The sequence below is a fragment of the Phragmites australis genome, chromosome 15 (assembly GCF_958298935.1).
Source record: "Phragmites australis chromosome 15, lpPhrAust1.1, whole genome shotgun sequence".
Classification (NCBI taxonomy): domain Eukaryota; kingdom Viridiplantae; phylum Streptophyta; class Magnoliopsida; order Poales; family Poaceae; genus Phragmites; species Phragmites australis.
Window position 1 is genome coordinate 25,469,077 of NC_084935.1, and position 72,089 is coordinate 25,541,165.

At 43.2% G+C, this 72,089-nt stretch overlaps 3 pseudogenes; 1 reads left to right on the top strand and 2 right to left on the bottom strand.

Moving 5' to 3' along the window:
* Positions 1-22,679: 22,679 nt before the first annotated feature.
* LOC133892235 (uncharacterized) lies at positions 22,680-25,887 on the top strand (annotated as a pseudogene).
* Positions 25,888-36,381: 10,494 nt separating this feature from the next.
* Positions 36,382-47,502, bottom strand: LOC133892024 (uncharacterized; annotated as a pseudogene).
* An 8,042-nt stretch (positions 47,503-55,544) lies between these two features.
* Positions 55,545-72,089, bottom strand: part of LOC133892236 (tRNA ligase 1-like) — a 19,523-nt pseudogene continuing 2,978 nt past the window's right edge.

Here is a 72,089-nt window from a genome sequence, read left to right on the forward strand (position 1 = left end):
AGGAGCCCGGATGCCATAGACTGCTTTGCATTGTTTAAGGCCATCTGTCGGTGCAGTTGTCTCTAACACTTACCTTACTTACCACATGCCGATCTAATGGTAAGGCGAGCCGAATACCTCTGTAACCGTAATCATTTGGGTTGAACATCAACGGTGTGAGCGGGCGGGCTTGTAGAGGTATCTAGTTTGCTCCGGGAGTAGTTCTAGGTACCTCCACGCCGAGCGATGCACGATCCAAATGGTTGGGCTTATTGGGAAAGATTGACACGAGTACCCCCTTGCGTGGGCCTGTGTGGACACATGAGCTGTATGGTCCTTGAGTCATGTGGGTCCAGGAGTATCCCCCTGCAGGGTGTAAAAATATTTCGAAATGCCGCGCTCTCGGTCATGAGCATGCTTCTGTTCATTTGCATCGGTCGTAGAGTTTCCGATTTTGGTTGGTGGTTTTGGTATGTTGGTATGAGGATGAGATGGTTCTTTACAGTTATTTTTATGATTGTTCCATTTACATTTATGTTCATATGGAGGTTTGCAGGGTAGTTTTGTCCATGGTTGGTTAAGTATAGGTGCTCACACACATATGTCCAGGTTGCTTACCGCATATGTTTTACTTAACCATGTGGCTTTACTCTTGCTAATAGCTCAATGCATGATCCTTGGAGTCGAGCTATTTGTATGTGCCCTATATGGATTAAGTCTGCAAGTAACTTCATACTCACGCTGCTCTTTCAGGTTTCGCTGGTGAGGATGAGGCTGTGTTTGGCTACTTCGTGCCCGCCGATGCAGGTGGTGGGCAAGAGTAGTGCATCCTACTCTGGTGAGGCGTATCTTTTGGGGTGGAGCCTAAGGGCATATGGCTCCACTCTCCTGTTGTTGTTGTTAAAGTTTTAATCTTCCGCTGCATAGTTTCTCTTTGTATAAACTGTTGCAAATGGTTGCATGCTTAAGAACTTGTAATATAATCTTTAATTACTCACTCTTTCTTAAGCTATGTTGTGAAATGTATGTGCTCCGATCTTGGGCATAAAACACGTGCCGGGACTACTGAGATGGTATTATGGTTAATCATTGAGGTTGTGATTATGAATAATAATCCTCCTGATGATTAATTAGAATATTGTTTGGACAGTTCCTCACATGTTCGATGGACAGAGCTCAAAACGGACGAAAATGCCCCCCGGTGGTTGGTGCGAGTGCATTGGCAGGTGGTAGGTAGGAAGGGCACTTTGGGAATAAGGAAACTTGGCATCCAAGGAGCCTCCCAAGGCCTATAAATAGAGGGGTATGGCTGTGTTATAGCCTTCAGCCAGCTATATGAGAGCCTAATGATAGGTTTTGGAGGAGATGAGAGGAGAGGATAGGCTTAGCCTTTGTAATAGGTTAGAGCTTTTGTGAAAGGAAAATACTTTGTAATCTGCCTAAATAGGGCTGACATATGTGCTTAATGAAGTTTATTTTCTCGCATATGCTCATGTTCATCTCCTTCTATTGGTTCCCTTGTCTTGTGTGCAAGTTTTTTGATTTTCAAGTTGATTTTTGTTTTCTTGTTGAGCTGAATGTTTTCGCCTTGTTGAAGCTATTCTCCTTGTTGTTAGAGGCATAAAATTCACACACGTATGTGTACAAGTGGGTATTGAATTCCCTTGCCTCTATTCCATCAACTAGGGGAGTTTTCTTCACTCGGTAAATCGTGATTGATTCTAAGTAGCTAGGTTTTGTACACAAAGACACATGGAATGGTCTTGAATGGAACCTACGGGTCAAATTCCATCCGTGGAGTCATGTTGCCTCGGAACTTCCCTTCTTGGACAGTCTCTCTAGTGTTTTTGCTTCTGCTTAAGTTTTCAGGTGTGTTTGGTGATCAAAATATGAGAAGGCCTTCAATTTTGAAAGAAATTTGTTGATGCGCCTATTCACCCCCCTCTAGTCACCCCTCTCGATCCTACAGATAAATCACTCACAACGAGGCTGGACACACTCGACAAAAAACCCAAGCCTGGGTGAGGCGTTGTGGATGGTGAAGGATCGACCTCTCCGGCCAGTGCCATATCACTTGGGGCAGCCAAAATCTCAACACAGCAGCATTGAATCTTAGGGTGATGTCGAAGAAGAGCATGCCAATCGTCCTCCGCGATCCGACAAACTGACGAAAGAGCAGTGCAAACAGATGTGGCATCATCAATTCAGGAGAGAGCATCAGCAGCTTGATTGGTGCGGCCGGGTTTCTACTCCACCGTAAAATCAAAGCCCATGAGCTTGCTGATCAAGTGCTACTGAAGGGGCGTGACGCGGGCTTGATCAAGCAAGAATTTGAGGCTAGCATGGTCGATGAGGATGAGGAACGACCTCCCTCATAGATACAGCCGCCAATGCTGTAACACCTTGGTTTTTGGATTTCATAATTTCCTAAAAACTTTCCTGGAAATAAATTAGGGTTTAAATAAATATAACAGGTAAAAACCTATTTTCTAAATAAATTTAATATTGACATAGGTTATATTTATTTTATTTGATGTATTCATGCTAGAATAGATACATTAGAGTTTTATTGTGTGGAAATTAGTTTTGAAAACACTGCGGAGCACTGTTTAGATTTTGGAAAAGTTAAAAAATATTTTCATAAAAGAAAAACCTCTTTTTCTTCTTTGGGCCGAATCCTTCAACTTTTTTTCTATTTCTTTTCTTTTTCGAGGCCCGCTTCTTCTTTCTTCCCGGGCCGAGCCCGCATAGCTCTCCTTCCACCCCGCCTCCCACCTGGGCCGTGCCCTGGCCCAGCCGCCTGCTGTCGCTCCGCCCACCCTCTCAGATGGTGCCGCGGCCGAAGATGCCTCCTCCCGGCCACTACCGCGTGGGCCCCACGCCCGTCCCCTACCTTCGACCCGAGCTCGGACTCTGGCCGAGTCCATCTCGCAACCAACGTGCCGCCACCTCTCGACCAAATCCCAACCAACCCTAGCCGAATCGAACTCCCCACGAGATATTCCCCGCCTATATAAGTCCCCCCTCCTCGTTCTGTTTCGCCTCCCCGAGCCCTAGCGCAGCTGCCGTCATTGCAATCCTTGCCGGAGCTCGTGCCACCACCGCTCTGGAGCTTCCCGACCCGCACCAACTGGTCCTTCGGCTTCGCAAGCTCGAGGGCAAGTCCGCTGACCCCTCCTTTTCGCCCACCAGCCGCCGGAAGACCTCCTTCGCCGCTCACCGAGTTTCTCAGTCGCTACGCATCGTCACCAGGCCTCGGTGAGTCTCCCCGCCTTCCGAATCCATCTCAAATGAGTTCACCTTTTGCCCCTCTTCTTTTTCCGCCACTCGCCGTCATCTTCCGTGCACAGCGACGAGGTTTTCACCCCACTCTGGCGAGTCTACCGCCGCTAATCCCCATGCACCGCTGTGCCCGGGCTCTCCGCCGCCGGCCGTCCCTCTCCAGCCACCCTCTCTCTTCTCCTCTGTCCGATCCACAAACAACGGCCAAGATTAGATCTAGTTATACCTCTCCGCCAGCCAATGATTTGATGACACGTGTTTTACATAAACCCAGTCATCGCCTAGTCAGCAGCCACCTCAGCCTTTACGCCGATGTGTCTGCCATGTCAACAGCTCTTTACCCAATCATCCTCTATTTATTTATTTATTTCAGGAAAATTGCAACTTTTGCACTTTAGCCCCTGGACTTTTCTGTTTTTACCTAAAAGCCCCTATCTTTTTATAGTTTAGTCCCCAAACATTCCAATATTTACAAATAGGTCCCTCTATTTTTACAAAAAGGCCCCTGTTCTTTCTGTTTTATTCAAAATAGGCCCTTTTTCTTTTTCAGATTTAATCCAAAACTAGTTTTTAGCGTAACTTTCTCATTCTAGCTCCGATTTAGACGATTTTTGTGCTCACGCCTTCATAGCAACGTGTACTATCTTTTAGTACCTTTTTTATAGATGTTAGCTATTATTTTGTGTACTATTCTTAGTTAGTTTTGTTGTGTATTTTTTTGGTGTGTTTCATGAGCAGACGAGGAGCAATTCGAGAATCTCTAGGACCAAGTCTTCGAAGAGTCTGAGCAGCAAGTTGGAAGAGGAAAGTGTCCTTGAACATTCTCATCCTAGTTTTTCAAATATGTTCTTTATTTCAAACATACATGCTGTTAATTCTGAATCCCATTAACTTATAGTACCATGTTCCATATTTTCCTTATCGCCCTAGTTGTCAGTAGTGGTTATGTTGGGTAGCTTTTGCTTAGCTTCGCACAAGGGTATGGATGGGTTGTTGGTTAAACATGACTAATGAACTATGCAACTATGAGTTGGGAATTCTAGTAATTGTGTAGCAACATGGAACATAGGGATGTGGAGCAGAAGGTTGGGTGATGATGGTGCGTGAAGCACTATGGTTGGTGGTAGTGTCTGCTCGATATCTTAAGGACCGATTCGAGGAACAGGTAACCCCGATTAATAGTTCAACCACGAGGCTTATATGGGTATGGTCTGGCCAATTAATTAGCAGATCCTCAACATAGAATAAGCCAATGGTGGTGTAGTGGAAGGGAAGAGTGACTCTTTTTGGAGCTACAAGGCACAAGAGGGGGCTTCTGGGTGGTGTGACTCCACTTTAACGGTGATGAAACCTTAGTGGGCTTATTCTTGTTGGGAGGACGCTTTGTAATGGCCTTGTAGTGATCTCCTGGCGACACAACATGGGCGTGTGTTAAGTGTTTTGCAAACATGGCAACATGGAAATCACAACTCATGGGTAAAGTTGGATGACCTCTGTAGAGTGTAAAACTAGTATATCAACCGTGCTCACAGTTAAGAGCGGCATAGTCCCTTCACATGATTAATTGGTTTGGTTTAGTTGGTTTGGCTGGATGGGTTGTTACCTGTGATGGGTAGCAGTTGAGGATGGTTGTTGGTTACCTGCGATGAGTATCAAGTCGGTTGGTTTGGGAACCTGATGTGGATTTCAGGAAGTTGGGAAACATGTGGAGATGTTTCTAGAACATTGGTAGTTAATGTTGATTCACCGAGTTAAGTATGATGCTTTTATAACTCTTACGTTAGCATAGTTGGCATTTATGCAAATTGTACCTATTATAGCCTGATCCTTTATTTAAGCTTGCATGTCATTCATTTCCCACACCTGCGGAGTACGACATGTACTCACACTTGCTAGTTCCATACAAATGTTCATCAAATCGCTACTCAGACAATGAAGTAGAACCAGACTACTACTCAGACGGAGATGAAGACTGCTAGGCTGGTGGATCCCCCGGTCGATTGCATGTGGAAGATGGGAGCTTCACTGTGTTTTGCTAGTGTGTCTTGGTTAAGACCTTGAGGTCCTTTCTATTTATTCGAGTTAAGCGTTGTAATAATGGCACTGTGTGTGATACACTGATGAAGTTGTTGCATGTATGAAACTTGATCCTGACATACATGTAGTTTACATCTAGTTTTGTCCCTTTATAAAACTAGGTGTGACTGAGGTGGTATCAGAGCCGTGTCAACCGTAGGACACGAGCCTAGTTAGAATGGTTGATTCTTAAGGATTATTTTGGTTAAGAAAACTATTTTCAAAAATTCTATCTTGGCTTTTCCGTGCTTTTCTTGACTGATTCTATTTAAACCCTATTATAGACTTATTCCTATCCCTTTCAAATGTTGTAGATGACCCGTACCCGTCAGACTACACGCAAGAGCACAGGTGGTCATCTCCTTGCTCGATCATTGACCTTGACCCATGCTATGGCTTTCGCAAGACCGCAATAGCCCCGTGTTCAGCGTTGAAGCTGCGTCTACCACTCCGATGGACGCCGCACTGGACGGTTCCCCTCCAAGCTTTGGGAGACACTTCGCAGTCTGGGATACGAGAAGGCTCCTGAGTATGCAGGATTAAAGACTGAGTTCGCTACCATAGCGTGGAGCCTACGAGGTGACAAAAATCCACTACGCCATCTCACCAAAAGCTACCTTCGAGGCTGGAATCTATGATGCCACACGCCAAGCCCTTCTAGTCCTCTGCCACCGCTACAGCGATGACCTGATCTTCACTCAGTTCATCGACTACCCTCAGCGCATCAGTCGATTCACCGACATCACCGCTCTTCCCGTCATCACAGAAGGCACTACCAAGCTTGAAGAGCAGACTACCCTGGCTTTAGAGCTGAGTCGTGAGCTAGATCGTACCGCTGAGGAGTTGTAGTACGTCAGAGGCAAGCTAGCTCATAGAAGCACCAGCACCCAGATTGTTGGGAATCTTCTTTTTACTCTGAGTCTGAGGAGAAGACTCCGCGTTCTCCACCCCACCACATGGCACGTCGTTTCCCAGCACCAGCACCTTGAGGCATCTACAGAGTTGTGTGATCGTTTAGGAGGTTACCCATTAGTTGCTATGAGTCGTTAGAATCATGTGCTAGTTAGTGAGTTGGTTGTGTTTGGTGGTGTGCTATGTAATGATTTGGATCTTTGTCTGAGTGTATGATGTATTGTGAAGAGCTTCTTCACGAATGCATCCTTTAATAATATTAATATATTAGTTAGTTTGGGAATCTATCTATGTCCGTTCTTGCTTCTGTTGTTCTACCTGTTTCTTCTTTTCCTCATCTTCTTGCATCTATGTCAGATGGTGAGTCAAATCATTGCAAACCATGCCACCCGCGCCAATTCCAACACTAGTGGTGAACAAGACAATGACAATCCACCTCCACCGCCGCAGCCTTCCCTTGAGCAGCTTCTAGCAGTGCAAACCCAGATTCTACAAGGAGTGTCCTAGACAATGGCCCAAATGCAGCAGAATCCCTCCACCGCCGCTCTTGCACCACCACAACAATCCAGAGATAAGCTTGGAGAATTCCAAAGGACTAAGCCACCTACCTTCTGTTATACTATTGAACCTATGGATGCCGATGACTGGCTCAAGGTCATCGAGAAGAAGCTTTCGGTCGCTCAGTGCAACAACAGGGAGAAAGTCATGTTTGCTTCACACCAACAGATGAGACCTGCCACAGATTGGTGGGACGCCTATGTCTCTGCCACAGATTGGTGGGATGCAAGAGTTCAAGAATGCCTTCCGGTCTCATCATGTTCCCCAAGGAGCAATCAAGATCAAGAGGAAGGAATTCCTAGCACTCAAGCAAGGAGGAATGTCCGTGAGTGAGTACGTCACTAGATTCACTCAGCTGTCCCAGTATGCCCTAGAAGATGTGGACACCGATGAGAAGAAGCAAGACTGCTTCTTGGAATGACTGAATGATGGACTGTAGTATTCTCTGGCTTCTCATGATTTCAAGAACTTCCAGGCCCTTGTGGATCGTGCTCTCATCTTGGAGCACAAGAGAAACAAGATTGAGCGCAAGCGCAAGATGGACCACCCAGGTCAATCAAGTAGCAACACCAGGCCCCGTTATGACTCATCCCATTCTGGATCTATGAATCATTCTGGTAAATAGTACAATCAGCCCAGGACCAAGTCAACAAATCAAAGCTCCTCCAGGAATGCAGGACAGAACCAGTGCTCCAACTTTCAAGCGCCCTGTACTTCCAATCACTCGAAGGAACAACAACATTGGCAAGAACACTCAAGATTCCATCAAAGGAAAACCTTGTTTCCAGTGTGGAGTAGAGGGACACTTTGCCTATCAATGCCCTCAGAAGCGTCAAAGTCAGCCACCCGTCCAAGGTGCAAAACTAGCAGTAGAACCACAATGGGAATCAACCTCAAAGTCAAGCGAAGCAGAATGTTGCCAGAGGCTGTGTGAATCATGTCGCAGTAGACGAAGCTCAAGATGCATCAGATGTCGTGATCGGTATGTTTCTCATCAACTCCAACCTCGCTATAGTATTATTTGATTCTGGAGCATCGCATTCTTTTATATCAACCAAGTATGTGGCAAGATACAATCTACCTATATCTCTTATGAAGCATAGAATGATTGTTAGCTCCCTAGGTGGAGAAATGAAAGCAAGGCATGTATGCCCTAACCTTAGTATTAAAATAAGGGGGTAGAATTTCCTACAAACCTTATTGTTTTGGAATCCGAAGGGATAGATGTCATTCTTAGAATGGATTAGTTAAGAAAATTCAATGGAATCATTGACTGTTCAAGGAAAGCCGTTTGTCTAACTTCTAAAGAAGGAAATGAAGTGGAATACGTTGCAGAAGTATCGTCAGTAGTCAGAGGAACAATCAATCAAGCTGATGGAATCCCAATTGAGAGCATTCCAGTCATTTGTGAATATCCGGATGCTTTCCCAGAAGATTTGCTAGGTATGCCACCTAACTGTGACATCGAGTTTGTTACAGAACTAGTATCTGGTACGGCTCCTATAACTAAATGGTTGTATAGAATGGCTGCTAATCATCTAGCGAAACTTAAGGAACAATTGCAAGAGTTGTTAGACAAAGGTTATATCTGACCTAGTTCGTCGCCATGGGGTGCACTAGTAATTTTCATACCCAAGAAGGATGGTACCCAAAGAATGTGTGTAGATTATCGATCCTTGAATGAAGTAACCATTAAGAATAAATACCCTCTTCCCAGGATCGAGGATTTATGTGATCAATTAAGAGGAGCATGTGTGTTCTCCAAGATCGAACTTCGCTCAGGATATCATCAGTTGAAGATTCGAGCATCAGACATCCCTAAAACCTCTTTCATCACTCATTATGGACTATATGAGTATACGGTTATGTTGTTTGGATTGACCAATGCCCCTGCCTATTTCATGTATCTTATGAACAAGGTATTCATGGAGTACTTGGATAAGTTTGTAGTAGTCTTTATCGATGACATCTTAGTTTTCTCAAAGAATGAAGAGGAACATGCAGAACATCTGAGATTGGTTCTACAAAAGCTTAGGGATAATCAGTTGTATGCTAAGTTGAGCAAATGTGAGTTTTGGCTAGATCAAGTTTCTTTTTCAGTCATGTCATCTCCTCCAGAGGAATAGCAATTGATCCAAGTAATGTGAAAGATGTTTTGAATTGGAAGCCTCCCTAGAATGTCTCTGAGATTCAAAGTTTCCTTGGATTAGCAGGTTACTATCGTCGTTTCATAGAAGGTTTCTCCAAGATTGCAAAGCCCATCACAAAGTTACTTGAGAATGGTGAAACGTTTAAATGGACCCCTGCTTGTGAGGCAAGTTTTAAAGAGTTGAAGAAAAGATTAACAACTGGGCCAGTATTAGTTATGCCAGATACACAAAAGCCGTTTTCCATCTACTGTGATGCTTTTCGTCAAGGATTAGGATGTGTTCTTATGCAAGAAGGCCATGTGGTAGCTTATGCATCAAGGCAATTGAGGAAATATGAGGAGAATTACCCGACACATGATTTAGAGTTAGCCTCTATGGTACATGCACTCAAGATATGAAGACACTACTTGATTGAAAAAAGGTGTGAGATCTATTCGGATCATAAGAGTTTGAAGTATATCTTTACTCAGCCTGATCTCAACCTTAGGCAGCATAGATGGTTAGAGCTTATTAAAGATTATGACTTGGGAATCAATTATCATCCTGGAAAGGCGAATGTAGTTGCCGATGGCTTGAGTAGAAAAGCTCATCTCAGTGTAATGACCGTGCAAGATAGACAACCTGAGTTATGCTAAGAGTTTCTAAAGCTCAATCTCGGATTAGTAAACAATGAAGAAGCTGTGATAATGGAAGTTGATTAAACTCTGTGAGAAGATTTTAGAAATCAAGCAGTGTATTAAGGACGGTAAAGCCCTAGGTTTTACCGAGGATGAGAATGGTACGGTATGGTTTGAGAAGCGTATCTGCGTCCCAGATATCAAACCTATCAAGAAAACTATACTTCGAGAAGCACATGAGTCTGCGTATTCTATTCAGCCCAGAAGAACCAAGATGTATCAAGATCTTAAAAACCGTTATTGGTGGTATGGCATGAAGAGAGAGATTGCAGAGTATGTAGCAATATGTGATATATGTCAGAGAGTCAAAGGTGAACATCAGAGACCCGCTAGATTACTTCAACCTGTGAAAGTACCAGAGTGGAAATCAGAAGAAATTAGTATGGATTTTATCGTTGGATTGCCCCGAACTCAATCTGGTAATGATTCTATTTGGGTTATAGTGGATCGTTTGATGAAGGTTGCTCATTTTATCCCAGTCAAGACCACATACACAGGACCTAGACTTGCCGAGTTGTATATAGCTAGAATCGTATGTTTGCATGGAGTACCTAAGAGGATAGTGTCTGATGGAGGAAGCTAGTTCACCTCTAGGTTTTGGCAAAAGCTACATGACTCATTAGATACCCAGTTAAACTTTAGTTTATCATACCATTCGCAGACCGATGGTCAGACTGAGAGGGTAAATCAAATCTTGGAAGATATGTTGAGAGCTTGTGCCCTGAAAAACAAGACTAGCTGGGATAAAAATCTTTCTTGTGCAGAGTTCTCCTACAACAATAGCTATCAAGCTAGTTTGAAGATGTCACTGTTCGAAGCATTGTATGGAAGAAAATGTAGAACACCACTGTTCTGGAATGAAACTGGTGAAAGTCAAGTGTTTGGCCCAAAAATTTTGAGAGAAAAAGAAAGGCAAGTACAACAGATCAAGGAAATTTTGAAAATAGCTCAATCCCGACAGAAGAGTTATGCTGATCATCGACGTCGTGAGTTGATTTTTGAAGCAGGTGACTTCGTATATCTACTAGTTTCACCGATCAGAGGTTTCTGTAGATTAAAAGTCGAAGGAAAACTTGCACCTAAGTTTATATGCCCTTTTAATGTCACACCCGATTTTAAAGGACAAAACTAGATACGGCTTATGTGTGCCCAGGATGTTCAAAACACATAAGGACGTCACAGGTGAATTAACAAAAGTAATACTTTTATAGAAGATATCTGCAGCGAAATAGAAGCACTGGTGCCCAACAACATCACAGGCAACCAACCGGGAGACACGCGCCTAGAACGTCACAACCTCGTCTTGATAGCCTTCGATATCTTCACTCACTAAGCAGTACCACACATGTCACATGGTATAAGGAAAATAGCAAGTGTGAGCACATGACGTGCTCAGCAAGTGTACAAGAGAATAATGATATGCAGGCTTATAACAATGACAGACTGGCATAAGGGTTTATTTGCATAAATGTGAGTAAAGAAAAGATATTTTAACTCAAAAGCATTAAACAGTTATTAAGTGAATATAACCCAAATAACACAACAACTGAACACTCCCAAGGCTAACCACCTAGCAAACCATAACCATCTCGTACCACCAGTACCACCAAACCGTAACCTAAACCATATCCACCACCATTCCATAACCAACTAATAATGTGAGGATCCAAGTCTCTCATGACCGTAAGCACGGCTGATATAGCAGATTTTACACTCTGTAGAGGTTGTCCAGCTTTCCCCACGTGACGTGATTTCATCACCTACAAGCAAGTGACTAAATTCTCCATTTTGTCCATGTTCGCGCAAACACTTACACACTTTCGAGGTGTGTGGCCAAGAGATCACTACAAGGTTGTTACAAAGTTTCTTCTAGTATGTGTATGCCCGCTGAGATTTCACCGCCAGGTTTTACGGAACAAACGTATCTTTCCTACCCAAAAGCCCCCTTTTGCGCCAGATGGTTCTCTGGATCTTTGATCCCTTCCCCATACGTTCACTTTCTCTAGCTAAATGGTTCTGGCTTAAAAGCCTTCCCCACATGTCCACTCCCGCCGTTTGGCACACACAAACTGGAATCCACTAATTAATAAGCCATGCCCTCCCATAAAAGCTCATGGTTGGTACGTTACTTCATGAGTTGTCGCTCCACGAACCGGTCCTTAATTAGGTAACTTGAACAAAGACTAAACCAACAACATAACTATGATCATCATCACCAAAACCTATCTGCTCAAGGCCTAAGGTTCCATGTTGCTATATCAAATTCATTAGCATAATTGCATTCTTTAATCATGTTTATGACACTTCCCAACATCCTGACAGCGTGGCTAAGAAAATCTACCCAAAAGACTCATATTATCTACTACTTAGGCTTCAAGGGATGTAAAGGAAGAACTAGGGCAAACCCTAACATAGGTAACTACCCATCAAGTTGGCATTGCATACAATTTTGTAAAACAAAATAGTTTAAAACATGGGAGCAATATGATCAAGAAGTACACTTACCTTTTACCCAATGCTGCTCTGTGTTGCTAAAATCTTGGTCTTGAAGTCCCTCGAACTGATCCGAAGCGTTATCGACTAATCGCGAATTCTATCAACAAACAAAAGCAACAGCGAATAAACACCAAATAAACTCCAAATTTCAAACATAAAAGAAAGAGAACAGTGGATTGGGATCTTGGTTGGACTAAGCAAATATAACAGAATTGACTGGAGTTCTTTCGAAGAAAGATGGAACGATAAGATCTAGGGCTTCACATAAAATGATAGAAAAGATTGACTGAAGCATTAACATGTGTGACCTACGAATTAATATATTATTTTAATATCATAAACTCATGTGTGTGATACAATGACATGTAGTTCCGAACCTATATGTCATTGTAGCAACCATAAATTTACTAATCAAAATAATATCCTCATGTCGTAGGGATCTAGATGTTAATGAGGAATAACTACTATAGAGATGTGAGACTTGACACCTAAAACTGGCATGGTTGGATAGATCATGATTTTAGGAAAATCTGAGCGCAAGAATCTCCCAAATCAGAGCTAAAATGAAGAAGTTATGGCTATTCAAAGATCCAGGGACTTTTCTACAAAAGATGCAATTATTGGAATTATTTGTGTACTGGAAAAGAGAATTATTGCGTCAGCTGATGCAATAAATAGGAAAGAATTAAATTTAAAAGGAAAAGCTGACTGGGCACGATGACTATGCTGTTTTGGCTGATGTGGTAGACACATGGGTTGACACGTCATCAAGGATGCTGACTGGGTTTATGTGGACACGTCGCAGCCTCTGATTGGTTGGAGAAGGGGTATTCTGATGATCTAATCTCGGAAGTTTAGATTGGATCCAACGGACGGGAGAGAGAGCAAAGGTGTTAACGGCTGGCGGTAGGGACAGAGACGGCGGAGGGAGCTCAGGACGGCGATGGACTCGCCAGAGCGAAGCGAAAAGCTCGTCGCCGGCCCCGGTTTTCAACATAAAGAAGCGGCGGAGCAAGAGATGCGGTCGAAGAACTCACCTAGGATGACAGGGGGCTCAGAGAGGTGACGACACGAGCCAACGGTGAGAGGAGGCGGCAGCGACTCTCGAAACTCGGTGGTGGCGGTGCTCCGGTGGAAGGAGAGCGAAGGTGAGGGCGGGTCATCCTCAGAAGGCGACGGCGGATCTTGAGAGTGGATAGATGGTGGCAATGCGGCACTAGGGCAGCGGGCCATTGAGCTCGACCGAGGAGCTCCAATGGCAGTGGGCAGCGCTAGGGTTTGCGCATCTCAGCGATTAGGGCAAGGAGGCGGTGACTTGATGACGAAAACGAGGTGAGGGTGAGACGGGGTGCGTCGGGGACTACTTATAGCGCCTAGGGAGGCATGTGGGGCCGGGAATCGGCGGCGGCGTGGCATACTCGACTCGGACTCAGCCGGTGTCCTGGTCGGAGATGATGGCTTGGCGGGCCTACATGGCAGCGGCACAAGGCGGTGACGGAATGGCACGGGGCGCCATCGGGCGTGGGTGGATGCGGCTCAGAGAGCAGGCGCGGCTTGATGGGGACTCAGGCTAGCACACGGGACCCAGGTGGGAAGAGGGGAGAAAGGTGGCCTATTGGGCCAATAGGCCGAGGAGGGAAAAATGGGCCGCGCCTAATGGAGGAGGAAGCACAGGCTGGGCCAAGCCGAGAGGAAGAGCAGGCTGGGTTGGGCCAGAGAGAGGGGGAAGAAATGGATTGGGCTGGACTTAGATTAGGGTTTAGGCTTTTTATTTTGTTTTGCGATTTCCATGAAAGCAAATAAAACCTAGATAAAATACCAAATAAAGCCTAAAAATTCTAGAATAACTCCGGCAAGCTTTTGAAATCATTTAGAAGCCAAAATATTTTGAACTCATAAAACATGTTGATATTTTGAAAATTAAATATTGCTCGAATGATTCAAATAAAATCCAAATGAGATCAAACAAAATCCAATAAAATCCAGAGAAAATAAAACCTAAATGCCTGATTTCATCATGAATGCATTCAAACAAAAAAATAATCCTAATTCAAATCTGAATTTGAATTTAGAAATTAGGATTTTTCCAATTCTATGTTTTTAATCCATAACTAATCTTAGAATTTTTTTAGAGATTTGAGAAATCTGAAAATTAGGGTGTGATATTTAAGGTGGTGGAAAGCCGAGGAGAAGTAGCGTATCAATTGGAACTACCACCTAAGTTAGCAGATGTTCACGATGTCTTCCACGTTTCGCAGTTGAAGAAATGCCTACGAGTTTCTGAAGAGCCAATGCCCCTAGACGAAGTAGAAGTTGGAGAGGATCTCACCTACATGGAGTATCCTGTCAAGATTCTAGAGACGTCAGAGCGAATTACCAGAAACAGAAGAATTCGTATGTGCAAGGTGCAGTGGAGTCACCATTCCGAAGAAGAAGCGACATGGGAAAGAGAATCAGATATGAAAGTCGAGTTTCCGCAGCTCTTCTTCGATCCTTCCGAATCTCGAGGGCGAGATTCATTCTAAGGGGGTAGGTTTGTAACACCCTGATTTTTGGATTTCATAATTTCCTAAAAACTTTCCTATAAATAAATTAGGGTTTAAATAAATAGAATAGGTAAAAACCTATTTTCTAAATAAATTTAATATTGACATAGGTTATACTTATTTTATTTGATGCATTCATGCGGGAATAGATGCATTAGAGTTTTATCATGTGGAAATTAGTTTTGAAAACACCGCGGAGCACCGTTTATATTTTGGAAAAGTTAAAAAAAAGCTTTCATAAAAGAAAAACCTCTTTTCTTCTTTTGGGTCGAATCCTTCAACTTTTTTCCTTTTTCTTTTCTTCTTCTCGGCCCGCTTTTTCTTTCTTCCCAGGGCGAGCCCGTGTAGCTCTCCGTCCACCCCGCCTCCCGCCTAGGCCGTGCCTCAGCCCAGCCGCCTGCTGCCGCTCCGCCCGCCCTCTTAGATGGTGCCTCGGCCAAAGACGCCTCCTCCCAGCCATTGCCGCATGGGCCCCGCACCCGTCCCCTACCTCCGACCCGAGCTCAGACTCTGGCTGAGTCCGTCTCGCACCTGACACGCCGTCACCTCTCGACCAAATCCCAACCAACCCCGGCTGAATCCCAACTCCCCACGATATATTCCCTGCCTATATAAGTCCCCTACCCCTTCTCGTTATGTTTCGCCTCCCCGAGCCCTAGCGCAGCTGTCACCATTGCCATCCACGCTGGAGCTCGCGTCGCCGCTGCTCCGGAGCTTACCGACCGGTCCTTCGGCTTTGCAAGCTTAAGGGCAAGTCCGCTGACCCCTCCTTGTCGCCTACCGGCTGCCGGAAGACCTCCTTCGCCGCTCACCGAGTTTCTCCGCCGCCGCGCATCATCGCCAGGCCTCAATGAGTCTCCCCGCCGTCCGGATCTGTTTCAAACGAGTTCACCTTTCGCCCCGCTCCGTTTTCCGCCGCTCGTCGTTGTCTTCCTTGCACGGTGATGAGGTTTTCACCCCTCTACGGCGCGTTTGCCGCCGCTAATCCCCATGCGCCACCGTGCCTGAGCTCTCCGCTGCCAGTCGCCCCTCTCTAGCCGCCCTCTCTCTTCTCCTCCATCCGATCCACAAACGATAGCCAAGATTAGATATAGTTATACCACTTCACCAGCCAATGACGCGATGACACGTGTTTTACATAACCCAGTCAGTGCCGTGTCATCGCCCAGTCAGCAGCCACCTCAGCCTTTACGCCGACGTGTCCACCACGTCAGCAGCTCTTTACCCAGTCATCCTCTATTTATTTATTTATTTCAGGAAAATTGCAACTTTTGCACTTTAGCCCGTGAACTTTTCTGTTTTTACAAAAAAAAACCCTACCTTTTTATAGTTTAGTCCCTAAACTTTCCAATATTTACAAATAGGTCCCTCTATATTTACAAAAAGGCCCCTGTCCTTTCTGTTTTATTCAAAATAGGCCCTTTTTCTTTTTAGATTTAATCCAAAACTAGTTTTTAGCATAACTTTCTCATTTTAGCTCCGATTTAAACTATTTTTGTGCTCACGCGTTCGTAGCGACGTGTACTATCTTTTAGTACCTTTTTCATAGATGTTAGCTCTTGTTTGGTGTACTATTCTTAGTTAGTTTTGTTGTATATTTTTCCGGTGTGTATCGTGAGCAGACGAGGAGCAGTTCGAGAATCTCCAAGACTAAGTCTTTGAAGAGTCTGAGCAGCAAGTTGGAAGAGGCAAGTGTCCTTGAACATTTCGATCCTAGTTTTTCAAATGCGTTCTTTATTTAAAACATACATGCTATTAATTCTAAATCCCATTTACTTATAGTACCATGTTCCATATTTTCCTTGTCACCCTAGTTGTCAGTAGTGGTTATGTTGGGTAGCTTATGCGTAGCTTCGCACAAGGGTATGTATGGGTTGTTGGTTAAACGTGACTAATGAACTATGCAACTATGAGTTGGGAATTCTGGTAATTGTGTAGCAATATGGAACATAGGGATGTCGAGCAGAAGGTTGGGTGATAATGGTGCGTGAAGCACTATGGTTGGTGGTAGTGTCTACTTGATATCTTAAAGACCGGTTCGTGGAATGGGTAACCCCGATTAATAGTTCAACCACGAGGCTTATATGGGTACGGTCTGACCAATTAATTAGAGGATCCTCAACATATAATGTGTCAATGGTAGTGTAGTGGAAGGGAAGAGTGATTCTTTCTGGAGCTACAAGGTGCAAGAGGGGACTTCTTGGTGGTGTGACTCCACTTTGATGGTGGTGAAACCTCAGCAGGCTTATTCTTGTTGGGAGGATGCTTTGTAATAGCCTTGTAGTGATCTCCTAGCGACACACCATGGACGTGTGTTAAGTGTTTTGCAAACACGGCAACATGAAAATCACGACTCATGGGTAAAGTTGGACGACCTCTACAGAATGTAAAACTGGTATATCAGCTGTGCTCACGGTTAAGAACGGCGTGGTCCCTTCACATGATTAATTGGTTTGGTTTAGTTGGTTTGGTTGGATGGGTTGTTACCTGTGATGGGTAGCAGTTGAGGATGGTTGTTGGTTACCTACGATGAGTATCAAGTCGGTTGGTTTGGGAACCTGATGTGGATTTCAGGAAGTTGGGAAATATGTGGAGATGTTTCTAGAGGATTGGTAGTTAATGTTGATTCACCTAGTTAAATAGGATGTTTTTATAACTCTTACGTTAGCATAGTTAGCATTTATACAAATTATACATGTTATAGCACGTTCCTTTATTTAAGCTTGCATGTCATTCATTTTCCACACTTGCAGAGTACGACATGTACTCACACTTGCTATTTTCATACAAATGTCCATCAAATCGCTGCTCAGACAATGAAGGAGAACCAGACTACTAGTCAGACGGAGATGAAGATCACTAGGTTGGTAGATCCCCTGGACGATTGCCTGTGGAAGATGGGAGCTTCGCTGTGTTTTGCTAGTGTGTCTTGGTTAAGACCTTGAGGTCCTTTCTATTTATTTGAGTTAAACGTTGTAATAATGGCACTGTGTGTGATACACTAATGAAGTCGCTGCATGTATGAAACTTGATCATGGCATATATGTAGTTTACATCTAGTTTTGTCCCTTTATAAAACCAGGTGTGACAAATGTTGCACCACTTTGGAAAGCCCGATGAGCTCACGCTCGTATGCCGCCAATTTTATGTGGTGGTCTGCTAATTTTTGGCTAAAGAATGCAACTAGGTGCCCCTCCTGTTGTAGAACTACTCCTATGCCTTGGCCGGAAGCGTCGCACTCCACGATGAAGGTAATATCAAAGTTGGGAAGGCGATGTGTAGGAGAAGTGGTGAGAGCCCCTTTGAGCTTAGTGAATGTAACACCCTGATTTTCAGATTTCTCAAATTTCTAAAAATTTTCAAGATTATTGAATAGCTTCACGAGTAGTATAGGTGTAAAACCTATTTTCTTAATCAATCAATCAATATAGGTTATTATTTTGTGTGCATTGCATGCTGAGTTTTGTTAAGAGCCAGGTAAATGTATTAGAGTTCTTTTTCTTTTCTTTCTGTTTGGTGTTTTGAGTGAAAAAGATTTTGAAAAGTTTTTTACAAAACTCAATAGTAACTAAGTTAAGGATCTTAATTGTTGGAATTCAAAAGCCTTGAATTAATCATCTATTCAATCCTTGATCATATCTGGTCCTTCTCCAGCTCAATTCAAATCTTATCCAAATCCTTGTTTAAAGTCAATCTCTCTTTTTTCTCAAATTCTACCCAAATCCAAATTCAAATTCCTTATCTACTCCTATTCTTGTTCAACCTCATTTTTCATTTCTCTTAAATTCACACCAAACTCAATTCAAATTTAAACCCTATTCAAATTTCTCTGTAAAAGTTTCTTTTCTAAACCCTAGATATATCTAAAATGTCTTTGGGCTCAATTTTGCTCAAGTCCAAACCCTTAGCTAAGTCTTCTAGAAGGCCCAACACAAAGGATCCACGAAATCTGCAAATTTTCACGGAGTCCTGAACAGCCTCATCTTCTCATGACGTTTGGAGTTCAAAACGGCCCCAAATGCAAATCTTGAAAATACCAAAGTTGTAGGCCTCGTCGAGATCTTCGATTTGAACCTATGGAAGTCACATTTTGGATAATGGAGCTGGGAGTTATGGCCCCCAAAATCAGTGCTGCGCAGAGAAGTCCGAGTTCAAACAGTTTATCTTGTGACACATTTTTGGAATTCAAGATGGCATTTTCAGAAGTTTTGATGACTACCAAAGTTGTAGATATTTTCGAGTACTTCAATTTAGAATCAAGAAACTTCCAATTTGGAGTCTGGACGATGGATATATCATCCTCGGAATACAGAGCTACGAAAAAGGAAATCGTAACCCACTCGAACTCGAATCCGATTCGTGTTCGGTTTGGACTGCACCTCAACTAGCCGCTCCTACCCCTCTAAATATGAGTTGCACGCCCTCTCCTACCACTATTCCAAGCCCCCAAGCCCTAGAAGTTGCTGCTGCCCTATCCGTGTGTCATCGGAGCGCCGCCGTTCGCCGGAGCCCCCGCCGCCGTCGCCCGTGGTGCGCTACGTCGTCTTCTCCGCGAATCCTTCTTCCTCGACCATCAAAGCAAGGTGAGGACCCCTTCTTCTCCTCCCTTACTACTATTTTAGTATCATACTAAGTTCCTAGCCAAGCCCTAGCCCCGGCCAAAGCCCGATCTATGCCATCACGGTCGTTGCCATCGCGGACAGCCGCGGGACAGCCGCGCTGTAGCCGATTGGCATCGACGTTCCCGACCGACCAGAGGTCAAATCACCAAACCCTTTCACTGGTGCATGTCCCATGATGTTCCCCATGCCCTCACCAACCAGGTCGGCCAGTAGAGCAGCCAAACTACCACAATCAAGGTCGACATACCCGCTGTCTGATTTTTGGACGCGTTCTACGCGCGCACCGGATTTGCATTTGCGTTCCCCGTCAATCCGAAAGCCGTACAGATGCACCAACTACGTCACAGTGTGTCCCATGGAGTCTTCTACGTGACCCTAGGAGCCCATCCCCATTTGTGCAGCGACACGACCAGGACGCCATTGCCAACCACAGCATGTCGCAGCCATCACCCATCTCATCTCTGCTGATCGTTCTTCCTCTCGGTGGATGATCTACCCAAAACTATGCCATAGCATTGTGTTCCCGGGATATATGAACATCTTTTTTCAAACGGTTTCTCAAATTTCATAGCCAATCTCTAGGAACGCTAGCGTCTTCATTCTTGAATCTGTTCGCGGTCACCACCAAACCTAGAAGCAGTCATCGTTGTTTTGCCGCTATCTCGGATGACCCCTTCCAAAACCAACCATACCGCTGAGTTAGTCTTTCCACGTTCTACGCCATGCTTCCCTCATTTCATTGAAACACCACTGAAGCCGACATCGATGTCTGTGGCCACATGCCTGATCGCCATCTTCAACGAAACCCGAACCACCACCGCTATATAGAGTCACCAGTAGTATCCTTAACCTAAAAGTGCAACCTTTGGCCTTTTTGATCCATCATAGGTGGTCGAGACTAGACCTCTACGTATCCCTGCTTTAATCCAAGATGGTACTTGCATAGCATACCAAGTCAGCCCCACATCATTCTCCTTAGCCTATTCAGCGAAGTCTGGTCTGCCATACACTTTTGAATCTTGCGCAATAATGTTGTCAAGCCTGACACAGTGATTGTGCAATAAAGCCTTTCCCATAGGGAGATAGTTTCCTTTTCAGTCTAATCCATCTCCCGAAAGTTGTTCTCTTTTCATCTTAACTCCGATTTAGACGATTCTTGCGTCTAAATATTTCTAAAATCATCTCTATCCAACCATAGTGTTTTTAAAGTGTTTTAATGATGTTTGGTATGTTGTTCTTAGTGTTTTCTTTGTGTTATTTGTCGGTAGTTCTCATGATTAGTCGATAACGTTCTGGAGCAGTTCGAAGGACTTCAAGATCAAGATTTCGACAACACTGAGCAGCATTGGGTAAAAGGTAAGTGTCCTTGATCATATTGAACATATATTTTTAAATGTTTTGTTTTACAAAATTGCATGCAGAGTCAATATGATGGGTAGTCACCTATGTTAGAGTTTTCCCTAGATTTTCCCTTATCATCCCTTGGAACCTAGATGGTTTATGGTTAGATGTCTTTGTTGAGTAGATTGCTTAGCCATGCTTTTGGGATATTGGGAAGTGGCATATACTTGACTAATGAACATATGCAACAATAGTGGTTAACTGGTTAATGGTCTAGTAACATGGAACCTTAGGCCTTGAGCAAAGTGGTTTTAATGGTTGTCATGGTTATGATGTTGGTTTAGTGTTTGCTCAAGTAACCTAAGTAAGGACCAGTTCGTGGAGCGACAACCTGAAAAGTTCCGTACAAACACGAGACTGATATGGGAAGGCTTAGCCGATTAATAAGGGTTCTTCCAGTGTTGTATGGGCCAGATGGGAGGCGTGGATGAGGGAAGGTAATTCTCAGAAACCACATGGCACAAGAGGGGGCTTCTAGGTGGTAGCACCTAGCGGTGAAACCTGGAGTGTTTGTTACACATACTGGGAGGATTCTTTGTAAAGGCTTCGTAGTGATCTCTTGGCAACACACCACTGGCGTGTGTATAGTGCTTGGCCGGCATTGCAACATAGAGACTTTAGTCATCTACTTGCAGGTGATGAAATCACGACTCGTGGGAAAGTTGTACAACCTCTGCAGAGTGTAAAATCTGATATATCAGCCGTGCTCACGGTCATGAGAGACTTGGATCCTCACATGATTAGATGGTTATGGTTATGAGTTTGGTTGTGGTTATGGTTCTGGTACAGGGAGTACTAGATGGTTGTGGTTTTGGTTATAGTACAGGGAGTACTAGACAGTTATGGTATGAAAGGTGGGGAGCCTTGTATGCTGCGTGTTGGACTGTATGGGTTACATTCACTTAATAATTGCTTAATACTTTTGAGTCCAAATATGTTTTCATTACTCGCATTTACGCAAAAATACCATTTGTTAGCCTATTCTTGATATAAGCCTGCATATCATTATTTTTCCCACACTTGCTGAGCGCGTCATGTGCTCACACTTGCTATTTTCCCTACACCAGGCAACATATATGCTGCTGCTCAGTGAGTGAAGATGTTGAAGACTATCAAGACGAGGTTGTGACATTCTAGACGCGTGTCTCCCGGTCGGTTGCCTGCGGTGTTGTTGGGCACCAGTGCTTCTGTTCCACTGCAGATATCTTCATAGAAGACAATATATATCAATTGCTATAAGAGTTTAACGTTTATTTAATAAAAAATATTGCTTTTGTTACTTCACTTGTGACGTCCTTATGTGTGTTGAACATCTTGGGTACAAATAAGCCGCATCTGGTTTTGTCCGTTAATACCGGGTGTGACAGTGAAGGCGAGCTCAGCTACCGGCGTCCAAGCGAATTGATTACGACGGAGCATTGTTGTCAAGGGCTCGGCGATGTGGGCGTCTGAATTGATGAAATGAGTATAGTAGCCGGTGAGGCCGAGGAAGCCACGCAAGGCCGTGATAGTTGCTAGTTTGGGCCAGGCGTCGACCAACCGTAGCTTGTCTGGATCAGCCTCCAAGCCAGTACCGGAGATGATGTAGCTGAGGTAACCCACCCGTTGTTGTGCGAACACACACTTGGAGTGCTTCAAATATAACTGGTGGTGTTGGAGATGCTGCAGCACCAGGTGCATGTGGTTGACATGTTCGGCCTCCATTTTACTGTAAATAAGAATATCATCGAAGAAAACTAAGATGAATTTACGCAGGAAGTCTTGTAGTACCTCATTCATGTGTGCTTGAAAAGTTGATGGTGCATTGGAAAGCCCAAAAGGCATGATGAGGGACTCATAGTGATCATGATGTGTAAGGAACGCCATTTTTGAATGTCGTCTTCATGCATTCGGACTTGATGGTAGCCGAAATGGAGATCCAATTTTGAGAAATTAAAAATTGAGCACCGTGTAATTCATCCCAGGGGCAGATTCACCTGTATGGCGAGGCATGGCGGCTGCCATACCTGCCGGCTGGTGGACCTCCCCTCCCCCAGTGTCTTGCTGCCGGCGTGCCGCAGCATCGCAGCGCAGCGGCGTGAGCATTGGTTGATGCCTTGACGGCCGACCTGGACCTGGGCCTTGTGAGCTTGAGGCATTGCCTTGTGCTTCCCAGTCGCAATAGCCCATGGGCCATGGCCATCCGATCCATGTACGATGTACCCAACCTGGACGCGAAGCGACACACCGCGGCACCACGCGAGACACGATGAGCGATGGTCGGCGGAGGATCCCTAGGCGAAGGCGGTGAGAGATCATCAAAGAAGTGAGGATCGGAGCACCGGAGCACAGAGAGGCAGAGTGGAAGGGGCGCTTGCCACCGCGACCACTCCGTCTCTGCAAGATCGTGGAAGAGCAAGCAGCTGAAAGGGAGCACCGTCCCGCTGCCGAGGGCTAGCTGTTGGCTATTGCTGAAGGTGGGATGGGGAAAAGGGGGAAATATTAGTAAATTTGAATTGGCTAAATGCTCTAAACTAGAAGTCTAGAACGTTGTGCTAGTTCTGACTACAAATCGTTTGCAATTGTGCTCATGTTTGATACATTTATTTGATTTTTGTAGTTGTGGGCTTGAAGAGATACTATAGCACAATTTCTGGGCCAAGTACCGGCACAGGCGGAACTGCTGCCGCACCAGAACAAGAACAATCTAATATTGTTGCACCTTCACAAGAGGAAAACGATGGGCACAATAGTGCTCTAGAAGCACAGCTTGAACAATCACCGGCACAACAACCGCAAGCACAAAGTTTACAAGTAGAGGATGGTGACTACATTAAAGAGATCAACCAAGATCATATCACTGCAGATTCGGGACTTCGGATTCCAATCGAGAATTTTCATCCTGACATTAGAGATCAAGTGAAGAGAGCTTATTTGTTGAAAGGTCCCACGCAGCCTATTGGTCATAATTTTCCTCGCAAACTTTATGGAAGTAATGACTATAGGTCCTTTTGTGAAAGATGGTTTACAAAATATGATTGGTTGGAATATAGTGTGTCCAAGGATGCTGCTTATTGCTTTTATTGCTTTCTTTTTAAAGATCAGCCATCCAATGGTCAATTTGGCCATGATTCCTTCACAAAATTAGGCTTTAACACCTAGAAAAATGCATATAAAGCACTTCCTTTACATGTTGGTGGCATCGACAGTCATCATACAATTGCTAGGAAAGCATGTGAGGACTTTAACAATCCAAGGGCAAGTGTGGCAACTAAGTTGCGAAATTATAGCAAAGAGTCTAAAATGAAATATAAAATCCGTTTGATTGCTGCTTTAGATTGTGCAAGATATCTCCTTATGCAAAGTCATGCTTTCCGTGGGCACGATGAATCTTCTTCCTCTCTAAATAAGGGAAATTATTTAGAGATGATTGATTGGTATAAAGACAAGAAAGAAGATGTGAGGGATGCATTTGATGAGTTATGCCCAGCTAATTGTCAAATGCTTGCTCCAAGTATCCAGAAAGATCTTGCACAATGTTGTGCCGAAGAGGTCATTGAAGTTATTATGGGAGAAATTGGGCATGGTTGTTTCTCCGCCCTTATTGATGAATCCCGTGACATATCAATCAAAGAGCAAATGGCCGTGATTGTAAGGTAAGCTATTGATTATATATTCCCGTTTTGGATCATTCAGTCCATTGTTTTTGTAGCATTAACTAATTAATAATTGCAGGTTTGTGAACAGCAAAGGGAAGGTTATGGAGAGATTTTTGGGGCTACAACATGTGAAGGAGACATCGTCTGATGCATTAAAGAAATCTTTTGTTCAGATGCTTAGTATGCATAAATTACCAATCGCTAGGCTACAAGGACAAGGATATGATGGGGCATCCAACATGACAGGTGAATTTAATGGGCTACAGAAACAAATTCATGATGATAATCCGTATGCTTTCTATGTTCATTGTTTCGCACACCAGTTGCAGCTAGTAGTTGTTGCAGTCACTAAATGTTGTGTTGGCATTAAGGATTTCTTTGAGTATGTCAATTTGATTGTAACCAACACTAGTACATCTTGCAAGAGGAAGGATATATTAGCCGAGAAGCATCACAAAAATATTTTGAATAAATTGGAGAGTGGAGAGATTTTTTCAGGAAGAGGGAAGCATCAACACACTAGCTTGGTCAGACCTGGAGACACTAGATGGGGCTCGCACTATACTACATTACTCCGTATTGACTTAATGTGGGATGTCGTGCTACCAGTTTTGACCTTTGTGAACCAAGATCAGCGCCGTGCAACCAATGCGGGGGGTTTGGTAGACATAATGGAGAGTTTTAACTTTGTGTTCATTTTGAAGATGATGCTGAAAGTATTTCGCATAACAAATGAGTTGTCACTTCTCTTGCAAAGGAGAGATCAAAATATTGTTCAAGCCATGTCATTGCTTGTTGATGTGAAAGCACGATTGGTTGACTTGAGGAACAATGGTTGGGAGCCACTATTTGCTAAAGTTCAAACATTTTTTGATGCAAAGAAAATTGAAATACCAAATATGGATGCTCCAAGACCAAGATAGGGCCGATCAAGGCAAGAAAAGGGGATAATGATCACTGAAGAACATCATTATCGTGTCGATACATTCTATGTTGTTGTAGATGCTACAAACACAGAGATGAATCATCGCTTTAACGAGGTTTCGACGGAGTTGCTTGTATGCTTTTCTTGTTTAGATCCAAGGGACTCATTCTCTAAGTTCGATGTCGCCAAGCTTGCACAACTTGCGGAGATCTATGATGCAAACTTCTCAAATGCTGATCGTGCAACTATAAAGGATCAATTTGACACCTTCATTATTCATGTTAGAAGAGTTGATGATTTTATTACTTGTCATGATATTGGAAGTTTGGCAGTCAAGATGGTTGAAACTAAAAGACATGTGGTCTTTCCATTAGTGTATCGCCTCATTGAGTTAGCATTGCTCCTACCGGTGGCAACAGCTTATGTGGAAAGAGTCTTTTCAACTATGAATATTATCAAGACTGATTTGTGCAATAAGACAGTAGATGAGTGGCTTAATGATTTGATGATATGCTACACCAAGAAGGAGATATTCAAAGGACTTGACGACAGGAGAATTATGAAGCGTTTTCAAGCCATTAAAAATAGGAGAATGAATTTGCCTCGGTCTCCTTGTCGTAGTTAGTGTTTTAGTGGTACGTTCAATTACTTTTAGTACTCAGGATTGGCTTTTGGTTTATGATGAATTATGGTATTTAAAACTCAATCTGACTTGTATTCTTTGGGTCCTGTTTTCATCCAATTACTACCTATTATTTTGTATATGCTTGCTTTGTGAGTTCATTATATATATTAGTAGTGCTAGTTCACTATAGGTAGATTTTAATCTGGATCCGCCACTGATTCATCTAGCAGTTCCTCGACCACCGGAATAGAAAATTTATCCTTGATAGTGCAGGCGTTCAATTCCCTGTAATCCATGCAAAACCGCCACGTACCATCGGCCTTCTTGACCAATAAGACTGGTGAGGAGAAGGGGGAATGGCTGGGCCTGATGATGCCTTGCAGGAGCATGGCGGCGCATTGTTGTTCAATCTCGTCCTTCTGTCGAAAGGGATAGCGGTACGACTGAACAACGACCTGGTTGGTACCCTGCTGGAGGCAAATGCGGTGGTCGCACCTGCGTTGTAGAGGAAGCCCACTGGGTTCGTGGAAGATGTCGCTGAACGTGCTGAGAAGAGGCATGATGGCCTCGGATGCAGCCTCCTCGAGCGCCATGAGGGATGGATGCCGGGATCGCTAGACGGCCGCAAGTTGGATTGGCAACCCTGAATGGATGAAGGCCATAGTTAAGTAAGCGAAGTTCCACTAGATATGTTTGGAGCCATTGGACACCGGGGACGACATCAAGCCCCTCTAGAGGAATGACTAGAAATGGCACGGTGAAGATGAGGCTGTCGATGTGGAACGTTTCCTCCGGAATGGCGCCCAAACATGGCAGGTGGTTGCCGTTGGCGACCTTCGACAATGCTGTACGGTGGTTTAAAGTCAACCTGATGGCCGCATGGCTACTGATGAAATTATGAGTGCTTCCCGAATCGATCAAACCAAGTAGGCGGTGACCCCTTATGAGAAGCAGAACTTGCATTGTACCACCTGACCTGGGTCCGAGGATCGCAAGCAAGGACAAGGATGGTGATTCCGAACCGTCGGTGGAGGGGCCCTGCGGGTCGTCGATGTCCATATCGTCCTCCTCAGCAACCTCCAAAAAGAAGAGACGTTTGCAGCGATGGTCGCGGCCCGTGTACACTTCGTCCCAGTTGTACCAGAGGCCCTTCGCTCACTGCTCGGCGTACTGTTCGAGCGTCAGTTGGATTCGGCGGAAAGAAGCAGTCGGTGTTGCCGAAGGCGGAGTGGTCGTGGTGACCAAAACATGTGCCCCTGTTGAAGATGATGCACGCTGTACTGTAGAGCGCGTATGGGCAGGTGCTGGAGGAGATGGTCCCACAGAACTCAGTGTTGATGAAGTCGTCGAAGATGGAGTATTGCGGAGGAAGCGGGCACGGCTACGGCCAGAAGAGGGAAATTTGCTCATTTGCCATCCATATCAAGTGGCAATTCTCGTATGACATACGGGCCCCCTGAGCCTATCCATATGGGGCCGGTAGCAAATAGGATGCCACCCGGTGCTAAGGGTGGAAAAAAATCCAAAGCCCCGCCAGAAGATGTGCCACCCTGGTGCGCCTCCTGTAGCCACAAGAACTGGTGTTCCTCTGCTTCGCGTGTGAAGCTGATGACCTCTAGAAGATCCGAAGGTCATTCGCGCCGCACCTCCGCTGCCAGGGCACGTGATAAGCCTACGGTAAAAATTTCCAACTGCTCGGCGCGGTGCATGTGCGTGTTGCACGACAAAAGGCGCTAAAATTCCCGGGCGTAGTCGTCCACAGTGCAGGCGTCTTGTTTGAGATTGACCAATTCGCCGAGAGGACCTGCGTTCTTCTGATGCGTAAAACGCTGGACAAAAGTGTCATAGAAATCTTCCCAAGAAATCCAAGCGGCCTCCATCTGCCAGCTATCCAGAACTTCCTGTGCCTCGCCTCGGAGGTGAAGCCCGACCATCTCGACTTGATCTCGACTGGAGATGTGATGCAAGTGAAAATACCGCTCGCACTAGCGCAGCCATAGGAGAGGATCCTCCGTGCCATCATATGTGGGAAGCTCGATGCGTGGTGGTCGGGGTTCATAGCGGCGTCCAGCCTCAGTGTCACCATGGAATCGCTGGTCGGGAGAGGGCCACCGATAGGGTCCCGTTTCCCACGGGCCGTTTCCCACCGATAGGGCCACGAACGGTTCTCCGCCCTGGGATGCAAGGGAAAACCGCATGCATGCGTACTGGGCCAATGTTGTCGGAAGCAGTGGCGAAGTTGGAACCAAATTCTATGACCTCTCTTTCTCCTTCTTCCCTATTTTCTCGTCCTCCCTCCTCCACCCCTTTATTTTAGTGGAGCTCCCGCTAGATCCGCCGCTGACCCAAAGTCAGAGCGCGGCTAGCGTGTGTTGTATCGTCAAGCGTGGCTTGATTGTTCTTGACTGTAGGAATAGCTAACTTAGGCGTCACTTTTTCTGTTAGCCTATGACCGATTCTCCTGTAACCTCTCTAGTCTCTAGCGCACATTAACTAGCACTATGGCTTTCAGTTACTCAACAAACTGCTATAACATTTGTATAAATATCTGATGAGATGATCAATACATATCTATTCCATCTCAATCCTCCTTCATTGGCGATGGTGAGGTGTTTGGCCAATGCCGACTGAAGTTCACCGATGGATGCTTCAACGGAAGATTGGCGCTCGTCAGAAGTGGGTTGGGCCAAGGTCGCAGGATTGAGCGAATTTGATACCAAATTATTACAAGCTCGCTCGAAGGCTCGTATTTTTGCTCGCCACCCTGGACAGAAGAGAGGATTCGTCGATGTCGTTGTTAAATATTATGCCTTAAAATTATAGATAGAGTTCTAGTCGGATACTTCCTGAATATGATTTATAAATATACGTCGACCCATATTTGTAATCTGAGCTATCATAATACAAATTTATCTCCTGTGATTTGTTACCACTGTATTGAAGGGTGTTTCCACGTTAAATCTTATATCTTTTAGATCAAAAATTTCTAACAAAGTGATATCAGAGTCAGATCGCACGAGAGAAAAAAAAATCGGATCGGTTCGGTTTCGTCGAATCGATTTCGCCGTTGCTGGTCTGCTTCGTCACGCCGCTTCACGCCGTCGCATCTGCGTCGTTCTGCCGCGCCATCGGACTTCGTGCCCCTAATCTTCGTCGCTGCTCACCTACCTTGACGCGCGTTGCAGCAGTTCCTTCCGATCTACGCGCCGCCGATCTCCGCTCGGCCGCCGAGCTTGCTGCTCTCTGTGCTGGCGTGCGTGCTTCGCCGCGCGTCGCCCGGCGTTTCCCGCACGTCCGGATCCAGCAGCCGCGTCCCCAACTCCGCCCTGGATCCGGCCGCCCGTGCCGTCAGCTCCCGCGCCGGGCCACCCCGGCTTCGCCTCCTGCGCTGTCCGCCCGTTCCCCGTGGATCCACCACACGACCTAAAACAAAGACCCGGCCACAGAAGATCAAACGTGCCTCGCGCGCGTCATCCAGTCAAGCGTCGTCGGTTTGGATTTTTCAAGCGGTTTTTGCTTCGCGCACGCAACAAAGCGTACCAGGAATTTGTGCGCTGTTCTTTCTTTTGGCCGAAAATTTTCACGTGCATCCGATGGTTTTGCTCTTAATTGAGTTTAAATTGGAGGATTCTGAGTGTAAAACAGGAGATTTTTTTATTAAATATTACAACATTTGGTATTACAGATACAATATGGTGTTGATGTCTTTACTTATTCAAAAGTGTTTAGTATGAAAATTTTTATACTCCGTTAATTACACGTTATATCTCAATCCAAACTATTGTTTTAAAGGAGCAGTTAAATACTATGTCATAGGATTCATATTCTTTTATAGCTGTCAATTTAGTGTATGTAATGGTCACACATATAATTTGCTCTTGTAAGAATATTTTTTTGTTGCGTTTTTTGTTTTAGGTGGAGCATATATGATTTAATGAGATGAGTTCTTCATTGAAGATTTTATTCAGCAACACATGTGATATTTTGGCTTATGCTTTTGATGATTGAGCGTTGTTCTAATTTGGATAACAAGGTCAGTTGTACAGATTCAGACTTTTGTTGCAGTTATGAATTCGTAACAAGTGGTATCAGAGCCTCAAAATTATGCCTCTCATTTGTTAGATATTATGCCTCAAAATTATAGATAGAGTCCTAGTCAGATACTCTCCGAACAGGACTTATAAATATAGGCCAACTCATATACTTGTAACCTAAACCATCATAATACAGATTTGTCTCATGTGATTTTTTACCTCTGTATTAGAGGATTTTTCCACGTTAAATATTGTGTCTTTTAGATCAAAAATTCCTAACAGTTGTCGCAAAGAACGGAAACAGAAATAGGGTTGTACTAGGGATGGCAATGAACCTGGTGGGTACAGGTCCCTGGCGGATTAAGCGCCCGGTGGGGTCGGGTGCGAAAGTAAAATTGCACCTGTGGGTCTGACAGGTCGGGGGCCCGATAAGGTGTGGGTCGGAGACGGATTTAAATTTTCATTCGTGGGTGCCCACCGGGGACTGAAACAGCCCACCTTATCAGCCCACCTCAATGAAAAAACGCAAGTGATTGCTCAATCCCCAATCTTCTCGAGCGCTTGTACTCTCCTTCAATCCTCACCCTGACATCTGCCATCTTCGGCCGCCGCGCCGAGTCCTCCTTGGTGCAGGCCCTCGTCGGCACAGGCCGCAGGGGTGGAAGGGCTAGCCCGACGTAGCCAGCGTAAGGGCTGGCGACGCCGCGGCCGGCGCAAGGTGGAGGGCGCGACAGGCATCACCTCCCCAGCCAGCCACCGCCCTTTCGGCAACACCTCGACACAACGCAACCACGACACCATGTCGGCACGCCACCCCTTTGGCTTCGTCGGCTCACCGACCCTTCAGCCTCGCCTCCAATGCTCTATGCGACCACGCTGGCAAGTCGCCCCTTTGTCCTCACTGGCTTGCCATCCACGGCTCCACTCCGGCATGCCGCCCCTCGTTGTTGGCCGTCCGCACCAGCGTTGTCCCCTCCAAAGAGGCGGAGAGACTGAGAGAGAGGAGGGGAGCTAGGGAGGTGATGGGGCAGCAGTGACTGGCATCAAGCCGAGACGGATTTGGAAGAGAGTAGGGGGAGGGAAGAGGATCATAAGTGATGGGGCGGCGAGCTGGGGAGGTGATGGGGCGGCTGGCGGCAAGCTGGTGAGGTGACGGGAAAGAAGAGAGGGAAAGAAGAGGATCAGAGGAAGCTCGACCATGGTGGACTGGATGAAGTGACGATGGATCTGGATCTCTCGAGCTTGTGCTGCAATTCGGACTCGATGGGTACCTGTCGGGTTTTGGGTCCCCGTCAGGTTCAAGCGTGGGGGTAATTTTTAACCCGATTAGTGATTCAGGTGCAGATTGAATTTTAATTTTCAGGTTTCGTGGCGGACGGATTTTAGCTCAATCCACACCCAACCTGACCCGACGCCATCCCTAAGCTGTACGGAGCCACTGGCCTTTGATCGGTAGGTGCCGCCTGGAGAAGTGTTTTGCGGCAGAATTAGCTGCCTTTTCCCTTGAAGTTTTTTACTATATATAGATGTATACATGCTGAAAAGTAATCTGCTAATTAGCTAACTAAAGAAGGTACGATACGAATTCTAGCCGGATTCTGTTGCCGTGTACTAATCGGCTGCTAGCTCTTTCCTTTACTCGATCCGATTGTGCTACTTCCTAGTTTTCCTGGAAACGTATACATTGTCAAACGTATCAGTATACATACCCTTTGAATAGTATGAGACATTCTTAGAAAATCTAAAGGTAAGCTTGCCCTATTATGTGGGGGAGATAGTTGCATATTTTCCATTAGTTTATCCCACTCTACAACCTCATTAAGTGTTACACCCTTTCTGAATGCGATTCTAAGCTGCTGATCCATCCCATACATCAGCAACCCAAGCATCTTGGTTGTGCGCATAGCTGAAGAGGGAAGGGAACTGGGTGGCAAGAGAGGAGTCTCCATGCCATTTGTCTTTTCAGTCTGACACAATCCCCTCTACCTACAATCCAGCTAAATGCGCATAAGATTCGTTGGGCTGCCTCAGGCTTCAGCTAAGAAAAAGAAAGGGAAGGAAAAAGAGATATAGGCCGTAGAGAAATGTTGATTTCGGCCTGTTACCATTTTCCTTTTTGTTTTTGCTTTTCCATTTACTTTTTCTATCACAAAATATTACAAAGGCTTTTTGGCAAACCGGAGAATAATAATTTTATGATGGATGAATCTATAATTCATGATATCCCTCAAGTAAGTGGAAGCGAAAATGAGATCCTTACCACCCCTTTCGGAGTGGATGAGGTTAAAAGGGCAATTTTTCCAAATAGAGCATAATAAATCTCCAGGTCCTGATGGCTTCCCTGTCAAATTTTACCAAGTTTTCTGGGAAATAATCAAAGATGATCTCATGGCTTTATGCAAGGACTTCCATCAGGGGAATTTATCTATTTTCAGCCTGAACTTCGGTGTTATTACCCTGATTCCTAAAAAGAATAATACGCTGAAGATTCAAGAATATTGTCCGATATACCTCCTTAATGTCAGCTTTAAGATTTTCACTAAAGTCGCCACTAATCGGATTGGTATGGTGGCTGAAAAAATAATGAGCCCCTCTCAAACTGCCTTCATGCATGGTCGAAACATAATGAATGGAGTGATAATACTCCATGAGACCATTCATGAGTTGCATAGGAAAAAACAAAATGGTGTAATTACGAAAATCGATTTCGAGAAAGCTTATGACAAGGTTAAATGGTCCTTTCTCCAGCAGGCTTTGAGAATGATAGGTTTCTCAGCTCAATGGTGTGACTGGATCCAAAGCTCTGTGTTCAGTGGCCATGTAGGAATTAAGGTCAATGATGAAGTAGAACCTTATTTTTCAAATACAAAAAGGTTTGAGACAAGAAGATCCCTTATCGTCCATTCTTTTCAATATTGTAGCAGATATGCTTGCAGTATTAATTTTAAGAGCAAAAAAGGATAGGCAAATCACTGGAGTGTTTCCACACATGGTTGATGATAGCTTATCTATTCTGCAATATGTAGATGACACTATTATCTTCATAGATCATAATATCGAGCAAGCAAGAAATATGAAACTCTTACTATATGTATTTGAACAACTATCTGGGCTTAAGATTAACTTTCATAAAAATGAAATCTTTTGCTATGGGACTACTAAACAATGTGAAGACCAGTACATACAATTATTTGTATGTGATATTGACTCTTTGCCTTTCAGATATCTTGGCATTCCGATGATTCACAGGAAGCTAAGAAATAGTGATTGGAAGGGGGTCGAAGAGAAGTTTGAGAAGGTACTGAGCAGTTGGAAGGGGAAACTTATGTCTGTTGGAGGTCGATTAGTACTTCTAAACTCAGTACTAAGTTGTCTCCCTATTTTCATGATGTCCTTCTTTGAAATCCCCCAAGGTGTACTTAAAAGACTGAATTATTTTTGGTCTAGGTTTTTTTGGCAAGGGGATAACATTAATAAGAAATATAGACTTGCTCAATGGGACATCGTCTGCCAACCGAAAGATCGGGCTGGATTAGGAATTACTAATCTCTCGGTCTTGAACATTTGCTTCCTCAGCAAGTGGCTTTTTAGACTTCTTAATGAGGACGGGGTTTGGCAACAAATGTCCAGGAATAAATACCTAGGTGGTAAATCTATCACTCAGGTTGATGGCAAACCAGAAGATTCTCACTTCTGGTCTGATCTAATGAAAGTGAAACATGAGTTACTCAGATAGGGGACTTTTCAGGTTAAGGATGGATGCCAGACTAAATTCTGGAATGATATCTGGTTGGGAGTTTCCCCTTTGAGTAAATAGTATCCGTCATTGTATAATGTGGTTAGAAAAAAGCAAACCACAGTGGCGGAAGTCATGTGTTCATTACCGCTTATTCTCTCTTTTCGTAGATCTATTATTGGGGATAAACTAATTGCTTGGCATAATATGGTGTCCAAATTGTTACATATTCAACTATGCAATGGACGGGATACCTTTAATTAGGGGCTGCATGAGAATGGAGTATTTTCAGTTCATTCTATGTACAATCAAATGATAGCTCTACCCATTTCCGCAACAGCAAAGGGTCTATAGAAGCTTAAACTTTCATTCAAGATCAAGGTTTTCTTGTGGTACTTATGTAGAGGTGTTATTTTGGCCAAGGATAACTTGGCCAAAAGCAATTGTAAAGGTAGCCTCAAATGTTGTTTTTGCAATCATAACGAAAGCATTCAACATCTATTTTTTTAATGTTATTTTGCTAGGTCCATTTGGCATATAATCACTATTGTCTTGGGAATAAAGAAACCTAGAAGCATCGGCCATATTATGAGATATTGGCTCAGATCAAGGGTAGCTATGAATAGATCGCTCCTTGTAGGCGTGGCTGCTATTTTTTGGTCCATATGGCTATACCGTAATGATATTGTCTCTAATAAAAAAAAAAGCTACTATGACTATGATGCAGGGAATTTTCAGGTGTACCTTTTGGTTGCGCTTCTGGAGGCTGCTACAAAAGGAATCAGAAAGGGAAGATATCCTGAAGGCCTGTCACTGTATGGAGGTGGTGACAATGGAACTCTTCGTCAAGAATGGATGGCCGCATAATTATAGGCTACGAGTTTAATAATTTTATAATCTTTATCCTTTGGTTTCATCATTTTGAACGTTGTAATAATGAACTTAGGTTGTATGCACTGAACGATGCAAAAAGCCGGAACTTGTTTCCTTTATCTAAAAAAATTTACTTTTTCTTGTTGTTTTCTTTTCTTAATTCAAACTATCATATATATATATATATATATATATATATATATATGTTTTTAACTTTTACAAAAAAGTTTAAAATATTTTTTTCACTCAAAGTTGATTTTCAAAGGTTTTAAACAAAAATTCAAATTCAAATTTCAAATTTCAAATGAATTCAAACTATTTCCCTTATTTTTCTTTATTCCAAAAATTGGAATGTTACATCACCCCTATCTCTTCCTCCTCACTAACTTCTTATTCCTCAATTTCATCTACAAAACTAGCACTCCTAGCTTGTTCCTTTTCTTCATCAAGTTTATATTTTCACCAATATCCATCCCATCTCCATCCACATGAATACCACAATCAACAAGTTTTAACTAATTGAGCATTAGAAGCAATGCATATTAAATTTAAATGCATAAAGGAGTCAGAAGATGAATCTTTTTGAGAGCTCTACCTTCAAGAATTTTAATTTTAACCAACTCCTCTGCCTTCTTCAAAATCTGTTTGCCCTTGTCTTGTAGTCTAGCACTTCTACTGATTGGGATCTGAGGTCCCCATTGGGTATTTTTCATCCCTTTAATCATTCCTAGCAATTATGAAGAAGATTACTGTAGATATTATCATGCATGGATGCTGGACCATTTGGCACTTCAGAAATGCAGAGATCTTCAGACAGGAGAACTCATCTGTTAGGGACATGACGATGCATGCACATCATAAAAGATCTTCAACTTCATAGGCATCGTACCAAAGGAATGCAGCTTGACTTTCTCAAGGGTTGGATCTCTCATAGATCCTAGCTCATAGATGTATTTGGTATTTCTTTTTATTTATGCTTTAGAATTCTTTCTTTTTCTTAGGTATGTGATCTTCTTCTTGAGAATCACACCCTAAGCTTTTGTACATAACAATTTATTTTTAGTTAACACGTGACTTGTGGCCATTTCTAAAGTTGAGCTAGAGAAAAGGTACAACTCTGAGTGCAAAATAGGAGCAACAATGACGCATAGGTTGCACTTCTGATATCAAAAAGAGTATTACGCTGTACGTGTAAGTCAAGGGGAGTCGCAACATTGGCACCGATTCATTCTAAATAAAATATGAACACTCCGGTACATATTAGGCTCTTAAAAGTATTGCATCTCCAGTTGTGGAAGCGGAAAAAGCATAAAACACAAATAAGCCAAAATAACAGTTTTTGTTTTCCAAGGAATTAAAATGTTACAGAAACATGACACCGGATACAACCTGAACCAAATAAGAAGAAGACTTTTACGGTATACCTAAATGAGTGCATGTCGTCTATTTTCTTCATCCGGTGGTTTAGATTGACCCAATGATACTCTATCGCCCACCAGTGTCATAGGTATCATTAAAGAGTATCATGGGTATCATAAGGGTAGGATTGAAAAAAAAACCATGATAAACTTGTAAATTATATGTTTAATTAGGAAAGGTCAAAATATTAGTTTATTCCTCGGATAAGCTTTCACTTATTCTGTTCATTTCATTTATTAGGGTTTCCATCCTCCGTCGCTGGTATGGGTGACGAAGGTCCGAAGTCCGGTCAGTCAATGACGTAATTACCCCTAAGGGTACCAAGATAATTACAATAATACCTACTAAAATGGATGGTTGGATCACAACAATGATACTCTCCACCATTTAGTATCATGGTGTATTGTAAAGGAAGAAGTAAAGGAAAAAAACACACAATGCACCCCTACACCCCTTACAACAAAGCACTGGGGTCGCCAGAAATTATTTTATGGAACCACAGGTTGGCTCCTATGAAAACAATGAAATAACTAGGTGCAAAATAGGAGCCTCCGTTCATACATGCTAATTTAGTTAATTAGTTGTATGATTAATGCCCTCTTTTGTAGGTCTTGATTGCGTAAGCTGTTTGTACAATAGTGAAGACGAAGATGCCGATGGCACCAATGGACGCTGCAGCCATGGCCGGGTTTCTCAACTTGTTGAGCTTCAGCCAAGAGATGGCCTGGAACAGGGGGGAGCGGAAACGGCTGTCCAGCTTCCAAGCCGTCTTCTGGAGGTAGTTCTCTTCTGGCCGATGAGGAGAAATTTCACACATGAGGTTGGAGATGCTGGTGGCGGCGGTGTCGTCGTTGCGCAGATTGTTATCAATGATCCTCTCCCTGCTCAGGAGCGCCACGTCCTTGACTTCGCTGGCGAGCTTCGACAGGAAGATGCAGTACGAGGTGACATGCTTACCCTTGCCTTGGTTGTATTGTTCCAGCACCATCAAGTTGAGCAGCATCGTCAGCGTGTCGACGTTGATGGTCAAGGGAGGGATCTCTAGCCTGCAACAGCAGCCGAGATTCACGTCCAGTATGCTGCACGCACGTATGCCGTCGAGCGGCCGCCGCACGAAGCTCACCGCGGCCTTGTCGACGTAGTACGTCGCCCTGTGCCATTTAACATAGTTGCCAGGGAGCCTGGCATTTGCCGTGCCGTTATTATTCGGGAACCTCCAATCTAGGCACTCACAACAAAGCCTTGAGCAGGCCAGCAGGGCTGGGGGCCGCACAACTTTTGTGGTTGCACTTCTGGTGGTGTGGCTTGTGTTGGCACACCTTGCCCTTGTTCCATCATCGAAATTGGTGATGGCATGCCTTGACCTTGTGCTGCCTGCTGTGGTGGTACACCTTGTCCACATACCGCCGTCGGATCTTGTGGTAGTATGCCCGGCACTTGTGCTGCCAACGGCGGTGGCACAACATGCTCTCGTGCCGCCGACTGAGCATGTGCTAGGTTAACGCCGCAGGTAATGCCTTGCCCTTGTCCGCGTACACTGCTGGTAATGAGCATATGTACGAGGTCCAAGAGATGCTGCCAATGCGCCTCCGGTCTCTGGACCAGTTGCAGCACCTCTTGCGATGGTTCAACGTACTCCTGGCGTTGCAGTTGGACACAGACACACTTGCACATCAGCTTTCTCAGCGGCAACGCAATAGCCTTAGCATTGCCGATCAGCTTCCAATACAGACTTTCGAGGACGTCGAACGGTATCTGGTTCTCGAAGAGGTAGAGAACGTCGCGAACAACATCGGATTCTTTAATAATACGCAAGAACCTCTCCACGTGGTCGTGGTCGTGGACATTGTTAATATTCTCCGACATGATGACCGGCATGTTGAGGAACTGATGCAGGATGTAGCATCCGTCGTGCACCAGCATGTCGAGGAAGTCTGGGCTCGTCTCATCCAGGCCATCACCTGGGTAGAAACCACTCGCCGTCGTCCTTTTCTCCTTCAATGCGTCAACCAAGTCTTGTTTTTCCCGCACCTCGGCTCCGTGGGCAAGCAGGAGAAGCTGTAAGCATTGTTTCTTCTCATCGTTCCTGTCCATGCCACGATCAAGATAGTATTTGCCGATGGCCACGTGGCGGGGCGAATATTCGTCCTCTTGAACTGAACGGATTGAACTCTCCACCCTCTGGATTCTGGGGGCTGCAAATTAGAAATTAGTTAGAGTTACCCTTAATGTTCACCCATTAATACTTGGGTAAGCACTTAAAATTAATTAAATATATTTAGACATATGGAAGGATTTATATTTCATTTAAAAAGATAAACGTGAAAGTTTATGCTTAATTTGTCGTGTTCACCCGTTTCCTTTTTTTTTAATCTGTTCACCCATTTTTTAATTGGGTGAACGTTCACCCTTGAGTAACTCACGGACGTACAGCAACTTGCGCACCGTTCCGACATGACCCCTCTTTCCTTTTTTAGAATTTTTTTCCCTCCACATCTTTCTATTTTTGGAAATTTTTCTAAAATACTTTTCTATCCAAACTTTTGAAAAAAAGTTTAACTGAAAACTTTTTTCGCGCGCTAGCAGGTAACTTTTTGATAAACTTTTGTAACAAAATTTGTCCATAAAACTTGTACTGTAAAATTTGGGAAACGTGGGTCATCGCTGGTGGATAAGTCATGCTAAAAAAATTTGCTCAAAAAGTTTGGGTCAAACGTTTGGCTCAAAAGGTTTTGAGAAAAAAAATTAACGAAAAAAATTTTAGCTCAAAAACTTTAAGGAAGGAGGAAGCCGATTCGGACACAAGTGAGCTGTCTCCTGTGGGCTCCGTGGGCCGTCACGCGCGCTCCTGTGAGCTCCTGTGGGCCAGCTCGCGCCCGAAAACGGAATTTCAGTAACTCTCATTAGAGGAATAGTGAACGTGTATGAGTAAAACGAATTTTTTTGTGTGCCTTGTATAGTAGTAATAATCAGCAAGTAAATCTATCTTCTATTTATGGATTCTATTCTATTAATATATAAAAATAGGTCGTACAGAAAGATAGGAAAAAAAAGTAGAAGTTACCAAAAATCTAGAAAATCAACATCAAAAGTAGATTTGTGATGCGTGGGAGATCATGTATTACTTAATCATAGATGTAAATTCTTTTTTATACAAACCATATATTTGCAACGTGATCTTGTGTGCACATCTTTTAATGGCTCCTATAGCTTTCCATCTGTTAAAAAATCTATTTGTTCCAGAGCAGTTACCCACGTACGTACTATTTCGATTGTGCATGTACAAAATAACTAAAACTTACAAGTCGTCTTTTTTTTTTTTTTTTGCTAAACAACAAACGTTTGGTCCTGGCAGCTCCATCGACCAAAGCAGTATGAACATATATCACCATGATCAATATTCATAACAAATAGTTCCATTTTTTGAGCAAGACAAATAGTTCATTTCACTTGTGTTTTCAAAAACGGATTTGGTCATGGCTCAATATTTAACTGCTACATTGAAAACAAGTTAATTTGTGTTAGAAAACCTAGCAGGTTATGTATGAAAGTGGGTCCGTCTCGAATCCTAAGTAAGATTGGAGTCCAACTCTTAGGGGTTTTAGTTCTTTATATACAGGGGGAGACCTCTCATTGTAACATACAGAAAAACAGATCAATAAAGAACAGACAATTTTTCCCATACGTTTGTGTCTCCTTTTGCAATTGTTCTCTCGGGGAACCATTGGACTATGCTCGGTAGCAACAGTTCCTCAACACGTTATCAGCACAAAGCTCTGCTGGAGAACAAGCTACTGGAACGACTCTGCCCACGACCGATCTGCACTGCATCGACATCGTCATCAAGCGGGCAGGTCTTTGGCCTAGCCTATATGCCCTACGCGGCACAAATTATTCGCAAGAATTGAAAGGTACGATCGATTTGGTACGTACCCTAGCCACTACTGTTTTGCATCAAATAGATCTGAAATCGCAGCACATGAACCGTAGTGAATCGCATGAACAGTAGCAATTCTTCTCGTCGAATAGATCGATTCGCAACAGTAGTCTTCGATCTAGATCTCGACGGCAACAGTATGCATACGGGATAAGTCCCGAACATCACAATATCGAGCACATGGTTCGACGGTGGGGCCCGCAGCCGTCGACCACCACGCCGCTGACCTGCAAACTGGCGGTTTTCCCCCTGCAAGAAACCGGGGTGGCTCGAAGGCCACCGCCACGCATCGAAAAAAAAGGAGAGAAAACGGCGCTGCCCGAAGCGGCACCATCGCCGCCGCACCGGCCACGGCAGGCCTCCGTGGGCCACCGGCGCCGCCCCGCATCAGCCATGTCGGCGCCGTCACGCAGTCGCCTCCCCGCGCGTCGCGCTTTGCGCCGCCCGCATGCGGCCCGAACCGCGCGCCCGCATGAGCGCCGCTGCAAGGCACCGACCTCCCCGCCGCCGCCTCGCCTATGCCGCCGGTCGCGCCGCCGCTCCCGTACGAGCGCCATAGCGCACCGCGCCGCCGCCGTGCGCCGCCCGAACCGCGGCACCGCCCCGCCGCCGGCTCCGCCGTGCGCCGCTCGAACCGCGGCACCGCCCCGCCGCCGGCTCCACCGTGCGCCGCCCGAACCGCGGCGCCGCCCCACCGCCGGCTCCGCCGAGCGCCGCCCGAACCGCGCCGCCGCCTCGCCACGCGCCGCCGGGACACGGTGAATTGCAGCAATTCAATTTAGCAACATGATGCAACTTTACTAGTAGTAATGTTTGCATTATTAAAAAAAATGTAGATGGCTGGCATCACGAACAAGGAGTTCGCTGAGCTGAGTGCTGATGGCCGCAACTATCTCACTTGGGCATCGGATGTCCGGATCGTACTTGGAGCAAAGAGGCTCCGCGCTGCAATTGGTCTGGGAACAAGCAGTGCAACAGTTCCCACGAAGGATGAGAATGATCAAGCACTTCATTTTCTCCGCCATCATCTCTCTCCCACTCTGAAGGATGACTACATGGCAGTGACCAACGCTAAGGCACTATAGAACGCATTGAAGGACCATTTTGAACGCCTTAAGTACACCATCAAGCCTCTAGCAGAGCAAGAATGGGTCCGGCTCCTTTTCTACGACTTTAAGCATGTCAGAGAGTACAAATCCGTGTTGCACCGTATATGCACACTACTGTGTCTCTGTGGGAAAGAGATCACAGAAGAGGATAAAATTGAGAAGACTCTCTCCACTTTCCACCCGAATGCGGCAGAATCCGCACGCAATCACCGTCAATCAAATTACAAGAAGTATTCAGAATTGATTGATGTGTTGCAACTCAATGAAGTTCATGACGAAGTCATAAACAAGAACTTCTTATCCCAGCCGCAAGGAAGGAGTAGTGGACTAGAAGTCAATCAACTCTCTTTCAAAGCGCGCAAGATCCGCAATACGAAGCGGGAGAAGGGAGAAAAGAAAGTGGTGACAGGCAAAGTCAAGCCTAGTGATAATAACGGCAAGACAAAGAAAGAAGTCAAGCCTTATGGTGAGCAAAACCAGATAAGTGCGGTGTTTGGGGCCATTGGTCCCGCATTTGCAAAGCACCTAAGCATGTTGTGGAAGCATACCGGAAGAAGAAGAAGGATCAACTAGAAGCACACCTCACCATAGCAGTGGGGATGGAAGTGGACAAAGCACCAGTCTCTGAAGAGAAAGCATATCTCATGGAAGTTGATAACACTTCAGAACTAGTAGTGGAAGACCTCCCAATGGATAATGCAGAGGCCTCCACTTTGCCTTCTTCCACTGCCATAGTAGATGCCGAAATGAATGAAGCGGAAAACAAAGCCATTGAAGATGAAGTGGCCAGATGTTTCGCAGACTCTATCTAGAATTAGAGTAATTAGCCATTTATTTAGTTAGTTGCTGAATTTAGGAGGATTGAATAAATTTAAGCTCTAGAAGAGCGGAACTTAGCTGCAAATAATTTTTCGATAGTATATATATAAAGTATTTAGTCTTTGTGCGGCTTTCTTGCATGTGAATGATTGAATACTTTATTTATAGAATATGTGTGGCGCCCGCATGGAGGAAGTGTGTATTGTGGATAGTGGAACCATAAATACAATCTTAAGAGAAAAGAAGTATTTCCATTCTATCAGAAATAGCTCTGGAAAAGTGATGACTGTCACTGGTAGTGATAAATGTATAGTTGGATCTGGAAGAGCCACAGTCACACTACCTATGGGAACTACTTTGCACATTGAAGAAGCATTGCTGTACCCTGAATCTACAAGGAATCTCTTAAGTTTTAAAGACATTCACGCTAACGGTTTCCATATAGAAACTGGTGAAGAAAATGATAGGGAGTACCTATACATCACTAAGCGTGATAGTGAAGAAAGAATATTAGAAAAACTTCCCTCCATGAGCAGTGGCTTGTACTACACTCGTATTAGGGCACCTGAAGTGTTCACTACCTTAAAGACTGTATTCCGTAGTGCGGAATTATTCTCCCTATGGCATGATAGATTAGGTCACCCTAGTCTTAGAATGATGAGGAGCATAATTACTAACTCACAAGATCACGGCATAAATGTGAAGAATTTTTCGAATCATGAAGATTTTGTATGCCCTGCATGTGCTACCGGGAAATTAATAGTGAGACCATATGTCTTGAAGGTACAGGATGAAATCCCTGCATTCCTCGACAGAATATAGGGGGATATCTGTGGTCCTATTCAGCCGCTTTCTGGCCAGTTTCGGTACTTTATGGTGTTAATATACGCGTCCTCGAAGTGGTCGCATGTATGTTTATTATCTACACGTAACCACGCCTTTGCAAAGTTGATCTCGCAGATCATACAAATCAGGAATAATTTTTCGGATCATTGAGTGAAGTCCATTAGAATGGACAATGCTGGAGAATTTACTTCGAAAGCGTTCGATGATTATTGCACTGGCATGGGGATTAAAGTTGAACATTTTGTACGGCATGTCCACACCCAGAATGGACTAGCCGAAGCACTGATCAAGAGAATAAAGTTCATTGCTAGACCGTTGTTGCAGCACTGTAATTTGCCTGCTACATGTTGGGGACACGCAGTTTTGCATGCAGCAGCCCTCATTAATTACAGACCCTCCTCTTACAACATCCATTCACCTATGCAACTAGTGCAAGGGGTGATCCCGAAGATTTCCCATTTACGCAAATTTGGATGTATGGTTTATGTGCCGATACCGCCGCCACAGTGGACTGCTATGGGGCCTTTGCGAAAAGTTAGAATCTATGTCGGTTATGAGACTGCATCCATAATCCAATATTTAGAACCAGCAACTGGAAATCTGCATACGGCCCGCTTCGCTGACTGCATTTCTGATGAAAATAATTTTCCGTCATTAGGGGGAGGAAATAAACCCTTAGATGAGAAATGCCAGGAACTTATATGGCAGGCTGAAGGAATTGCGGCACATGATCCCCGCACTAGTGAAGCAAATGATGAAGTACAGAAAATCATCGACTTACAGAAATTAGCAAACAATATGCCTGATCATTTTTGTGATTTGAAGAGCGTGACTAAGTCGCATGTGCCTGCACGCAATGCACCGGAGAGGGTGGAAGTACCCAAAGAAGGTACCCCTCATCTTGTCCTAGGAGCTCCGAAAAATAATAAAAGGACAAGAAATCCGGTTATTCAAGTCCCAAATAGCCGGAGATGTCTGGCGAAAGTGGGAAATGAGAGCTTACCATAGCCCATCACAAAAGTGCCCCAAAGGAAAAAGAAGGGGAGCCAGTTGAGACCTGGCGATGGTATGGATCCTCAGAAAGTAGGCATACCAGATTTGAATCTTCCCACGCAGGAAGAAACCAACGAAAATGCGCGCGCTGAGATCGATGCTGGTAAATTAAAGGCCCTTGCCCCAAATCATGAAGAGCAAGATGAAGAAGCACCTGAAAGTGCAGCCCATGATAAAATAGCAATAAACTATGTGAATTCAGGGGAATCCTGGAATAGAGCAACCATGATAGTCGACACATACTTCGCAAATAAAATTGCCACAGTCATAAATCATGACCCTGAGCCTGCATCGCTCGCTGAATGTAGAATGAGGTCAGATTGGGAAGACTGGCAGAAGGCAATAACAGCTGAACTGTTGTCCCTGAACAAAAGAGAGGTCTTTGGGCCAGTATGCCGCACACCTCCCCACATCAAACCAGTGGGATACAAGTGGGTTTTTGTTCGTAAGAGGAATAAAAGGAATGAAATTGTGAGGTACAAAGCACGACTAGTGGCACAAGGTTTCACTCAACGACCAAGCGTTGATTATGAAGAAACCTATTCCCCGGTGATGGGCGGAATTACCTTTAGATATTTAATCTCGATAGCAGTCAACCTAGAGTTGAAAATGAAGTTGATGGATGTTGTGACCGCATATCTTTATGGGAGCCTAGATTTGGACATTTATATGAAGGTACCTGAAGGAATACCATTGCCGAATCAGGATAGAGGAAATAGACACCTTTATAGCATACAATTGAAGAAGTCGTTGTATGGGTTGAAACAGTCAGGTAGAATATGGTATAATCGTTTGAGTGAATTTTTTGAAAAACGAGGCTACACAAATAGCACAGATTGTCCCTGTGTATTCATAAGAAGGTCCCAGAATGGATTTTGCATAATATCTATATATGTAGATGATCTGAATATCATCGGTACAGAAGAAGATATTGAAGAAGCAAGTTCATACCTGAAGTCTGAATTCGAAATGAAAGATTTGGGTAAAACCAAATTCTGCTTGGGCCTGCAGCTAGAGCATGTGGCAGATGGAATCTTTGTACATCAGTCAAACTACACTCAGAAAGTGTTAGAGCGGTTTGGTTTTGAAAAAATCATTTCCTGCTAAAACTCCCATGGTCGGAAGATCATTACAAGCAGATCAAGATCCCTATAGACCTAGAGAAGAGGGGAAGGAAATATTGGGACCGAAATTCCCATACTTAAGTGCAATAGGTGCACTGATGTATCTGGCCAATTGCACTAGGCCAGATATAGCATTTGTGGTAAACCTACTTGCACGGTACAATGCAGAGCCCACTAAAAGACACTGGAAGGGCTTGAAGGATATTCTGCGCTACTTAAAAGGTAGCAAAAATCTAGGCCTGTTCTACAGAAAGAATCAGGATCTAAGTCTTGTTGGATACGCGGATGCTAGGTATCTATCAGACCCGCATACAGCGAAATCACAGACTGACTATGTTTTCTTATGTGGTGGAACTGCAATATCCTGGAAATCGTCGAAGCAAAGTCTTGTATCTACTTCGACGAACCACTCAAAAATAATAGCTCTATATGAAGCCGCACGAGAATGCGCATGGCTTAGAAGAGTGATCAATCACGTCCAGCAGTCATGTGGCTTGAACACTACTAAAGATAATGCTGCATGTGTCGCACAAGTGCAAACGGGATATGTGAAAAGCAACTTAACGAAGCATATCAACCTCAAGTTCTTTTATGCTCATGAATTGCATAAGATGAATGAAATAAAGGTAATGCATACCAAGTCGTGTGAGAATCTTGCAGATTTGTTCACTAAGTCTCTCCCTGCATCTAGTTTTGAAAGATGTGTTCGTGGCATTGGGATGATAAGGCTTAGAGAGTTGCACAGTTCAGGGGGAGATATTTCACATAATACCGATAAGAAGAATTAAATCTTAATCAAAAAGATTAAGTACCCAAGGTTAATCATGAAGATTACTTGAAGCATTTGGGTGAATTGTACTCTTTTTCCCTTATATGAGTTTTCCTGAAGTTTCTCATGAAAAAGGTTTTTAATGAGGCAATTCGTGTGACCATGTCGCGAGCTATATACTCTTTCTTCTAATTTTTCCCACTGGGTTTTTGGGGAGTTTTGATGAGACATATGCATTCCGCGAGAAGTGCCCAAGGGGGAGTGTTAGGAAACCTAGCAGGTTACGTATGGAAGTGGGCCCGTCTCGAATCATAGTAGAATTGGAGTCCAACTCTTAGGGATTTTGGTTCTTTATATACAGGGGAGACCCCTCATTGTAACATACAGAAAAACAGATCAATAAAGAACAGACAACTTTTCTCCTACACTTATGTCTCCTTTTGCAATTGTTCTCTCGGGGAACCGTTAGACTACGCTCGGTAGCAACAGTTCCTCAACAATTTGTACTACATCATAAGTAACAGTATTCAATTATTCCGAATAAAGATGGTAAAAGTGAACTTACATGGTCTGGCGTTGTTCCCTGAAGCCTCACTTTCCGTAGGAGTAATCTCGGTCCTGCTAGCGCCTTGGCATATATACCAACGCAAAAAATTGTTTGGTGAGTCTCGAAATTCAACAAATATTGAAGAATCATAGAATATGGTTACGCCAAAATTTCCGAAGACCACGGTCCGAACTGTTCCATTGACCTGCTCAGTACGTAATGAGACAGATCATATCATGCATAATCATCATTATTCAGGACGTATAGTCCAAATGGCTACTTTCTGGAACATTTTTATTCTCACCTTAACATTTACCAGTATATGAAACTTGTCAAGTGTCGTTAGATTAAAAACAGCCGTCCACCAAATCCTACCCCCAGTGGTGGCAGTCTCAACCACCGCCTGCTGCCACCGCCGGTGGTTAGTTCATGACGCTCGTTGCTGTAGTAAGGTGTATTTTGTAGCGTTGCTTCTGGAGATGTCATCTTGATCCGGGCGGCTAAAAGAGGTCCCTTGGTTGGTATTTTGTTTGTGCCCGGTGCGTTGTCAATGGAATCGATGAGGAGGAAGATCAATCCATGGTGCAGGGCGCTAGAGTATTGCCGGTGATCAGCCGATACGTAGTTCGTGCTTATTTCTAGTTAGTAGTGTCGATTTTATTAGTTATCTCCGTGAGGTGGGAGCGGGAAGAACCGGCTGCACGACTCGACAGTAGGCTGGTGCAGGAACATGTTTGGGGTGTTCAGGCATTATGGCTAGCAAAGAATAAGCCTGCCTTTGAGGGAAACATCCATAGAAATCCTAGTAATGTGATTTTTATATTACGAGAGGAGATGACATGATGCTATGCACGCAAAAGAAGCTCCTTCCAGGCGAGGCAAATGCTAGACATCGCTCTTTATATTGTTTCTAGGAGTTGGTGGTTCTATCGGCTGACACTCGTTAAAGTTTTTAGTTTGCACTGTAAACTTTTGTTATTGATCTAATGAAAGTTTTGTGTTTTTTCTCTAACAAACATTTACTGGTATATTATAAATAAATTAATTCGTACGTCGAAATAATATTCAATTATACAAAATTAAAATGACCAAAAGTGGACTTACTTGGATCCAGTGTAGACGCAGTATCCCTCGTGCTAGAGCCTAGGCATTACAATGCAAAATTTTGTGAGTCTGGAAATTCAGTAAGTACGTACTAAATAATTGGTGATAAAATCTACCAAGAATATTCACATATCCAAGCATGTCACACAAACAAACATCCAAAATCCAGCAAACAAATTCGTTGGAACTTACCATCACCTAGCGCCATCGGTATAGAGGCAGAAGGTTTGCAAGGCAGCTTCCAATGTAGCACGGCTAACAAGGTTATATATAGTACTTATGTGCATGTATCCATGAGTTCTCACAACAAAAGGTGAAAAATTGGCAAGCTTAATTTGGTTTTTTTACAGGGATGGCCATCCCGTTCCTTTTCCCTTCACCTATGAGTGCTTACAAAGCGTCCTCTTATTAACTACTTTATTGCTGTTAAAGTTCTTTACGTTATTAAAGTTTGGCATGCTTACAAAGCATAAGATTCCAGGTCACTTTGCTTTGATAACTATTTACAACGACAACTAATCTTCTCTTTGATGTTGATCTTGAATGTCCTCATCAAGTGGAGCCATCGAGACATCTTGTGGCGGTTGTCGTCGCAAGATCTCGATGCGTGGAGCCGTTGATGAAGCGTGCCGCGCGAGGTCAAGCTCCTTGAGTTGCTGCGTGTTTCCTGCTTCGAACGGAGGTTTACAAATGAGTAATACAATTGCTCTGCTCTTCAGGTCGAATCTATTTGTACACGAAGAAGGTTGACACCTACAAGGCTAAGCAGGTTTACACATGGATTGACGCATTGTGGTCTTTGTGCTGCCATTTTTTATGAATAATTAGAATTACTGTTGTTAGACCATGCTGGGTTCGTCTGAATTATGACTTGTTACTGTTAGTCTGTTATTACATGCATTGATGATACTCTATGCAAGTGTATTGCTACTTTATGCAGGTTAATCTTACATAAAGCTGCGGTGCAAATGTTAAACGTTATGAAGTAAAAGATTATGCTTCATGCGCGTATTTCTTGTTCACTTTGCAAGAAGCCAAGAACATCTTCTGATCTGATTTCACCTTGATCTGAATGACTAATAATGTGTTGAATTAAAATCTCACTTTGTAATGCGGGCAACACTTGATCTACAAGATGAAATTGCAATGAAGAGGTGGAGGATTACACACAAAGAGTACGACTGTAGGAAAACTGCAAACAAGAATGATGACATGTTATGTTTTGAGAAGCCTACATTTCATTTGTTAGCTGAGTTTATGCCTTTATATTTCAGACGTCTGACAGTATTGTGGGCTTTCGCAATGACCAAGTGATCGTCCGATTTACGCAAGAACCCGACAACAAATGCAAGTGCGCCAGAGGTACGGCCAATCCGGATGGTGAGCCGAACTTATGTTGGAGCTACCACTGGGAAGAGAACTCTGTTTGGGGGCCAAATCAATGCTGCCCATTTTCTCATTAACCTTTTATTAATATAAAGAGTTCACAAGGAATCAAAGCAAACAAGGTAACTAACAAAATACGAAACAACTTCATCAATGGCTCCACCCATCCAGATCCCGCGACAACAGCCGCCACAAGATGTCTCGATGGCGGCTCCACTTGATGAGGACCTTCAAGATCAACATCAAAGAGAAGCTTAGTTGTGGTTCTAAATAGTTGTCAAAGCAAAGTGACCTGGAATCTTATGCTTTGTAAGCATGCCAAACTTTAATAACGTAAAGAACTTTAACAGCAATAAAGTAGTTAATAAGAGGACGCTTTGTAAGCACTCATAGGTGAAGGGAAAAGGAACGGGAAGGCCATCCCAGTAAAAAAAAAAAACCAAATTAAGCTTGCCACTTTTTCACCTTTTGTTGTGAGAACTCATGGATACATGTACATATGTACTATATATAGCCTTGTTAGTTGTGCTACATTGGAAGCTGCCTTGCAAACCTTCTGCCTCTGTACCGATGGCGCTAGGTGATAGCACTACTACAGAAATAGTTATCGTTGAACCGGCAGTAAAAAGGCTGTTTAAAAACAGCTTCACTGCTGGATTTTGAACCGCGGCCGCACGTCACAAGTCACGCATTTTTCGCGCGAAATGCGTGCGTGTGGTTTCAGGAATCGAACCCGGGACCTCTCAACTCGCACGATCACCTCTAACCATCTCACTTAACATTCATTGCTAATAGAAATAGCATATGCACTCATTTTGATCTCTTCTGTTTGAAACTTTAAATAGTTATTTGGATATCTAAATGACTTCAAATGAAAAAATTATCAACTATAAAGTTGTAGATATCTTCGAGAGCTACAATTTTTCTTATACACTTTATCTACATCCAACTCCGTATGAAAAAATTATAAATTTTGGAAAACTATTATCACTGCCGGTTCGCGTTATGAAATAGCAGTGATACTTAATTTGAACCGGCAGTGATACTTCTTTGACTATCACTGCCGGTTCGGGACGTGAACCAACAGTGATAGTAGTGTCACTGTCGGTTCGGACCCAACCGAGAGTGATAGACCATCAAGGATGACATGTTCTATAGTAGTGATACTGCGTCTACACTGGATCCAAGTAAGTCCACTTTTGGTCATTTTAATTTTGTATAATTGAATATTATTTTGACGTCTGAATTAATTTATTTATAATATACCAGTAAATTTTTTTTTGAGAGAAAACACATAACTTTCATTAGATCAATAACAAAAGTTTACAGTGCAAACTAAAAACCTTAACGAGTGTCAGCGGATAGAACCACCAAATCCTAGAAACAATATAAAGAGCGATGTCTAGCATTTGCCTCGCCTGGAAGGAGCTTCTTTTGCGTGCATGGCATCATGTCATCTCCTCTCGTAATGTCGAAATCACATTACTAGGATTTCTATGGATGTTTCCCTCGAAGGTAGGCTTATTCTTTGCTAGATATAATGCCTGAACACCCCAAACATGTTCCTCCACCAACGTACTGTCGAGTCCCTGGACAAAATCAAGGATTCGTGGAGCCGGTTCTTCCCGCTCCCACCTCACGGAGATAACTAATAAAATCGACACTACTAACTAGAAATAAGCACGATCTACGTATCGGCTGATCACCGACATTACTCCAGCGCCCTGCACCATGGATTGATCTTCCTCCTCATCGATTCCATTGACAACGCACCGGGCACAAACAAAATACCAACCAAGGGACCTCTTTTAGCCGCCCGGATCAAGATGACATCTCCAGAAGCAACGTAAAGTCGAGATTATCCTCTATAGAGCCTGACAAAATACACCTTAATACAGTAACAAGCGTCATGAACTAACCACCGGCGGAAGCAGCAGGCGGTGGTTGAGACTTCAGACCACTGCCTGCCACCACTGGGGGTAGGATTTGGTGGACGACTGTTTTTAATCTAATGACACTTGACAAGTTTCATATACTGGTAAATGTTAAGGTGTAACATCCTAATTTTTCTAGCCTAAAGAAATAAAGAATAAAACATTTTGTGCTAAAGAATTATAGAAAAAGGAAAGAAATAAATCTGGAAAATAAAAGAAGAAAGGAATCGTTTTGAATTTGAATTGTGGGCTGGAACCCATTTTTCCCGCGCGGCCCAGCTCTCATTTCTTCTTTCCTATTCCCACCTAGGCCTCAACCGAATTTGACCCACCTTTCTCTTTAAACCCAAGCCGGCCCGACTGCTCCCTTTCCCTCTTCTCTCTCACTGCGCACTGGGCCCACACTGCGCCCTTCTTCCACCTCCCGCTCCCTACCCCGAATCCCCGCTGGCTCCTTCCAAATTCAAGCACGCCGAATCCTCCCGGGACCCCGCAATCGCCGATGGCAATCCGGGAAGGAATCGCGCCACACTCACCTTCCCTTCCTCCCTCTCCCCTTTCCTTCCTTCCTCCCCTCCCTCTTCTCTCCTCCCCATTTTACCCCATCGCCGAACACGGTAAGCGCCGCATCGTCGTTCAATTCCTCGCGCCGGAAGCTTTTCCTTGACTACCTATTTCTTTCCATGGTGCTTGAATTCGCAGGAAGGCAAGGATCTCGTCGTATTTTGGAGTTGCGCGTCCACCGGCCGTCTTCACCATTGCCATCCGAACTCCGCACTCAAGGTCGGTTTCTCTCTTTTCCTTGCCTTTTGCGCATATGAACAGGAGTGTGGCACGAGACGACACAGCTTCTTTCTCCCTCTTTGTCTCGTGCAAACGCACGCACGTTTCGACCGTGTTCACGCGTCGCGGTAGCATGGCTCTGACGACGAAAAGGTGGCGTGGAAAGGTAGTGGCTTTTCCTTGGCAGCCAAGATTGGAGGAGACGTGCGTCCGAGCGATAGCTCGGTTGGCAAGGACTGCGCGTGCGCCCGAGCTCCGAGCCAGCTCGCGTTCGAGCGGTGGCTCGCGCTGGTAGTGTCGGGTTTTTTCTAATAGGAAAATGGTAAAAAAAAAAAACCCCTCAAAAGTCAGGATAATTTTGAGATTCTCTCTAGAAGTTGTTGTGGTGTAAACCCCCCTCCCAAAGTCATATACATTTTGAGATTCCCATAGATTTGAATTTGGAATTTGGTTGAAGTTCAGATGAAATATATTTGAATTTGATTTGAAAGATTCCTTGATTCACATATATACATACATACATACATATATCCTTGATTTGAATATCAAAGTATGTATATATTCAAATATATTATTTTGGCTAAATGCCTATGCTCAATTTATTGTAAGGATTAAATTAGAATTTAATTTGGTTCTCTTTGGAATACTTAGCCAAAATAATATATTTGAATATATACATACTTGTGTGTGTATATATATATATATATATATATATATATAATACATGTATGTATATATTCATACTTATTGCAAGTATGAATATATACATTTTGTATACACATTTGAATATATATATATATATATATATATATATATATATTGAATTTATACATATTTGAATATATGTATATACATATTTGAATCCTAGTTGAGCATATGTATTTGAATATATACATACTTGTATATATATTTGAATATATACATACTTGCAATAAATTGAGCATGTATATATACAAGTATATATATATTCATATATATATATATATACATGTATGTATATATTCAAATTTTGAGATTCAAATCAAGGATATATATATATATATATCTGGGGAGAATCTCAAAATGTATATGACTTTTGGGGGGGGGGGGTGTTGCAACAAAACAACTTTTAAGGGGAATCTAAAAATCATCCTGACTTTTGGGGGGTTTTGCAATTTTCTCTTTCCTGATTTCCCCTCGCGCATGGTGCTATGGAGGTTCTGTCAATATTTCTGAAGGACGTGTTCTGTATATAGTTGTTGTGTATAGTTGTAGGTTTGGTCGTGTACGTTTAGTGTGCGTGTGTTGGGTGTGACGTGTGTTGTACATAAACAGATACTACAGCTATACCTGTTAGAATATATGAGTTTAGCCTATTATATTTGTGTAATTTTAAATAAATCTCAAAGGCTCAATCATGTGAGGGAGATATATATCTTTAGTCCCACTTGCTAGTGGAGGTGGATGGAGACCAACTTAAAAGGGTTTCTCTCATCTACCCACTTAGCATGTGTGGATGAGAGAACTAGAAGAACACGCGCGCGCTCGCTCACCTCACCGGGCCAGCCAGGCCATGGCGGGGGCGGGGGCGGAGGGCGCAGGCACGCGGCACCTGCGTGAATGGTCCACCAAAATCGGGTCCAGTTGCTTGCGCAGGTCCAGCCTCCTTTTGCGATTTTATTCTTTTTGCTGCGTGGGTAAACGGATAAATATATGAAAATCATGCTGGTCAAGACTTCGATCGTGGCGACGTAACCGACTCTGATCGTGGCGCATCTCAACCGTGCAACTCTCCCTCTATATATATCCGCTAGCCGCCGCCACAAAGGATATACGCGAGACACCATACACAATTAGGGTTTTACCGATTTCTCTCTGTTGCACCGTCGCACGTAGTCTAACCCATCCCGTTGCACTGGTGTGCACCGACGAACGGGAGAGCAGGTCTCCGGAACTCGTCGCTCTTGGGATCCTCCACCGGGAGAGGGTGAATAAGATTTTTGGGAAGCACTCGTCACGACTGCTCACGATCTGCTTCCTCTACATCATCGTGTGCTACTTCGTCAACATCGCTGCCGTTGTCGCCACATACTACACCGAGATCAACCTCGACTACTTCATCTTCGTCATCGCCTACTGCATCGACATCGTGGGGGCCTCCGCATCACATGTCGCCATCGAGTACGTTCATCGCTATCCATACTCGAGTACCTAGTCGAAGTTCTGCTCGAGTATCTTGTCAAGGCTCCTTGTAGTTAGTCGAGATTCTACTCGAGTATCTAGTCGAGGCTAGTTGGGGCTGGTCGAATCCTAGTCAAGGCTAGTCGAATCTAGTTGTGAGGAACCGTCCAAACAATATTCTAATTAAACATCAGGAGGATCATTATTCATAATCCAACCTTAACGATTAACCAGAATCCTGTCCCGGTAGTCCTGGCACGTATTTTGTGCACAAGGATCGGAACACATGCCTCCAACATAGTACATCACAACATAGCTTAATAAAGAGTAAGTAATAAACATTTATATTACAAAAATTAAGCATACAACTGATTCCAATAATTTATAACAAAAGCGAGCTAGAAGAAGACAAAAACCCCTCAACTCCTAACTATCCAAAAATCTACGCAGCGGAAAGAATAAACTAGACAACAAAATAGAGTGGAGCCACATGCCCTTAGGCTCCACTCCAAAAGCTCGAGCTTCGGAGTAGGATGCACTACTCATGCCCGCCACCCTGATCGGCAGGCACAAAGCCGACGAACGGGAGAGCAGGTCTCTAGAACCCATCGCTCTTAGGATCTTGCACCAGAAGAGGGCGAATAAGGTTTTTGGGAAGCGTTCGTCGCGACTACTCACAATCTGCTTCCTCTACATCATCGTGTGCTACTTCGTCTACATCGTCACCGTCGTCACCGCCTGCTACACCGAGATCAACCTCGATTACTTCATCTTCGTCATCGCCTATTACATCAACATCACGGGGGCCTCCGCATCACACATCGCCATCGGATACATTCATCGCTATCCATACTCTAGTACCTAGTCAAAGTTCTACTCGAGTATCTTGTCGAGACTCCTTGTAGTTAGTCGAGATTCTATTCGAGTATCTAGTCGAGGCTGGTTGGGGCTAGTCGAATCCTAGTCGAGGCTGGTTGGGGATTAAAAAAAAGATTGGTGGAGAAACCGAGGCATGTGAAGTGGACAATAGAATAAAGTTGATGCTGATGGCGTGGAAAGGAGCAGTACGAACGCGATTGCTAGTCTGGTATGATACAACAAAAGACCAATACGCTATAGTTACGATTACCTATTGTTCTGTATATTTTTCTCCAAACTATTGTTGTGTATATGATGTCGTAAAATGTACGGTGCAATCGTACAATGTTACGTATGCCGTTCACGTCGCCTCACGGTCCAGGTGGCTACGTACGCATGCCAAGAATGGGTGTCTCCACAGTACCAAATTCACGTCGACGCATGCGAGGTCCGGTCGTCGGCGACTTGGACGGACCAATCTAGGATCCGGCGAGCACAACGAACGTTTGAAGTAAGGAGATCCCATTGTCTGGTGTACACGTCATAGCTGAACCAATGCGTGACGATGTGACGTCATGGCATGTGCTGATGGTGCCCTGGAGGTTTGGGAAACAAAAATATGTGCAGGATACGCGTTCACCACTGTTCTGCAGCTTGCAGTGTTACAACCATCACCCACATTGACTCTGCTTTCCAATTACTTAATCACCTTCCTTAAAGGACTAGTGTCAGCATAATCTTTACTGATGCTACAAAACTCGCTACTGCTACTAAACTGATAGAAAACTCCATCTAAAATGTAAATAAAAGGTGCCGAAGAGGCGAAGAGCTCCCACAGTGCCAACTGGAGCCCGGTGGATTTTACAGCTTCGGCTGAACCATCGTCGTTCCAAACCACGGCATCTGAAAATGATTTGAATTTCGCGTGGCTCAATTAAACAAAAGCCAACAGAAACGGGGAGTAATACGCCAGAACACTGCTAGTAGCAACAATACTCGACGCCTCTTGTATCAATTTTGTACTAAATGGAATGTTGCACTTTTTCAAATATGACAAAATAGAAATACCATAATCTCGATCTACCCTATAATCCCTCAAAATTTTATGTGGCATGAGAATCGACGAATTTACAAGTTATTGCCACGATCAGCTGTTAATGTAAAAGGACACCAGCAACCGACGATTCCTGATTCTATGTTCACCTCTGCACCTCCAGATTATAAAACCAAGATGAGAAATCAGTAGAAGTCCAGCACCCCAGATACGGTGATAGGAGGATCAATTGGCACCCGTTTCGCTTTTCCTTCCAAAGCCAACTGCGGTAGGTTGTTCGCTTCCTTCGCTGCAACGCCTGGGGCTGTCCATAGAGTAGTATGTGGCCACTCGTTTCTGGACTTTATCTGCTCACCATTTACCGATCCGATCTGTGCCTCGAGAGCGGCCATCTTGTCAGTATAGAACAAGGCGTTGAACAACAAAGGGACTTCCTGGTTCCGGTAGATGCCGGAGCTTGCAACTGCAGCCACACCATGGCCTCTTTTGTGGGCGAGGGTGACGTGAGCCTTGTTTAGGTTATCCTCCAGTTTTATGTTGTTGAGGAAACTGTTGACATCAGTGTCTTTCTCTGCTACCTATAACAGTAATGCAATGTACAACAAGTGTTAAAATTATAGCAATGTCATCATAAAGACAAACCTAGTGGTACAGTACATGCCTACAACTGGGAAGGATTCCAGCAAACATGTAAGGCGAGCCCTTAAGTGCAAATTTGAAACTACCTTTTCTTAGACTGAGCTGAGCATACGGTTCTTACCTTACAGAGAAGGCCCACTATATCAGCTGGGGTTAATCTAACAGCAGCAAAATTGATATTGCCAAACTTCCGCTTTGCAGTATTGGGTGTTTTGAGATCACCTTTTGCAACAGCTTTTAACTGTTCCAGTACTTCTTTCATGGCTACGTCAAACGGAACCTACAAGAGTTTAGATAATATTAAACACAAGAACTGCATCATCATTCTGTGTGAAGTTGTATTATTATAGCAAGCAGTCTTTCATGGTTTCAGTATGCAGGATTAGAATTAGTGTAGAGCAGACACATGGACATTGCATAGTGTCTCTTTGTTGCTACTGCTAAATCAGAGATAAAAGTAAATCTTAGCATTAATATGGTGCTGCCATTCCCACAGATTATAATGTAGAGCCAGTTTTGAGGATTGATCTGCCGGTAACTTCTTTTGGCTAAGCTTAAAGTATTCTTTTAATGTTGATTTATGGCAATGGTGGAGGTAGGTGCAAGGTGTAGGATCGATTGACCTAACAGCCTTTTCAATAAACCCCCAGATCCTTGTTGGTATTCTCATATAAATCAATTATCAATTAAAGTATAAAGAAATGACCCACACTAAATTTGTAGACTTGTAGTTGCCCCACAGGGTTAAGATGCTACTGTCTACATTCAACAATCATTATGATTCCTGAGCAGGATACATATGTTGAATGATAAATAAATGAAATACAATTACCTGAATGGAGTTAAGATAATTAGCATTCCCAAACAAGATCACACGCAACCTTTGCTCCTACTGTGTCCATTCTTTAGCATATGAACCTTTTGATGGCTCCGCTCTGATTTGACATTGTTTTGTAAAAATCAGCAAGTATATAAAGACACGTGAATTTAAAAATGCAGAACTGGTTCTGTGATTCTATCAACATTATCAGATGAAGTAACACTATAAATGACATTAACTGTTTCTTTTGGGGGGGGGGGGGGGGTGATTGTGGACAACATGTCAAATTACGAAGTGCTATGGTACAAAGGCATTCTTTTTCATACACAACCTATTGTGAGATATGTTGCCTACATACTCAGATAAGGCTGGGATGAATTAACAGTTCCATACCTTCCGTGTCTGTTCTGATGCAGTCTGAACAAGTTAATCCCCTCATCTAAGATAGCTTTCACATCACCAGGCAATGGAGCTCTGAGATCAGCAAAAAAATTGAGTACTAGTTTAGTGGAAAGTCACCTCATCATGATTTTCTGTTGCTTCCACACAATATGGAATGCTGTCATTTTTCTTGGAAATAACTAAATAAGTGTATTGAACATTCATCTTCCTAAATAGTTTCTCTAGTTGCATAGCTAACTCTGGGTATTTCCTTAAAACAAGGGGAGAGAAACAATATAAGAAAATACTCCTACCTATCCGGCTTCAGGAGAGGCATCTTAACCAGGGAGCCAAAACGCTCATGCAGTTCATTTTCAAATTCTCTTCGACTCTGAAATTGTGAGTATTGGTAATTTGGTATATTCAAGGAGATGAAAAAAGTTTTTCATTAGATATACATACCTTGCCATCATACAAGTGGTAAAACATTAGCAATACATAACCAGCATTAGGCGATGCCTTGTCCAGATTTCCCTTTTGAATTATAAAATGTCAGGCATTTCACAATATATAAAAGTGACTGTTACATATTTGCAAGAGTAAATATGGACTGCACACCGGATGATCGACCCATTGGAGGAGACACACTACATGAAAACAGCAAGAGCTTCAAGAGAAAATGGATTTGAATCGGTGCCTGCAAAATCAAGGAACCAGAAGGAAAGTTACATGATGAACTTAATGGTGCAGGAAAATAAGGGTCAAAGATGAAAGTGTTCTTTTAGAATCCTCAAAATCTCCTTAGATGACACACACACACACACAAACATATACATATAACCTAATGCCCTATTGGAGTACGCTAAAATAGGTCTTTGTACAATATACTCTCAAATTAGTGTGCCACTCAAGAGGTTTTCAAGACCATAGGATCCGTAAATTGGAAGCTTCAGATAATCACATAGGTGTGATATGTTGCATTTCTATCACAAATTCAAACTGCAGCAGGATCACCATTAATGATCATATGTCTGAGTTAATAGTGAAAGTGAACGAAAAAAAGAAGACAAGAGACAAGGGAGCGAAAATAATGAACCACATAGGCTACCTTCAGAGTCAGGAATCACAGGAACAGCAGCCGCCTTTGTGGTATGACACATATCCTCAATCTGGAAAAAATGATTTATCAATTCTATCTGTACAGTTAAACTAATCATAAAGCAGAAACAGAGAGAATGCAAAATTGTTTGCCATGATTGATCTTATGATGGCAATCTTGCCTGCCTCCACACTTCTTCATTTGGTGCATTTTTGTCAGCAAGGGTTATTCTAGCTGGTTTCTTTTTTCACGCATCAGCAACCTTGTGCCAGTATCTTCCTGTAATCACAGTTAACAAAACAGTCCAATTAGACTCACTCTAGAAGCCTAACCAATTTATTGTGATATATAAGTTTGACTAAAAATACAGGACCTAAAACCAGGAACAAAATTTTAAAGAACAGACATAGATGTATAGTTTATGCAGCAACCTGCCAAACAAAACATATATTGATGTACAGTTGTACGCAGCTCAGCAGCTCAAAGAAATGCCATATGATATCACTACATTGATTACTCTTCAGCATATTTTTTTTGCAAATTGCCTCTTTAGCAGGTATCCATCATACTTGTTTGAATAGGACAGCTTTTCCCGTGAGAAAAGAGCATAGTCCTATTTCGGCCCTCCAAGTTTAAAACCTGGTTTTTTATTTGTGGCCAAAAGAACACCACCCAGCCCATGCTCCACAAATCAGTGAAATCATATTTGAACTTAAGTTTGAGGGTATTTGGCCACTCAAAATGTTCAGTTCCAAAAACAGAACTTTGTATCAGAATTGAAGGACACAGATTTATTTTTTATTTTTTTACTCTAACACGCATGAGATCTACGTGCCTTTGAATTAAGATAGAAGAATCCGGACCCATACAAAGCCTCAAGAGGCCAAAAGAGAGAGAAAGAAAAGGAAGAACAAACCAAATTACAAAAAACACAAACACAGAGGGAGACTAGGACTACAAGGGGCAGGAGGTCCCATGATCAGCACCACCTAACCACGCCACAAAGCACCAAGCCTCCTTGCTCCTGCTCTGGTCCAAAGCTGCACCTCTGCCGAGATTTCTTGCAAAACAAACTCCACCCTCGGGGCGGCTCCATTAAAGACACAATTGTTGCGATGCTTCCATAGCCACCAAGCTCCCAAAATTATCAGGGAATTGAAACCCTTACCCCGCTCTTTGCCCGCCCTATGTTGAGCCCTGCGCCACCAATTAGAGAAGACGAGGTCCGAATAGGAAGGCACGAGCTGCTGCAATCCAACCATATTAAGGAGCCTGAACCATAACTCCCTTGCGAAGACACATGAGCAAAGAATGTGTTGTATAGTTTCCTCCTCCTGATCGCAAAACGGGCAGCTTGTCGGATGAGGCATCCCACAACGCGCTAACCGATCCACCGTCCCGCAGCGATTGAGGATCGCTAACCAGAGGAAGAACTTACAACGGCGCGGTGCCCATGATTTCCAGAGTCTCTTCCATGGTTCAAAATATGTGCTCCCAGTGAAAAAAGCTAAATAAGCTGACTTTGTAGAGAAGCGGCCGGAAGAAACATGCTTCCAAATATGCTGATCAGCCTCTCCTGGAATGAGTTCAAAGCCTTGAAGAGTGTCCCAGACCTGGAAGAATTGGATAAGAGCCGCCATGGACAGACCCCCTTTGATGTCCCTCACCCAAGAGCGATCATGCAGCGCCTGCTCAACCGTGCGCTGCTCCAGAGATTTCTTCGGAATAAAAGCAGCAAGGGCAGGAGCCAAATCTTGAATAGACTTTCCATGGATCCAACAATCAGACCAAAACAAAGTGGTCGAGCCATTGCCAACCAAAGACGTGACAAAGATTGCGAATAAGGCTTTGACGTTGGAGTGTACTGGCAAGTCAAGACCAGACCAAGGACGATCCGGATCAGTTTTTCTAAGCCAGAGACACCTCGTACGGAGAGCCCACCCAAGAATTTGGAGGTTGGGAATGCCAAGTCCGCCCAGCTCCAGGGGACGACAATCTCGCTGCCAAGCCATCGCACAATTTCCCCCATTAGCTTCCTTGCGACCCTTCCAAAGAAAACCATGTCACATTTTATCAATTGCCTTAGTTGCCCACTTAGGAATGCCCAGAGCAATAAGATGGTGTATGCGGATGGCGGTGAGAACTGAACTGACAAGCGTTGCATGACCGGCCTTTGTCATTAGGACAGCTTTCCAACCTGGGATACAATCGGCAATTTTGTCCAGCAAAGGAAGGAGGTCGGCTTTTGTCAATTTTTTGACCGATACAGGAAGCCCAAGATACTTTCAAGGAAATGAAGCGACTTCACATAGGACTGCAGCAGTAACTTCATCGATATCCTGCTCACAACAACTGATGGGGAGCACTGAACACTTCTGCACATTTGTTCTCAGCCCCGAGGCCTCACCAAACACCTCCAGAATGCTCATCACGAGACCCAGCTCAGCCGCATTGGGGCGGAGAAATAGTGCCACATCATCCACATACATGGAAACCCGATGACTGAGAGGTCTAAATGCCAATGGCTGAAACAAACCCTCCTCACTGGCCTTAACTATCATGGCATTCAGAACATCCATCACTGTGATAAAAACCATTGGAGATAGAGGATCCCCTTGACGGAGGCCTCGCCGATGATGAATGACCTCTCCGGGTTCGCCATTCAGAAGAACCCTAGTGCTGGAGGTAAAAAGAAGAGCACACAAAAGATTGCACCAATTTCGACCAAAGCCAAGATGAGTCAATACCTCAAGTAAGAAGGGCCATGATACGGAATCAAAGGCCTTGGAGTTGTCCAATTTCATCAATATCCTTGGCATTTTTTTGACGATGTAAGAATTTCGCTGTTTGTTGAACGAGCAGAAAATTATCATGAATAGACCTCCCACGCACAAAAGCGCTTTGATTTGGCGACACAATTGTGCCCAGCTTCGGGGCAAGACGATTTGCCATAAGCTTTGCCACAAGCTTGGCAAAGCTATGGATAAGGCTTATAGGCCTATAGTCCTTCACATGAATCGCCTCCGCAGATTTGGGAATCAAAGTGATGAATGCTGAGTTTAGAAGGCCCAAATGCCGCCAATCACCTTGCTGTAGTGAGCGAAGAGCACATAGCAGATCAATCTTGATGATAGGCAAACAAATCGGAAAGAACCTGCCGGTATAACCATCCGGACCCGGCGCCTTATCCGGCGGGAGCTGCTGAATTGTGGACCACACTTCCTCCTCAGAAAACTGATCATTCAAAGATGAGAAAACAACAGCCGGCTGGTAAAATTCAGCAAGATTAAGAGTGTGTGACCGAGGAGCAGCAGTGCCCAGCAAGCCACTATAAAAATCAAACACAGCCTGATGTTTTTCCTCTTGGGATGTAACTATACGGTCATCAACTTGAAGCCTGGCAATGAAGTTTTTCCGCTTGCGATATCGTGCATGAAGATGAAAAAGAGTTGTGTTGGCATCACCCTCCTTTAGCCATCCGATGCGCGAGCGCAGACGAGCGATGGTGCGGTCAAGAGAAGCCAAACCCAAGCAATGCAACTTGAGCTTGCGTCGCAGCCAGTCCTCAACGGTTGAGAGAGCACGACCATCTTGAGCAATCTCAAGTCGATGAAGAACCTCCTTAGCAAGCTGCAATTGAGTTTTGATGTGACCAACTTTTTTGGAACTCCAAGATTGCAGCACCTTGGCAAGGCGTTTCAGCTTAACCGAAAATACTTTCAAAGGGCAAATAGTGTCAACCTGCTATGCCCAAGATGCCTCCACGACATCCTGAAAACCCACCATTTTCGGCCAAAAACTCTCGAAATGGAAACGACGCTTTCCATGAACATTATCTCGGAGGCCAACCATCAAGGGACAGTGGTCCGACGCCGCCGAAGCAAGGCTGTAAAGCAAACTATCCGGAAACATGAGCTCCCAATCCACGGTGCAAAAGACGCGGTCGAGACGCACAAGAGTAGGTGACTCTCATTAGACCACGTATAACGCCGCCCAAGGAGATTCAGCTCCTTGAGCTCAACATCATTTAATAATCTTCAGAAACGACCCATCATAGCTCTATCCAGGTTGGAATTGTTCTTGTCCTCCGACTGGTAGATGAGATTAAAGTCCCCCGCGACTGCCCACGGACCAGGATAGCCAGCTCGCACATCCCTCAGTTCCTGCAAAAAGGTGGTCTTCTCATTGTCCCTTGAAGGCCCATACACTCCAGTTAGCCACCAATCTTGGCTATCATTCCCAGCGAACAACACCGAGGCAGAGAAAGAATCAACCCGAGTAGATAACGCCCTGCAGACTGCTCCCTTCCAAGCCAGTAAAATCCCTCCTCTAGTACCATCGGCCGGGCGAAACACAAACTGATTAAAATCCGAACCAAGCAAAGAGGCAATGAGGAAAGGAGTAAAGGACGCCAATTTGGTCTCTTGGAGACAAACAATATCCAGTCTACTAGAATCCACCATATCCCTCACTGAGTCACATCTCGCCTTCTTGTTGAGGCCTCTCACATTCCAAACAAAGATCTTTGAGACTTCCATTGAAAAACCAGTATAAAGAAACGATCGCACAAGGGAAAGAACACACTAGCACACTGCCGAGATCAGCTCCACCGACGGAGCGCGATCATAGTTGCAAGATGAGAATCTCTTACAAATATATAGTTGCAACTTAAGTTTATACCAATTGTGGAGATATAGGAAGCAAGTCAGCAACCAAAAACGAAACGTCACTAGGCACTAGCATAATGGACAACTATTGTTCTTGAAGATAGAAAATCTCAGTCAAATCAAGGCTTTCTCGGTTACTACAGTACAACAGGATGATAAATACAATATCTTGGCAGGAATGAAGCACACATCGGTTCCTCCATAATCATTGTGAACAATAGGATGGTCCTAACAAAGGCACAAAAGCAGGTGAAGGACTACATGCTGGCTGAATTAGTTAATTTGTATGTCTCTGTAAGCACACATAAACTAAATTACACCTACATAATGCACATTTTATTTTGTGCTCAGGATAACAAAGAACAACATGGCCCTCCACTACTCATTGAAGCCATGTTTTACTCCAATGAATAAAGCAACCAAATAACATTAAATAATATCTAAAATGTTCCATACCTTTAATAAGATCTCCCATCAAGCTATGAACAGGGCGATTATCACCAAGGCCACCAGGCACATTTAATATTTCCTTACATAGAACCAACTTTGCACAACCGGTACACCTGAAAGAAGAATAATCATGTGGAGAGTTAAAGAACATAATGAGAATTAGGAATCCAAAAAACTTTCTATATAAACGACAGAATTTGAGAGAACTATTTATTAATACTATTCACTAATACTATTACTAGTAATACTATTATTGCTATTACTAATTACTTTTTTTTACCTCTCTACCTTTTTATCCTTTTCTTTTTGTGGCTCTTGTCGGGTTTCATTTCTAACCTACATAACTTGTTTGGGACTGAAAGGTTTGCTGTTCTTGTTGTTTTAAGTATGAACAAGATGAAGATTAATAAAGAAACTACTAGTAATTAAAGTCTAAAGCCGGAGAACCGAGCAATAGCTCAGTTGGTAGAGCCTCCAGTTGAGAGGCCGCCCACCCGAGCTCGAACCCGGGTGTTCGCAGGTCGTGAGTACCTCCCTAAAGAGTTTGGTACTCCCCTCTTAAGACAAAGCCAGAGGGACGTCTTTTCCTCGTAGTCGAGTTTTTTAAAGTCTAAAGCCACTGCGGAAGTTGGATTCCAAGGTGAGAATGTGATTGGCATGCAAAGTATAATAACATTCCCTACTTTGCTATGGGAAAGGCACACTTAAGTGACTTGAAATGAAATTGTATTACTTGTATTACTTAATTGCACTTTCATAAAGAATTTTTCACACAGGTTATGCATTTGACATGGACATTGTTGTGAAATGGAAGCGACAGATATATAGACAAGGTTATGCATTTGACATGGACACAGTGGTCAAATGGAAGCGAGTCAGCGACAGATATGACCAGTAGGCAGCTGTAGTACCATTAGTAGTGGACCACACACTCTCAGTGACATGGGAAGGGTGGACAAACAAAGAAATAAAATGGACCAATAAAATACCTACAATACAGAATAGCGAGTACCATGTATGTTAAAAAATGGCAAATGGGACTGCTTTTCATCAGGGAGAATCCAACAAAATGGTAATACCCATGCACCATTAAAGTAGGCTAAGAATCTGCCTAGCTAGACTTACAATATCACACCACCAATCTTAGGGCATGTTTGGTCTAAGCATGAGTTTAGGCCCATGGGGGTTTTGTAAACTTAAGCCGAAACCAAAGCACAGATCAGGCTTAACTATTGCCTATCCACTGAGAAGCTGCCTATACTGACATAATTTTTGTGGATTACTTAGTTTATCTGGTACAGAAGCTATAAGCTCTAGGCTAATATTCAAGAAGTGAAACCAAGTGGACTCTAGATCTTACTAATGTTCAGAGGAATTCAAAAATCTAGAACCAATAAGCTTACCGAGTTCATGGTTCCTTAAAAAATTAGGTCTCAGCTAACTATTGGTAGTGTACCAGTGTGGCACTGGCACCTCAGTGGTCCGGCTGAAGGTCAAGGTTTGATACCCACAAACCAGTGAAATAATAAATTTCTTCATCCTTTTTAATATTGGTCACTGAAAAAAATATACCCAGTATCTCAGTTCTTCTAACGATTCAAAACAAATCAAAAGTTGTTAAACATATATCTTGGAATCTGTTGGCAGTTATTTTACCCGGAAAGAAAACAATAAGGCCCTCCATTTTGGGAACCACATCAACAGACGTTGAGGTAGGACTTGAAGGTGCCACCCCACGTTGTGACTGAAGATCACCCTCTTCATCTCTCTCTGCATCAAGTATGGCCAAGAAATTTTCTGTTTGAACCAAGTTACCAGCAGCCCCAATCAAAGCCTGGTTTGCGGGGCTGCGTTTAGCGTATTGTTCAAGGAAAGGCTCTGCTTCAGTAAGATACGTCGAGGAAGAGAGTGGCTTATTCTCATACTTCCTTCTAATGTAGACAGCCCTGCAATGGGTAAACCAATTAAATTAAACAAAGGTACATACACACTTTAATAAGAGAAAGAAGGTAGTAGTTATATACCATTCATCCAACATTTTGCTAAGCTCTTTCTGTTTCCCTGCCAATGTTCCCCAGTTCTTCATTTGCTTATCAACACATATAAGGACATTAATGTCAGAGATGTCATAGTTTCTATTCAAACAATACAACAGCACCGAAGACCAACTGCAGTAGCATACAATTTACAAATCAAACTACATTACAATTATATATAGTCAAGCATAACTTCTTTCAATACAACAGAATCAACACTAACTACAGTAGTACAGAATTTACAACACAATTACTTTACAACTATAAGATTAAAATATCAAGAATCAAATTATCGTGTGATGAAGACAAGAACTTGAATACCAGAAAAGGCTATCCTACATTTGCATGGCTACACTTTACTTGGCATTGCCCATTAATACACTATCAACTTGGTAGAGGTCTAGAGGATGCATTAGCACTGTTTTTCCAATGTTACATAAATTATGGAGACATCTTAACTGAGCAGTAGTATCAGAAAGTAGCAAACTAAAGATGTTCTCGTTTCAATTATTCATTGATTACCCAAAAAGATGTTCTCGTTTCAATTATTCATTGATTACCCAATCTGTTGCAGAAAATATAACTTAGCATACCTTAGATAATAAGTTTTATAAGCAGATGGCCCATCTTTGAAAAGGGTGGATAGACCGTTACGAATTAAAAATGTCCGTAACTGTCAAATAGCATAAAAAGAGAATTGTTAGAGGATATATTCAGCAGGCAACAAAGTTTCTATAGTTTTAGTCCTCTTCCACGTTCAAGAATAAAATCGCTTCAAAGGGAAAGCAAGTTCATACACAAATGCCAAAAGTAGATTAGATGGCAATAACAGGAATAGTGCAACCATAAGCATACCAGTAACATTTCAAAATTTAATTTAAAAGCACACAAAAATTAATGTGAATCCAGAGTAACCAATGCTGGTAGTGGTACCTCAAGAAGTGACCAATGAACACCTAAAAGAAAGCTGTAAACATTGATAAAGAAGTACCTTATATGTCAGGAATTTAAGTTTAACCATTAGATTTTAATCCTCATCAGCCAGACCCTCCACAGCTGATGAATTTGAATCCAAGGCACCATTGATATTTCTCAGTAAAGTGTCTCCATCTTTGGACAGATCAGCTGCCATCTTGTTGTTCACCTTGAACAGGTTTACATCAACAAAGAAACCTAACCATGGAATACAGGTCAGTCAAAGGCACCTTATTTCATGTATGAATTGCATGAACAAAGAACTTCTCATCTTGACAGGCAAGGGAATTCTGACTAAGAGAGGGTTCAGCTTACCTCTATATAGAGGCCACAGCCCTTTGTTTTTTCCTAAAAACAGCAGCATAGATTTAGAGTTAATAAATGAGATAACAAGGCAATATGCATGGCTGACTTCACAAGCTCACCTCATCTCTTGCTGATAACGTCTAAAAACAGAATCACTGTGCACATGGATAACCATCTTGTAATACAAGTTGTCATTTGAAAGAGAATCAATTTTGAGATAATTCCAGTAACATTTGAAAGCTGCTGGGAAATGCCTCTGCTTCATCAAGCGAATCATCTCCTGTAAAAGTCAAGAACTGTATCACCATCTATATATTTATTGCCTCGTTGTTGTAGCAATTTAATTTACAACAAAAGCATGTCTATTACAATCGAGAAATATCTATCTTTGGCCAAGAACCAATAAAAGCTACTAACCTGCAGTTTCTTAGTTGCATAGTCTTTAGGATGTGCTTGCAAAAATTTAGTGACAACTGATTTATCTGCATTTCGAGACTGAGCATCAAGACCACTATTTCCAAACCAATCCGAATGGTCTGGACACATCGAAGCTCCAACATTTTCAAGAAGTGCTTTAATTTGCTGATCACGTAAAATTATAAAGAGGTTATATAGCAAGGTTGAGCCAACATAAAGCTAAGACATATCATGGAGCATCAAATACCACTTGACAACATTAATACCTGCTTTTCATCTAACCTATTAGCGGCACATATTTCTCGTAAACTTGGTCCTAAATCTGAATCAGCTGCATAAGAAAAGAACTTCTGAATGAATGATAAAAAAAGGTGAATACTTACAAGCTCATAACTCAAATGCACCAGAGGTTACTTCTTAGAACATTCTCAAATGCATCAAAAAGTATTCCTATAATGTAAGTATAATGTACCCACATGCCTCCTCAAGGTATACAGACCTCTAATACACATTTCCAAAAGGGAAGGTTCTTCTATTCTTTAGTTTCTTTCCCTGAACCTCAGAGTCTGGCCAAGGGTTCGTGTTTACGGAACTGGCCAACCCAGAGCCAATCCTGCAAACTGGACAGTTCTGAAAAAGCAGCCAATTTGTGATTCTTTCTAGCCAGCACGTAGTTGACTTTTTTTTTTTTGTTGAAGTTTCCTGAAAATAGTATGTTCCTAACCTATCGGAATCATATATGCACATACTCTGTTAAAAGCCATTTACCGCCATGTACAGCAAATCTGCAGTACAGTGATTTTGAGAAAGAAAAGCCTGATTTCCAGAGGGAACCTGGACTCTGCCCTGGTCCATTTTAGGCCTCGATAGGTGGAATTTTTCAGTGATACATTCTTAAAGTGTTATTTTGAGCACAAGTGCAAAATAAACCTTTCATTGAAAATTCACCAAATGAACCATATCCTGAAATCACTGATACGTGGACCTAGATGTCAGTTGGCACCAACTATTGACACCCTGGGAAGCTTATTCTGGGCGCACCCTAAAAGTTCAAGGTCTAAACGTCCTCAGTGAGTTTGCCGCCTGTATGCAATGGGCCAAAGCATAATGAAAAGACAATGATTTTGCCCCTCAAAACTGTTATCACTTAAGAGTCTATCTCTTGCTAAATTAGAAAGAATGAAAATCACATGCCATAAACTATCATACACATAATCAAAGAAGAAAACAAGTATTTTATTGGAAGTATTTTACTTCTCTTGCTTTCTTCCTTTTATTCTGTTCTTTTTCTCCATTTTAAGAATACTACAATTTAATATGAAGAATTTTACTCTCTTTCTTCGGCTGATCATGATGTTCATTTACCATGGCCAGTAACAGGACTAGTACTTCCAAATGGTAAAAATACAAAAATGATATAAAAAAAACCTAGTCTTCTTCGAATGAGAACTATCAGAAGGCATCTTTGTAAAAAAAATTACATTAAAACGGAAACGTTTACGATTGTATTCGCATAAAGCGGAACTTCTTTCTTGCCTATCTTGTATAATCCACTCAAACAATGAGATGTAACATATCAAACTTTTGTTCAGTGGCTTACCTATGTCTAATAGGGGCTGTGGAAAGTTTCTCAAAACTTCTTCCATTTGTGCTGAACTTTCACGACTCACGACACGGGCAACCAGACCTTCAAGAATCTCACCCTGCACTTTTGCATGATCTTTTGACCCTATAACAAAATGAACCTAGTGTGAGTACCCGCTACAGATGGTACTTAGCCAATTTAGGTAGAAAAAGAGGTAAAAGGTACCAGTTTGATTTACAACAGCAGTAATATGGCAATCACTACTCGAGATATTCTTACCTGGTACAGCTATATCAGCTATTTCATCAAGGGCTTTGCAAACAGGCGATGCAGTTCCTTCTTCACATAATGCGTCGTAAGCAGCAAAAAATGAGGTGGCAGATTTCCTGGTGAAAGATGTAATCAGAAAAGTCGAATATCTAACTATGAGGTATATACGTATAAGTAGTATACTGTGTGCATACTTGACAAATCTGGATATTACGAAACCCAATCTGCGGTACCTGATACTCCCAGAATCTAGAAAACGTATACTAGGAAGGTTTCGATTGCTTACCCAACTTGAGAGGATTAGTATTCATAACAGATATATCTACTTAGACGACAAGAAGGATTCTCTATCAACTACGGATGGATAGAAGACGGTACATTATCCCTATATAAGACGGGGACCCAGATCCCCAGGAGAGGCTCTTTTTTTGACCCAGATCTATTATGATAAGAAATAAGCAAGAGATAATTTTGGCAGAAGGCAAGCACAGCAATGAAAGTTGCAGAAACGCCACAAGATTGAAAAATATGAAAGGAGATGTCACAATCAACAATTCTATTAGTAGAAGGTCTTCTGGTCATCTCTAAAGCACCTATACAATGTGTTGTCAGTATTTCACCCTCTATTATTAAGTGAACAATGTACATGTATCTCACACGAAACAAAGCGGCCAAATTCTTTATACTGCATTATTCTGGAGCATAAAGTTATCAAATGGGCACCTTGTGGAAAATAGCCAGACATGGTTCGTAGGTAGGCGCCGTTTCTGACAAAATGCAACCACCTCTGCAGTATAATAGAATTTTGGCTTGCCATGACCCAACTCAAAACAGAACAAATAAAAACATGCATATCAATATTGGTGAAAGTAATGAACTGAAACAAATGCAGCAAGCGACATAAATAGGAAAGTAAAGGCACGTGAAAAGTAGCTCCCTAAATTAATTGCCCTATGGGTACCAGCAGAATCATATCAAGTAGCATTATAAATAGGAAGAATAAGAATTATTCGGTAGCATATATGGAATTTACCCGATAAAGCTATATGAGAGTTGTGACACCATAAAATGGTGAATTTCGTGAGCATAAATGAAAGCCATCTGAAACCAGAATCTCACCCTTTTCTTATTCTTTCAAAAAATATACCAATTGAATTGATAAATATCCATTGTAGAAGCAATTGCATCATATGTCATAGGCTAGAATACACTACCAGTAATGACGACGAACAAAGTACAAGAAGATTACTGATTGATGTAACCAAAAAAAAAAGGACACCATAATCATCTTTAGGCCTCTGTCCATGGTCTCCTAACACAGCTGTCACAAGGTCCATTGAAATGCATATACGGTTTTTCTAGAAGCATGAAACAGGGATAAAATCAGGAATCATACGAAAATTGCAGAGCCAAGAAGCCCTGAAAGTGAAAAGCACAAAGAATACATCAAAACGTGCTTGATGTGTGCTTAATTCCAGCAAACTATGAATCAGAAAGCAAATAAGTAATAAAGCTACAATGATGATTCTTAGTATGCTAGTAATTTAATTACTAGACAATATTAACCATCATTGCGGTGGCTTTAGCACTTATGTTTTCCTTGTTTTTGATCTGCTTTTTTATCTACTTTTTGGAACTGCACGGCAAAATCTTACTGGAACTTGTGAAGATTCCAACAACTAAATAGATCCCACGTGGCAAAACAGCATAGCAAACCTCGATTTGATCCTCTACGTTTCTAAGCTACTTACGAAAGATACCAAATTAACGAGCTATGCTGAATAGAACTACTGATTAGGGCAGGGTTGCGGGGTGTGGTGTTTATATGGGTTCTTGGGCTTGGCTTGATAGTAGGCCGAATGAGTTAGTAGCTCATTTTTCTTTTTTTTTTCTTGATGTTTATATCATTTATACCTGGATCGTCTTGAAAACTCAAAAACCCGGATAAGACATCGACCTAGGTCATGGTTCTGGATAAATTAGGGTCATATTCTGCATCGTTAATTTATTGTCCCGAAGAGGTATACCCTCTCATATCACATTTTTGTATATGTCGACCCACATCCCTCAACCTCGTTTCTCGACCCAATCGATCCAAATTTGTAGTGACTATGAACCAGATCACCAGTGGAATAGCTGCAGCAAGCAAGAAGCATCGTACATACATGAATCCAGGACGAACCATAAAACACACGGTTCATATCATCATGGTACGCACCAAGAGCGAACCGCACCCTTCGTCTCAGGTGAACAATATGATGGAGGGGTCGCAGCAACACTCGTCGATCAAGCAGCAGCAGCAGCAACACAGTGCCGCAAGCTGCGCTTTAATTTGTCTGACCATGACAACACCGACACCTTAGGCGATGAGAGATAAAACTACAAATTGGTCGACGCGCAAGCACGACAGGCAGTTCAGGTATAACGAACAGAAGGTCTAAATTCTGAACAGTGATGAAAACGAACAGATGGTCAGTGATCTTGTGCTGCTGGACAACCATCGGATAGGGAACCTGTTGTCAACAAGCAGGGGCCGGCAATACCTCGGCCAGCAGGTGCACCTCAGGATAAATTACAGACGGAGAGGCAGAACTTCTAGTGATCCAACCAATTTCAAGCCATAAGAAGTTGAACCGAACAAAAACTAGGTTGGAGTAACATGGTGCATTTTCAATTGCAATGTTTTAATATTGTCTTATCATAATAATCATGAACACCAATAAGTACTGACGAAAAGAACCATATTCGTTCATGACTCTGATTGCAAGCTGACAAGCCCAAGAAAGCTTGACGTCGACTATCAAGCTACCGGCTTAAGGCCAACAGAACAACACGAGCAGGAAAATCACAGAATCTAAAAGAGTTACTCCACCACAAAACCCGCTTACTCCATCTGTGATTACCACTAGACACTTCCTTCTTGATTTATCAGAAGACCTTCACTAGCAAACTAGAGTTTTTTCATGCACTTGAAGCACCAGCCCTTGGGACCTCACATGTAGAGGTCACTTC